Source organism: Phaseolus vulgaris, chromosome 8 (assembly GCF_051622355.1).
Source record: "Phaseolus vulgaris cultivar YP4 chromosome 8, ASM5162235v1, whole genome shotgun sequence".
NCBI classification, from domain to species: Eukaryota; Viridiplantae; Streptophyta; class Magnoliopsida; order Fabales; family Fabaceae; genus Phaseolus; species Phaseolus vulgaris.
The window spans coordinates 51,500,747-51,572,683 of NC_143505.1; the positions used below are offsets into that span (position 1 = coordinate 51,500,747).

Here is a 71,937-nt window from a genome sequence, read left to right on the forward strand (position 1 = left end):
AACAAACACAATTTGTTTCAACAAAAGAAAGACACTGCCTAATTATTACATGAGTAGGTTAGATTTGTTGAATTTTAAATTAGAGAAAGTTTTGGCAATCTTATAATGTCTACTTTCTCGCATATGTAGTTATTTTTTTCAACAATATTCTCTTTTTGATATAATATTGATTGAGACACAAATAACTGGAAATCTGAGTCTTGATTCGCCATAAATTCGTATATTTTTTAAATTTAATAGTCAAATTCATCAATACAAAAATATAACTACTTTCACCACAGTTAACTGAAAATATAAGAGTTGAAAATGCATTGTTTGATTAAAAAATTGCAAAAAATAAAAAGAAACATAACTTATGGTTTAACAGAGTGAGTGGTAAGAAACAATGTGGCGTGAAGGTGTCCCTTGGTCATTATGATGCAGTGTTAATGTGAAATCCAATCACGTTTTCAAGTGGTGAATGAATGTCCCTATCCTACCCGCATTTCAATTATCAGGACCCACATAGTGCAAAAGAATAGACCACCAACCTTAGTTACAAGCTCTCACTCTCACTCACCCACCCTCCATCGCCAACACATATAAACAAACCTCTATACATACAATTCCCGTTGCGAGAGAGAAAACAAAGTGTCGCTTCGTATCGCGTCGCAATGGCCATGGCTCTTCGCAGACTTTCCTCCACCATCAACAAACCGTTCTCCAACGCCACTTCCGTTTATCGCACTGTACTCTCTCTTCCTCTCTCTCTCTCTCTATATATATATATTTTTTTTTTTCTTTCGTTCTCTGTTTTTGTTTCGGATTAGCGATACTCTGTGCTTTGTTGCAGTTCTCTTCGCTCTCCGCTCACGAAAAGGACAAATCTCGAGCCGATGTAAGCCAATTCAGATTTTAATTGTAAATTTTCATTCGCATCTAAATGAAATATTCTGTTCGTACCTGATTGAAGATTTCTATCAATCGCAGTGGACAAAGCAGCTCAATGATCCTCTCGAGGCTGTGGATCCCGAGATCGCTGACATAATTGAACTCGAGAAAGCGCGCCAATGGAAGGTGAATCCAAGTTTTGATCTAGCGTGCTTTGCTTTGGATTAATGACAAACGTTTCTCATTTCTCGTTTAAATTGTTGTTTGAATATTGACAATTGCTTGTACGGAATGTTAGGGATTCGAACTTATTCCTTCCGAAAACTTCACGTCGCTGTCGGTGATGCAAGCCGTTGGATCGGTGATGACAAATAAATACAGCGAAGGATATCCTGGAGCTAGATACTATGGAGGAAATGAGTATGTTGATCTGGTTATGAACGTTTTGTTTTGGATTCTCAAATTTATCGTACATTTGGCGTGTGTTGATTTTGGGCTTACGTGTGTATAATTCGGCGTTTAGGTACATTGACATGGCTGAGACATTATGTCAGAAGCGGGCGCTTGAAGCTTTTCGGTTGGATCCAGCAAAATGGGGAGGTACGTAAGCATGCAAGTCAATTGTACAGCAGTTTGAGTTTCGTTGTTCGGATCTAGAGAGGTCTCGTGCATGTCAAGGCATTGTGAAGAAGAAATTGGGATCAATGTGGTTTTTTTGTTTAGTTGTTAGTTAGTTACTTTTTTTGTAACGGTTAGAATTTTTTGGGAGCGTCGCTAATATATCGTTGTTGGAGATCACTTAGGTTAAAAGAGCTGTATCTTCTATGTTGTTAATTGCAGATTCTAGGAACTAGTATATGTGTTTGTGCTTCATAGATGTCTTAGAACAGGAGACGGGGTTTTATTTTATGTTCCATTCCATGCATTTAAAAGTAAAAGATGCCATGAAAGAGAGGAAACAGGGAAAATAAAATGGAACCTTTTTGTTTTTCTGCCAAATTCTCCCTGAGTGTATATTCTTCTATTATTGTTGATTTTGTATCTATATAGAGAGAAAATATCAAATTACTTCAAAAATGAACAGTGACAGTCATTTCTCACCTTCAACTTTCATTTTTGATTAATCTAATGGCTCTAATAAGTAACTTATCTTTAACAGTTAGAAAACACCTGTTTTGGTGTACCTGTGATAGAAATTCACTAATATAAATGGATAATGTGTAAAGCTCTTCTGCTTTTGAATTTTGATGCATATTATTTTAGTTTGCTTGTTGCCTTGTTGGATAAGTAGTTTGAACCTGTGTCATTCTTTCTTTGGATCATTCGTTTGTTTTTTCTATTATTTTTCTCCATAATTTGGGGGAACAAGATTTTGATAATGTGCTTTCTTCGAGAATCTAATATTCTCTGCTTTTTGACAGTCAATGTGCAATCATTATCCGGATCCCCTTCTAACTTTCAAGTTTACACTGCTTTATTGAAACCTCATGAGAGAATTATGGCACTTGATCTTCCCCATGGTGGGCATCTATCGCATGGTTATCAGGTTAAGTTCTGATTATCAGTTGTGGTCATTGTACCTGTTGCCATGAGTTGATAATCTTGTCAAGTCTGCAGTAAGACATGATGAATGAATGTCAAGGAAATAGCTCATATTAGGTCATTTTTTTCCTTTTTCCTCAAATAAATAGGCACTGACGTGATCAATATATAGGCCTAATTTTTGTTTCATTTTGTATATAAGAGAAGTTTTCGTTGAGAAGGAAAGAGTTTAAAAAGGGACTCCTTCCAACTCTATAAGAATACTCTTCAGTAAAGAAAGGAAGACTATAAAAGTTAATTCAAAAGAGAAATCCAATCCCTTTACATTTCACACCTAGAAATACCCTTAAGAAATCCATGTGCAGAAACCCACTAGGAAGCTAAGAAAACAAGCTTTACACATAAAAAGGTGAGGGAGGAAGAAATTTGTAGATAAAAATTTGAAATCATATTCCAGCCTCAAACTTTTGTGATTGAAATCAATTTTCACTAAACTACTTTTTTAGATTATTAAAAGTCTGAGTAATGTAAAATATTTCAATAGGGCTAGAATACTTTGAGAAATATCTGCCCCTTATGAAATCAAAAGAACAGTGTTGTCTGAAACTGCAAATGAGGAACTTCCTCACTCTTTAATATCACTGTAAGACCTCAAATCTAACCTTTCACAATCTTTCACTTGCTATTCCTCCTGACAACGCTTTTTTTTATTTATTCTTCATACACAAGTTCTTGATTTGTTTGTATCATGCAGACTGACACCAAGAAGATATCAGCTGTATCTATATTCTTTGAAACAATGCCATACAGATTGAATGAGAGCACTGGTTATATCGATTATGACCAGGTAGGTAGGTACCATTGTATTCTGTGTATAGTGGATTTTTTATCAAAGAGAAACTTTTAAGTTTCTGAGTGCTTCTATTTCAGTTGGTATCCACTGTTATCTTTGTCCAATGAGTTGTGTGTGTGTGTATTTCACTTGATGCTTAATTACAAAATGTGCTGGTAAAGATTTTCTTGTTAAAATCATTATCATATGAAATACTGCAGTGACTGAATTTTAGAGATATATTAATTCATCCCTGCTTCCAATAAAAATAAAGTTTAAGGTGTATGGTAGGGGAAAAGGAAGTAGTAGGAGAAGATTGGGTGGGGACAGATGGCTGAATTGGCTTATGGGAAAGGACTAGGAACGTATAGGATAGAAGATTTTTGTTCAAATCTTTCAAAAGTTAATCATTTCATGGTCAAGATTGAAATATTTTGTCCTCTTAGTAGTAGATTGTCGTGGTATTCATTGTTCTACTATTTATTTTTGTTTATTGCATAAAGTATTTGTTAAAGAGTCTACATGGACTAGAAATAAAGTTCAAATTATAGTATATAAGTAGGTATAAACCTCACCTTAGTTGGTTTTATAAGCTCGAGTTTGACTTTCTTAAGATTATATCAGAGTTTTACAGAGCCTTTCCTAAGTTTGTTAGGCACGTCATTCACTATTGGGTTCTCCCAAATCTCACGCTTGAAATGTCCAGTTCTCGACATTAAGAGTGTATTAAAGAACTCATATCTACTAGAGATAATGCTAAATTATAATATATAAGTGGATGCAAACCTCACTAAACGAGCCAAATTTACAAAGTTGAGTTAAGCTTAAATTCCATTTTTTTAAGAGTGTTTCCTTCAAGTGAGGAAAGACATTTGTCTAGATTTGGTGAAGGGTTAGATTCACACTTATTTGCAAAGACCTTGGTTCATGCATATTGATGTTTGCAATGTAGTCAAAATTGCGAATTAAAACGAAAACGTGTAATTGCATAATCGTGTCAAAGTGAGATCGTTGCATGGTTTCACTCTTTCTCCTTCACTTATGGTTTCACTCTTTCTCCTTCACTTATGGTTTCACTTTTTCTCCTTCACTCATGGTTTCATGTTTTCTCCTTCACTCGCAATTATGACTTTTTTAATTATATATATATATATATATATATATATATATAAATATATATTCACAATTTATGATTTTATGAACCATTCAGGATCCTAACGATTTTGACTGACTACCTTGGGATGGTTGAGACTTGTATATAACTTTTTATTTAATATTTGCAGTTGGAGAAAAGTGCAGCACTTTTTAGGCCAAAATTAATAGTTGCTGGTGCTAGTGCTTATGCTCGCCTTTATGACTATGCACGTGTTCGCAAGGTATATTATATTTGATACAGAAACTTGGGTATGTAATAATTGTAACAATTTAGTGATGATGGTATTGAATCTTTTATGCTTGAATTTTTTTAGGTCTGTGATAAGCAGAAGGCAGTTCTGTTGGCTGATATGGCACATATCAGTGGATTGGTTGCTGCAGGTGTTATTCCTTCTCCTTTTGATTATGCAGATATCGTTACAACTACAACACATAAGTCACTTCGTGGACCACGTGGGGCTATGATTTTTTTCAGGAAGGGTGTGAAAGAGATAAACAAGCAAGGGAAGGAAGTGAGTTTTAAACTATAAATTTGATGTTTTACCCGAGAAAAAGAATTGAAAAGTAGAGTAAAATAAACTTACTCTGAGTTTTTTTATTATCCCCTTAAACCTCGTGTGGTTTAGTTTCAAGTTAAAAACTTATTTTTTCAGATGAATGAAGCAAAGTTAACCTTACTACACTTCAAGCCAAAATCAGGAAGTTGAACATGCTCTACGGGTTGGGGGTTTAAGTGACAAATAAACCAACTTTTGGGGGTTTAAGTAATAAAACTAAATTTTATTTTTGTTTTTGTTTTGTATTGTAACGTCACATGATTGTGTTTGTGCCTTGCGATCCTTCAATTTAAAAAGTTAACAACACTTTCGCTTACAGTCAACCACATTTGTAAAATACCTTTTATCCTAAAATAAGTTCCCCAATTTGTAGTAGTTGTAGGATGTATTCATAAATGTTCATGGATATGTTTAATACTTCCTTTAAACAATTTCTCAGTATTTTGGATGGTTAAGATTCACATTGGTTGGTCAATAGGCAAAGTACCCCTTATAATGACTTGATCAATACTTTTTGCACTTGAACTTGCTTTGAGGGTCAGAGTTAGGATCATTTATTTTTCATTTCTAACCATTTCAAATCTGGATAACTTGAAAGATTTCTGTATTTGCTGAATTCTCCTACAGGTGTTGTATGACTATGAAGACAAAATAAATCAGGCTGTTTTTCCTGGACTTCAAGGTGGTCCACACAATCACACTATTGCAGGCTTAGCTGTTGCACTGAAGCAGGTTATTTAGTTGACTAGTCCAAGAAACTGTAGTGATTATTATAGTTTTCCTGGAAAAATGTATTTGTGTATAAAAGCATAATGATCATTCTTGGTACATCTTTCATTGACACAATGATGTAAGTTCAGTTCTTTCTTCATTTTTGTAAATGTAGGCTATGACACCAGAATTCAAGAATTACCAAGAGCAAGTACTTAGCAACTGCTCAGCATTTGCACAGGTAAATGAATGCCATTTCTATGATGCACAATGTTGTATAAATCCATTACAAACTTGTTATTAGTTATATCTTCTAACTAAATACTTAGCCTGACCATTTTTACAGTTGTAGCTGACCCTGCTTTGTGTTTGAACTTACAGAGTTTGTTAGAGAAAGGCTATGACCTTGTATCTGGTGGAACTGATAACCATTTAGTCTTAGTGAACTTAAGAAACAAGGTAAATGGTGTGATCCGTTCCTCTGAAAAATTATTGGTTATGTTTGTCTCAAAATGAAATCCAGATGGTGCCACATCATTTTTACATGTCAAATAGACCTGTTCAGATCAACCTTTCTATGCGTGGTTTAAATTATATGTTTGACAGTTGGATAGAATGAAAAATCAGCTATTACTATGGACAAATTGACGTCAGAAGATAGTTAATGTGTTATATACCTCCTTTGTTTCTTACTCATGGAACAAGGAATGCTTTGACATATAGGTACTTGGCTGAGATTTTTTTTATTAGAGTTGTTTTCCAGGTAAACAAATCAACATTCGCTCCAATGTTTGTGAAGTGATAGAGTTATTTTAAGAAATTTTTCCAGTGTTGAGATTTGGTTGGTATTGTTAAGATATTTATTTGGTAAATCGAAAAATTATTAATATTTTTATTTGATCCAATTTCATGTGCAATATTTTACATTTTATAGCACCAAGGGGACACCAGTTTTCAATGTGTGCTATTTGACAGGGCATTGATGGTTCCAGGGTTGAGAAGGTACTCGAAGCAGTTCATATAGCTGCCAATAAAAATACCGTTCCAGGGGATGTATCTGCTATGGTTCCTGGAGGCATTCGGATGGGTACAGTCTGTTGCTCATTTTTTTTATGGACATCGGTGTATCTGAATTACATGTTAATGAATATTATCTTGTGATTCAGGAACCCCTGCTCTCACATCTAGGGGATTTGTTGATGAAGATTTTAAAAAAGTAGCTGAATACTTTGATGCAGCTGTGAAGTTAGCCTTACAAATTAAGGAAAATACCAATGGTTGAGTCTACCTTACCTTCTGACTTCTGAGTTATTTGTTATATTTGCAGTTTAAAAAACCTAGCAAGTATTTTATGTCTTGTAAACCACTCTCGTTGGTTGCTTCAATATCAGGTACAAAGTTGAAGGATTTTGTGGCAGCCATGCATTCAGATGAACAAATTCAGTCTAAGATCGCTAATCTCCGTTATGAAGTAGAGGATTATGCTAAGCAGTTTCCCACAATTGGTTTTGAGATAGAGACAATGAAGTATGGTAAGTGAAGATGGCAAAGAACTTCAGGAGTATTATTTGGAATTAATAACGCTGAGTTGGAGAGTTAAATGTATCACCCAATTGTACGGGAGTATTGGATGAAAATTTGAATTACATTATTAATGGTTTAAATGAATGGGAAAAGGGAGAAATTTATTTTCAGCCTAAGAAAATATATCATTGATTTCATGGTGAAAATTTCCTTTGATCGCCAAAGTACTACTACTGATGTAGAAAAAGGTGGTGGAGCACTTCTGGATTTTTTTGTATTTGGTGAATTTGTACTAGTATTTGAAATAAATTACCTTAAATCCTCCTTTATTAACAAATTCCATCCTCTCTGCCGTCTATCTAATTTGCAGAAACTCCCCATAAACTCCATTATCGCAGCAGTTCAGATACTTGCATAATAATATTATGTACTATCTTAGACAACAAGGTTTTTGATACTGGTCTGATAATCAATAGAAGAGAAAAAGAGAGACTCCAAGGAGGAGTTCAAAAGAAGAGAAACGATTACACACATCATACTCTATAGTTGGTTAATTCCTCACTTATTTTCCTTTCCCAACCTATAAATAAATTCTCAATTCACCCTTTATAGGTAGGGATGTTAAAAAAATTAAATTAAATTGGTGATCATTTAAACTAAATTAACTATAAAAAGTGAACTGTTTTTTAGTTCAATAAAAAAGAACCCCTAGTGCACGACGCATCTGACTTGACATTGGTTTATTTTTAAAACCATTGGTTTCTTTAAATGAGTTTTAAATTGGGATATTTATTTGTAAATTAAATGAGTTATACAATCTGATTTTAAATTGTTTTAATATTAAAAATGCAATCCCAATAAATTACACTTACATAGAAAAAAATGGCAGCATACTGTACGTTACCATGGTAAAAGGTTTACTTTTCAATGATGATCTGTTTCTTTCTATTATAAGATTTCAACATTCATATTAATTTATTAATGAAAATAGAATTATAAAATTTTGTCTGTCTTCTTATTCGGTATGATAAGAATATTATTTTGATTATAAAATCAATTTAACTTCTGAAAAAATTTAGAATTCAACTAAAACATATAGAATGTGGCTCATTGAACTAAAAAAATAATTTTGTTGATTTTGTTTGAACTATAAGAACAATATAATAAAATATAAATATAACAAATAATGCGTTGCTTTGATTAATAGAGCACACAAATTAATACAATATAATCACCATATGAATTTATATTCAATAACATTTTTTAAGTTTTTTTTTCTAGTATTTTTATTATAAATAATTTTACATTATCAATTAGTTAAAATCATCATAAATAGAAATTTAGAAATGTTTGGATTAATAAACACAAAAATAATACAATATACAACCGACTATGTTGGACCAACAAACTCTAAAATGTTATTAGCGGTGGCAAAGTGGGGTGGGCCGACCCGCGGCTCGCCAAAAAAAACGCGGGACGAGTTGCTTATTTCAACCTGTTGGCCTGCTTAGGCCCGCCCCGCATAACCCACAGCCCGCGCGGGGCGGGGCGGGCTAGCCCGCATTTCCACCCCTAAATGTGATTAAAGGGGATAAATACTCAGACAAATTTGTGGTCTTCTTCTATATTCTTATACAAAAACATATTTCTTTTATCTATTTAGGTATCTTTAGATATATTTTTTTGAGATGATTAAAGAATATATGCATTTTTTTAGGTATATTCGCTTATCTATTGTATCTATATCTATATATAGATAATGAACGAAAAGAATCTTACACTCATTTTGCAGCAGACTAAACTAGTCGTCTAGGAACAAGCAAAACAAACAACACAACAAATATCTATATTGTTTCAAACACATGGACTACTAGTTCTCCCATAAGTAGTCTGCTTAAGATGTTTGACTAATAATCAAAATATTACAATCTGGGTACACAAATTGTATGTGCACTTGGTTCTAGAAGAGGGTTGAATAGAGTCTGGCTCTTTTCGTACCGGATAAAACCAAATTGTTTGATAGATCATCTAATAAGAACAAATCAGATTGTTTGCCAAAAACATTTAAGCAAACTGGCAAATCAAACAAAGCAAAGCAACTAGTAAGAGCAAAGGAAGAACAACACACACAATTTTATTCTGGTTCACCCAAATTTGGACTACATCCAATCCCCTTAAGTCAACTACTTAAGAGCTTGCACTAACAAAAACACTTGGTTAGAATGAGTAATCAAACATCTCTAGGTCATAATGAGTAAACAAACCTCTATATGTTATCATGAGTAAACAGTTGTCACAAGGTTATACATTCTTAATCCTCCTAAAATTAAGAACTCTCAAGAAAATAAAGAACACTCTTAAAGAGATTGCATTTTTCAACATCATATCTTCATTTTTTTTGTGAAGACGCTCAAAATAGAAAACTTGGATTTGCAATCTTTCAAATTGTTTTTGGTTCAAATTTGTTTAAGAAAATAATTCAAAAATATTTGCAATATGAGTTAGTGAAACAAATTAAAATAAAATCTGAAAACCTTTTCATTCTAGATAATATGTGATGCTAAAAGTACAATACATGGGATTTTCAATCAATGCATTTTTATTTAAAAAAGGTTTAGAGATATTCGCTATATATCACAAAGATATTTGCAAGATATAATTTGAACAAGTCTATTTAGAAAAGGATAGATTTAAAAGTATATGAAAAACATGGTCAAATAAAGTCATTCCATATAACATGCAGATTGAAATCTTTTTCATTTTTGGATATGATATTTCTTTGATTGAACTCGTGTTTAGTAGATATATGTATTTAGGACATTTTATTTAGTTGTTTTAAACAAAACATGTTACATGTTCAACATGTTCTTCAAACTATCTATCATGAACAAAACTGTAGACGTTCAGAGAATCTACTGTATACTATAGCTTTCACAAACAAGTATTAGATCATTTAAATCATAAATAAAACATATCACTCAAATTGTTTGTCATGAACACATGCTTTAGACGCTCACAGAGTCTACTTTGTACGTCATTTGTACAAAATAGTGTTATAACATTCCAAATATAAATAAATCCTTCAGTTTATTTTTTGTTATCATAAACTTCACATATAATCTTTTGGTCATCAGAACATCTAGTGTGGTATAGACCGTCCATGGTCTAAACGTATCGTCTAGGATCTCAACATAAATCAATCTTGGTTACACGACTACACAAACCATTTCTAGTTACATAAGTACACAAATCACCCCTGATTCTACCTTCTTAATCTTCTCTGAGATTAAGGACTTTTAAAAGAAAGAACACTCTTAAATATAACACAAATTAAACTCATAAGATAAACTTCACAAAGTGAAGAATTACAAGATTATAGCTTACATCCTTAAAGTACACTTTAAGGTCACTGGGAAATAGAAAGAATTGTATAAGGAAAATTGTGTGTTATTCGTCTTAAACTTCTTATATCTTTATATACCCTGGAAGATACATTTGTAACTTGAAAGATTTGATTTAATTCTTCAATGTGAACTTCCACTTCCATTTGTTTTCCTTAAGAAAACAATTCAAACAAATTTGTACATATGGCAGTTATTTATTACCAAAACAGAATCTCATAAACTACTTGTTTTCGTATAAAACTAACTATTAGACCATTTATTATAAAAACATCTTTAATTTTATATTTTATACTCGTTGGAAAAACATTTCATACTCTTAATATTTATCTAGAAATTATTTTATCGTTGTTTTATCGTGATTACTTACTATAGACATTAGAAGATGTAAAAATTCCTTCAACTATCACAAATACATTTTAGAATGTTTAGATAATTTAACCACATTCAAACATATAAAACACTTAAATTTTTTCTTATCATCAAAACTTAATAAATTATCTATTAATATAAAAATAATCAAAACTTAATAAATTATCTATTAAAATTAAAGTCAATAAGATCGTATAGCATCTCGAAGACTATATTACACATAATATTATTCTTATGCAAAAGTGAAATAAAAAATTTAATTCTTATGCATTGTTATTGTAAATATTTTTACATTAACAATGAGTATATAATCATCACAAATACAATTTTAAAATACTTATTATAAAAGCCAACAAATGTAATATAAACCAGTGAAAATCCATACATTTTTGTGTGGTTTGTGTCAACATTTCTATTATATTAAAATAATACAATTTTAAAAATAAATAAATTTGTAAGAATATACACTTAGAAGTTATATAATTACTCGTGTTGTTATTTTGAGTCGAGAGATTATATAATCACTGAAAAATTATATGACTATCTATTTTATTAAATAATAAAATTATTTACAGTTAATAAAAGATAAAATTATCTAATTAAAAACAACACAAAAAAATAGTAATAAAAATGGTATCTCTTAATATGATACTGTAGAACAAAGTCCCAAGCCAAAAAAAAATTTATTAATGGTCGAAATAATTCCTATAATTATATTTAATTCAAAATTCGAATCTTAATATTGAATATTTTCATTGATACATCTTAAAACATTACCCATTTAAATCTTGTCCCTCAAATATCACCATCATCACAGTGTATAACCAATTATGATCAAAAGAACAATATATAAGAGGAAAGTTCATAAAAACCAAACTGAAAAGAAATAAAAACTAGACCAAAAATCTAAGGGAAATTTCTATGACCTAGCTTTGCTCATTATTTTAACCTTATTTCCTACTTCAGTTGTCGTTCTAATCGAGTGGTTGACATGGGATATCCTTTCCCACAATTTTTATCCGACCAAACAACACAATTCATGCAACAAATCGTAAACTCTTTCTTTCTTTCTCTCTTTCACACTCATAAATTGAGTCATAGATTTATATACTGAATTGTAGCATGGCTTCTTTCTGTTCAACTGCTGTCACTGCAACTCTCAAGCTCCATGAACACTCCAGAAAATACTCGCCAAGCTCCTATCCTACGGAGAAGGTACTCTCTCTTTCTGTAACCTATTCAGAACATTTTTTTCACTTCTCTCACAAACATATCTTTGAAGGGTTAACCACATTGATAAACCACTTTGCAGTCTCAAAGTACACTGTTAGACTGTCATTTCAGTCTCTAAATTTAAGTACTTCTTGTTAATTTAGGAAAATTTTTACTTGGGTGCTATTATTATTATTTAATTTACACCCTTTTTTGAATTTTGAATCGAATCAAGTGATAGATTTTACTATAAGTATGTTGATGTTATGACTTAATTGTGTAACTATTTCAATCAGAAATTTACTTAAGAAGTACAAGTTTTTTGAATCTGTACTGAATTTTTTCGACATCATTTTAAACCTTCTATTGGTTGTATGCATAAATATGCTCTCAAAACAAGAACTCGCATCACATACAATTTTATATTTTGGTCTATTGTGCAGCCATTTTTCTGTTCAATATTGATTATTGCTTCGAAGAACGGGTCTTGTATTAGTTCAGTGTTTATGAATGATAACAAGTGTTGAAATCTGTGGTGAAATTATTTCAATGTCATTTTAAACTTGTAATTGGTTGTTTTCAATGCATAAGAAGTGTTCAGACAAAAAAAGAATACTCACATCAGAAATGCAAATTTCAGGGTCAAAGCATTTCTTTCCAGAAAAGCCAAAGATTCACCAATTTGGATTTTCGGGAAGCACTTTCATTGGCCGGAGAGGGAACAGAGGAGGTGGAACAGTCTTTCTACTCTGAGTTATTGCAACAATGCAGAGACGAGTTCTCCAACTCAGACACACAAATTGTTCATGGTCATGCCTTGAAAACGGGTTTTCATGAAGACGTTTATGTCATGTCAGTTTTGCTCAACGTTTATGCCAAATGTGGGAACATGGATGATGCTCGCAAGGTGTTTGATAACATGCCTAGAAGAAACGTGGTGGCATGGACCATGTTAATATCAGGCTATGCGCAGAACTCGCTGCCAAAGCAGGCCGTTCATGTTTTTCAAGAGATGTTGCATGCAGGAAGTTACCCTTCTGCTTACACTCTTGCTGTTGTTCTAAATGCTTGTGCTTCTTCGTACTCTCTTAAGTTAGGAGATCAATTTCATGCTTACACAATCAAATATCATGTTGAGTTTGACACCAATGTTGGCAATGCGCTTTGTAGTTTATACTCCAAATGTGGCAGGTTGGAGTATGCTCTGAAAGCATTCAGGAGAATAAGGGAAAAGAATATAGTTTCATGGACTTCAGCTGTTTCTGCTTGTGGGGACAATGGTGCAGCTGTGAAGGGGTTGAAACTCTTTCTTGAGATGATTTCTGAGAACATTAATCCTAATGAGTTCACTTTAACCAGTGTCTTGAGCCAGTGTTGTGGAATTCAGTCTCTAGAATTTGGGAGACAGGTTCGTACGCTGTGTGTTAAATTTGGATGTGAATCAAACCTACATGTTAGGAATTCTTTGTTGTATTTGTACATAAAAAATGGTTGTATTGGTGAGGCCCAAAAGTTGTTTAATGGAATGGATGATGTCAGTTTGGTTACATGGAATGCAATGATTGCCGGACATGCACAGATGATGGAACTCACAAAGGATAATCTTTCTGCATGGGAAAGTGGAAGTGAAGCACTGCAATACTTCTCCAAGTTGAATCGGTCGGGCATTAAACCTGATCTGTACACCTTCTCCAGCGTCTTGAGTATTTGTAGTAGAATTGTTGCTTTGGAGCAAGGGGAACAAATTCATGCGCAGATTATGAAAGCTGGGTTCTTGTCAGATGTGATTGTAGGTACTTCACTGGTTAACATGTACAATAAGTGTGGTAGCATTGAGAGGGCCAGCAAAGTATTTCTAGAGATGTCTACTAGAACTATGATATTATGGACTTCTCTGATTACAGGTTTTTCACAGCATGGTATGTCACAACAAGCATTGCATCTTTTTGAGGATATGAGACTCACAAGAGTTAAACCAAATGCGGTTACTTTTGTGGGTGTTTTAGCAGCATGCGGCCATGCTGGAATGCTCAGTCAAGCACACAACTACTTTGACATTATGCAAAAGAAATATAAAATTACGCCTGTTATGGACCATTATGAGATCATGGTTGATATGTTTGTGAGGTTAGGTAGGCTGGAGCAAGCTCTGAATTTCATTAAGAAAATGAATTGTGTGCCTAGAGAGTCTATTTGGTCAATCTTCATTGCTGGTTGTAGACGCCATGGGAATCTGGAATTGGGGTTTTATGCTGCTGAACAGTTACTAAGTCTCAAACCAAAAGATACAGAGACATATGTATTGTTGTTGAATATGTACCACTCAGCTGGGCGTTTTGAGGATGTTTCAAGGGTGAGGAAGATGATGAAAGAGGAGAATGTCGGAAAATTGAAGGATTGGAGCTGGATTAGTATTAAATACAAAGTGTATTCGTTTGAAACCAATGACAAAACACACCTAGAGAGTTCACGAATATGTAAATCATTGGAAGATTTACTTGCCAAAGCCAAGAGTGTTGGATACGAGATGCTAGAAAGTGTGGAAATTCTTGATGAAGAGGAAGGGGAAAAGACATCCTCCCCTACCATTTATCATAGCGAGAAGTTGGCCATTACATTTGGGTTAGAGAACTTGCCAAGTTCTTCTCCAGTAAGAGTTGTCAAGAGCACCTTATTATGCACGGATAGCCATAATTTTATTAAGTATGTCTCAACACTCAGTGGTAGGGAAATAATCGTTAGAGACAGTAAGCGGCTTCACAAATTTGTCAATGGAAAATGCTCTTGTGGAAATTCTTATGGTCTTCTTTAAAAGCAGCAGCTAAAAGTTAATGTTGTTGCAATCGAAAGTTGATAAATTTTGTCACATTTCCACACTTATTAATATAACTCGTCAAACTACACTGATAAGCTTCAAATTATTGTGATTATAGCTTCCCAAAAGTTCAGAGCATGGGTTACTACACATGAAATCTTCTAACATGTATTGAACCATGTACAAATGGCTTACCCGTACAAGATGGTACGATGATCTTGGTTACGAAGAAAATGTTAAAACATTGGATTTCTCGAGTTTACTGAAACTTTTGTATTAATGTTATATGTTCAGAAAGAATCCAAAATGTCAACAGTAATCTGTCATTACCGACTACAAACTTGGGTATGATTGCTTGACGGTTCCAAAGTCTTAAACATCTGTGAAGTGAAACAAGAGACATAGGTTGACGCCAGTGTGCATGGGAAACAAACACACTATAATAACATGGTGAAATTGGAGAATTTCGTTTACACACCAAAAAACTCTTCCTGACCCTGATTCAATCGAAAACCATACTACGATTTTTGGTGGAAAAAATTATCATAATATTTGAAAGTTTAATCATAACTAGTCCTTCAAATCCAAATCATTTAACATAATCTAATTTGTGAATTGAGTCATGTTATTCATATCATAGTTTATACAACACTTCTTTTTCTATTTCTTCGTCGCATCACCCATTGCATCTCATACTTATTTCCTCTTCTCTTGCTGTAGAGTAACATTTCTTAAAAACATACCAGCATGATGACTAATTTAGTTTATTACAGGTTATTTTCCCCGTAGTTTGGTAAAATACCAATAAATGATATTAAGTTAAAATGTGATACCAACGCAGTCCAAGATGGACACTGACAAAGCAACAGGGGAACCATCATGATTGGGTGGTTTCAGTACTGCAATTTTTATCTGTCCAGAACAACGATGGATAAATGGTATCTTTTTTCCCGCTAATTTTAGTGAAGCACTGAAAGGAAGAAAAACGAACATATGAACTAGCATGACTCGTGCTGAACTTCAGTATACTTACAACAGTGGTAACTGAAATTGAAAATAAGATTCGTACAATTCAATAATCTGTAGTACACTTTTCACTATACGAACAGGATACAATGTAATGGCAGGGCCAAAAAAACGGAGATAAAACGAGATTTACAAGCATCAACCTTGAAAATTCTAGATGTATGTTTTTTATACCTGATTCCTATTTTCTATTGGCTTTCTGTCTCTATAGGGATAACAAAAGGTTGGAATGGTAAAAAATAGTAAAGAGTGGGCTTAGCCGAGCTGGCTTTTTAACCTCGAAGATGTGCAAGGCTCAGGTGCTCTCCATAACCATGCTTTTTTTTCTCCACTTTTCAATCATAGTGTATGATACAGCAGGTGATGGAACTACTGCTCTTTGCAATTTGTCTTGGAGTTCCTTAATTTGCTTTTTTCATGGGGTGGTTTCCACATGATATCCTCAAGATTGCTAGAAAAGTTCTTGTAGAACTGTAACAACCACGAGCTACTTTTTTGTCATAAATTACAAAATTAAAAAAAAAAAGAGAGGGGGGAGGTTAGGCCACACCAACAATGAAAGCATACTCAAAAACTGACCTTGAGATATTCACGGGCATCTCCAGCTGCTTTCTGGATGTTCACCATGAAGAAAGTAGGAGCAATTTCAAAAACCTGCTTAAACAAAGGGAAAAAGCGACCAGGAAATGAATTAATTGTTAGCCACAGTATTTAGGGACTTTGAAAATTTAGAAGAAAATAAAACTTACTTCGAGTATAACGGAGAAATAAGAAGCCTTGTTTGCTGAAATACCCTCTATTCTCATCTGAAAATGTAGAGCAATATCGGTTCAGATTAATAAAATTAAGAAACTGTGGCAAGTTTTATTTAAGAAGTAGCTCTTTTGTATTTAGGTTGAAGATGGGAACCAAGAGTTAGGGGCAATTATGATAGTTCATTGGTAGAAAGTAGTAGTAGAACATTTTATCAAAATATGTATTATAGTAATTGTTATTAGCAGTAATGTATTATTATATTTTGTTCAAATAGTGCTGTCATGTTAACAGTTTAGGGAAGAAACTTAGGAGCAATTACATGTATGGAAAAGGTGAAATATATGTGTTGTCTTGTAATTTGGACAGAGAATTCATCTATGCATGGAGGACAGCAAATGCTGTGGTATTCCAAGCATATTTTAAATAGTTAAGAACAACTAAGGTGGGAGGGTGTAAGAGCAGTAAACCGATGCAATTTACCAAGCATGCATTACAGGCTACAAACCTTGTAGTTGCGAATATGCGTCTTAAATCCCATTGATTGTGCCACAACTTCCATACTTGATAAAACCACTTTTGGTGGCTTTTGACTGATGAAGCGTGTTTCGTATTTAAAAGAGTCCTGTAAGGATAAACGAGAAACAAACATGATTCACACCTTAAGATACAGAAGATGGGACGTGCGATACATGGTCAGGATTACAATTACAAGCAGTGCTTATGCAAAGTTTCACTAATAGGTTACATCGGCAATTATTTGGCTGTTTGCACAAATGATTATTCAAAAAATGGCACAAACATAATTACAATATCATTATTAAATACCTCTCCGCGATCAAATAAGGTTGCTAGGTTTAAACCTTGAGATAACATTATCATGTCGAATGCATTAAGAGTTAGAGGACCCATGTCGTCATTCTCAAATTGCTGATTAGTGCTCTGATCCTACAGTGACAAAATAATCAATATGTCAACATGACTGAGAAGATACATTCCATATGAATGCATAAAGAAAAGGCAAGCATCCGGAATTGAAGAGGAGAAAAATTAACAAAGGCAAACAGTGTGATAGTTTTTGCATTTGAATCAGTTCCTTTCTGTTAATATTTCCATCATCATTGATCTTTTTATATTTGATTACACCGTAGGTCTGAGTACATTAATACTAAAGCTCTACCATTAATTTGCTAATACTGTTATTTTGTAGCGCTGAACTACTCTAGAAAAATATAAAGGAAGAAAGCAGAACATAGCATTTATATTAATATAAATTCATTCTAGGATTCGAAACTCATTGAGTTCATTTGGAAAAGTTCTGGTGAATTAACTTAAATAGACAGGTTTCCAATAAAATTAAACTTGACCTAACGCAGAATTAAAGAGTAAACAGACCTCAACATTGTCAAATGCAGCATTTACATCATCAAGATTTACATCTTCATACTCCAGGAGACTGACTGGAACATATCCCTTTTGAAACCACTCATCATTTCTTATCTGCTGAATGGTTATACGCTGAAACACAAACAGAAATGAGAATGGGTAAGAGAGTTATGAAAAACAAACAAATATTAGAAGGAAACACTAAATCCACTAGAATATTAAAATTAATACATTATGAATTTATCATATTCATGTAAACTAAAACACACTCTTCAACAGAAATTGGAAAAAAAAATCCTTGAAATGCAAGAATGAATCGAGCATGTTCTCTATATTAATGGAACCAATAATCTAGAACAGGAACAAGAAGTTTGGTTAAACATAATTTCGTCTAATTTGTCTTTTATGCAGAGCCTATAGATTTCTCACCAGCAGGATAAGGCCTTTGATAAAAACATTTTTACTTTGTTACAAAAACATAAGTTATTTTTATTTGTTTTTTAAGTTGAATCGAAAACAACTTCTATTATTTTATTTTTTTAGTTTTCTATTTATAAGAGAGCACATAATTTCTCAGTAATAAGATACGGCCGTTTGGCTAGAAAAAAAAAACGATTTTTGTTTTACCTTTTTAATTACAAAAATATAATCATTATTTTATTTTATTTTTAGATCTCAAAAGTTTATATAGAAAACAAAGAAACAACTTTTCATTATTTTATTTTTTTGTTTTCATTGTTCCCAATTCAAGCTTTTAAAAACGAATAAAAAGAGAAAACAAAATGACATTTTTGTAGTTAAAAGAAAAATTTATTGCTGATAAAAAAAAAGTTAAAAGAGAAAACAGAAAGTAAAAATAGAAAATGTTTTCTAAGATCTCATGGACACATAGTGTATTCACAAGCATAAAATTTCATTTTTACTTCCTTACGTATTATTAATGAAAACTGAAAGGGTGAGCTCCAAACACTATTTCCCTGCAAAATAAAAAAAACTGGTAATATATTACATTTTCATGCATTATCCATACTATATTAAATTTGATCAAAACAGATACTTGGAACTTTCATTTCATCCTGATTACTGGGTAAACTAAAGTTATTATCATATCCTTCCATGGGATAAACTTATTAGAGATAAAGATTTTTTTCATTTATTTTTAAACGAAAATAGTCAAGATCATACTTATGCTTGACAACTACGTATTATCACACTCATAGGCTTTCTAGATACGTTCGAATACTGATGCAATATGAAACAAGCAACCACATCACAGAGAAGAAACTCATTTTCTGCTTCTGTGCTCAGACAGACAACATTAATTATAAATTAACAGTGAAGCGGTGTCTCAACGCTCATATGACATAAAGAAAAACAATTCAGCCGATTCTTACATGTTCAGGGTTTGGGTCCAAAATTCTGTGCATTAAAGACTTTGCTCCCACAGGAAACCAAGTAGGGCATGAAAACTGTGCTTTCTCAATCTGCAGATGAATAAGAAATACAGTTCAGCAGCGTTCATAATAATCTAAGATTTCATTTTGAACAAAAACATCTTTCGTAAAAAGAAACTGTTAGACAAAGTAGTGTTTCCTGAGCATTTGACACCATGAAGAAAGTCTGTATCACAAGAACAACAGCAATGACTATATGCAAGAAAGAAGTTTAAGACATTCACGACAGGGGATCCTATCTATTAGGCAGTAAAACATGTATTTGCGATCTATATAATTCATGCCTTACTGTACAACGTCGTTAGATCAAGTTCGTCAAAGGGAAGATATCCAGCCAATAGAACATAGAGTATAACTCCACATGACCAAACATCTGCTGGAGCACCATTATAACCCTTGTGACTGAGTACCTGAAGTCATAAAGATAAGTTTTAAATGCAATGGCCAAGCTCAAAAAATAGTAAGTAGCAGTAGATGACATGAAATCATTTAGATCTATTTGAGTAAATTTTTCCACAAGAACTTTTAAAAAAATAAGGAAAAATATGGAAAACTTCCCCATAAACTAAAACTAGCTTATGCATAAATTAAAAATATGATTTTCAGGAATCAAATTTGAGAGAGCTTATATAAATTAATTCATGTATAAGCTGAATTTAGTTTATGAAAAAATTATTTCACTTTTTCCTTGTTTGGAAGTGTTTATGGAAGAGTTGATTCCAACATGATATAAAAACAAAGTAAGCCAAACCATGTATTACCTCAGGAGCTACATAATTCGGAGTCCCGCAAGTTGTCCGAAGCATACTGACCCCCTGAGATTTTGCACAATAACATTGGACAAGAGTATGAAAACATTTGAATATTATTTGACTTCATACACATGAATTAAAGTCAATTTTCAGAATTATTTGTTAGCAATCTCTCACCTGTTCTGGAAATGCACTCAAACCAAAATCTGAAATCTTTATATTTCCTTGTGAATCAAGTAATAGATTTTCAGGCTGCAGAAAGAGAAAGGAAATACTTAGCAGAGATCATAATAAATATGAAGACAGAATTCCAGATCCCATCCAACACAAACCTTTAAATCTCTATGATAGACACCCTTACTGTGACAATAATCTACACCATCAATAAGCTGTTGGAAGTATCTTCTAGAATCAGCTTCACTGAGACGCCCATGGCTTACCTACACCATTACATTCTTTATCAGCAACATCAATAGTGAGAAAAGTATTTGATAAAAGTCACACTAAAAGCTTATAGCATAAATCCACCTTGAGCTACTCACAATTTTATCAAACAATTCACCACCTGTAATAAACTCCAATATGATATAAATCTTAGTACGGCTTGCTAGAACCTGAAGAAAGTCATATATCAAAGAAGATACAGTTAAGTATTGAGTGGTGACAGCCAACAAGAGAGAAACCACGACAAATTCTGAAATGATTTTCCAATATTGTTGCTCCCTCCAAGCTAAAATGAACGGAAATTTCTATCATTTTGATTTAACATTACTTGCCAGAAAAGAGTTGTAAAACTTGATAATTGATACCATATTTAACACTTCAATGATAATCATCAATTCATCATGAATTGGAAAAAAGTAATTAAACCAAACAGATCCTTAGTGACCTTTTAAGGTAGTTATTTTCGAAATGAAAAAATTCGTTTCTTTGCCAAAATCACTTGTAGCAATCCTTTAATTAAAAGCTTTTTTGCCCAGAAATTAGTTATTCCAAACATACTGTATAAGAAGGGAAGAAGAAAATATCACATGCCTCGTACAGACGAACAACATATGGATGCCTGACTAGCTTCATAATAGAAATTTCCATCTTGATCTGCATTATTAATAAATAAATACAAATAAAATACAAATAAAAAATAGGAACCATAGCAATCATAACATAATTCACAAATATAGTTCTATTTAAACCACATTGCCACCATTGTACTAAAAAACCTCTCATTTAAAATGGAAGAAACCCAGGTCTAAACGTCTTAAATTCACACTCACTCACAGGAAGTCTAATCCAATCAAAGTATTTAGCATCACTCAACATCAAAGAGATTAATTAATATTCATAGTTCATTTTCATAATATTAATGTATTTATTGCTTTAATAACGTTAAAGCTTGTAATTAAACATGGTTATTAATATTCTAAGTTAAAAAAAAAAGCCAACTAAGTTTCTTATCATTTACTAATGCATCAAAAAATTTGGTAGATATTGAAAAACATATTAACTTTGGACAAAAATTGTTTAATTTTATAAAAATAGAAGACCAAATGCGCAATTAAAGTTCTGTAGGGACCAAAATTACACATTCACAAAGTTGTAGGAACCAAAAATGCATTTAAGCCTAATATTAATAACCGCCAAAACCACCATATATAACCAATCACCATGCAATTGACGAGGGAAGACGCTTGAGCCCTGTGCTGTTTTACGCTATAGCAAAAACACATAAAAACAATAAAAAATTGCATATTAGAACTAATTTATTTTAAGGAAGAACCTTTTTTAATAGCTTATTAAAAGAACTTGCAGAAAAGAAAATGATTATTTGTCATCCCTTTTAAGTAGCAAAATAAAGAGGAACATTCCAAACCTGTCCTTGAAATTAAGAAAGCGAACTTTAACGTCAGTCAATTTGATTTAGCAAATTGCACCATCACTCATCAGTCAATTTGATCCTGATTTTGAAAACTATCAGGCGATTTGGTCCCAGACACAAGGGCATATCATCGTATTCGTATCCATAAAAATAGCATGTTAGGAATTAAGAGTGTATGAGTCCATGAAATTTTTTGAACGAAATTGATTTGGTGAAATTTATTAGTGTATATGACAGCTGTCACTTAGTTATGTTAATAGGCTTCTATCTAAGAAGCAACTTCTACTTCCTGTAAAAGTAAGTTTCTCATAATTGAAAACGATTCTGTTTCAACTCTCATTTTTTGTTACATCTTGAATTCTGTTAAAATCCTTCTCAGTTTATGTTTGCTATAATTTTCTATAGTCTAAAAACTAGTACTGAAATCGAGTATAAACTTTTTTTTATCCACTCCAACACAAAAACTATCTAAAATTGCTTCAAGTCAAAATAAATCCTAAACCTAAAATTAATTTTTCAACTTAAAATCAAATAAGATTTAACTAAAACCAAGTTAACTGATCTTTCATCCAGATTCTGGATGACTCAAACGAAAATTTAACCAAAACCAAGCTAATTAGTCTCGACCCGATTCTGGATGATTCAACACCAATCCAAACACAAACTCAGTTCTCAGACAAATTTCAAAATCAGACATTAAACAAATTGCTAGTCCCTAGAACAAAGATCGAGTTAGCCATAGCATAACGGCATAACAGAACATTCAATTTTCTTAAAATTCAAGACTACAACTAATTACCAAATTAACTGACGATGCTTGAACTTCAGAAATTGATTTAATGAATAAGAAGAGAAGAGAGTACCTGGTCGACCATTTTGTGCTTGATAATGGTGCTACGGTCGAGCACCTTCATGGCAACACTCTCCCCAGTTTCCGTATTCTGTGCGAACTTTACCTTGGCAAAGGTTCCTTCTCCAACGGTCCTTCCAATCTCATACTTGCCCACTTTCCTCAACACCATCTTGCTCTTTCTCTTCTCTCTGACAACCAAAAACAATGTGAACACAAGAACACAGCAATGAAAGTTTTTGAAGTAAATGGAATAATTGAAGCAGTATTATCCTTGTGGGTATTGGTGAGGAATGTAAGGTAATTATGAAAGAGAGGAAAAAAATGTGATTGGGTAGCAGAGAAGGTCAGGGAATAAAGAGCAAGGCCTGACCTGTGGGAAAGGGAGGGGACAAAGTTGAAAATTGGAATTTCAAATTGCTTATGCGTTATCTTGTTTCAACTTTAGATACTCTTCAATTTCAATGAAAGCCACTTTTTTCTAATTTGGTTCATCTAAGTAACTATCTAAATTAATATATTAGATCCTATTAATTCACAATAACCTAATAAATTGCAATCAATGCATTTAAATTATGATTTATTTATCTGGACAAATGTTTCTATTTATATGTAATAAAATATCATTGATAGTATGTGTTTTCGTATACATAAATCCAAAATATAAACATATTTAACTACTTTGAAAGTTTTTTTGTCAATATATATCAGGTTCCCATTGTATAAGTTCATTTCTAATGTGCTTTCACATATATGAAATTGTTGGATAAGAGGAAGGAAAATTAAAATGAAAATGAAAAAAAAAAATGATTGAGGAGTTAATATGAAACTCAAACACGTCTCTTAAATGGTGTGTTTGTATCGGACACACAGTATCAGACATTGATACTAGTAGGACACATATCAGTGAAATGTCAAATTAAAAAAATATTTATTAGATTTCTGACAATTCTAACACTATTTTAATATAATTTTTAAAATAAGAAATATATTAATTTTCTAAAAATTCAAATTTATTGTATAATTTTTTATTATGTTTCAACCAGTCAAGAGAAAGATATTTCTATTAAAAAAAACTGAAACATATTTATACATATATTTTTTTTTAATTTATATAATTCATAATTATATAACTTATAGATATATGTCATTTTATCCTACATTTTAGAAATTAGTGTGTTGATATTCAGTATTAATGTAAGTGTCATTCCTAATAAAAGTAAGGAAATACAAAGTTAACTTTTAGAAATAAAAGTTCAATTTTTATTTTCCTTTTTCTTAAATACAAATTTTAAGTGGATATCTTATTTGGAATTTTTTTTTTCCTGATCACATAAATCTATAGTGATTTTCAGATCTTAATTGGTTTTTTTAAGACAGTGATTAAAAGTTTTTTTTTTGTTTTAAATAATAATATGAGTATATATTTTTTCCATGAAAAAGTAGTATAAATAAAAATTTATCGTAACTTTTAATATATCCTTATATGATTTGTTAATAAATAAATATTTGTTTTTTTACCAATATTAGTAAAATTTAATTTTTACGGTAATTTGAAATTTATAAATAATTATTAATAATAATAATTTATAAGAAATATATTGAGAGTATCATCGAAAATAAATAAAAAAATCATTTTTATTTTTTATATAAGGTTAATATATTAGATTGGAGTTTATTTTGTACAAGTGTAAATAAAAAATTTCAATTTATATTGTTATTTAAATTGGATTAATTTGATCCCTAATGAAGTAATTTAGACATTGAGTTCTTAATACAAAATAGGAAGGATTTGACAAATGAAATAGCTGAACCTGCTATAATACAAAAAAAGGCCATAACAATTTTATCCTTATATATTTTTCTTGGTGATAAATTTTTTACGTCATATAACAAATTAACTTTTTTAAGTTTCTAATGATATTTTTAATTAAAGTTAAAAAATAGATTTTATTGAGTATTTAAATTTTATATATTTTTAATTGAATATTTATTTTTAATAGAGTTAAACAATTATATTTAATAGAAAAGTTACACAATTATATTTGGAGATAATAATATAATGACAAAAGAAATATATGGGATTTTACTAAAAAGTAAAAATGTTAAATAAAAAGAATAACGTAATGATAACGATATAGATATTTCTCTCAAATTTTGTGGTGCATCACGCATGTCGTTTTAAAAGTCTCTCTTTATTGCTACAGTGAGAAGACATGAAAGTATAAAAATAAATTAAAAAAAATGAAAAACGCGCATGAATTTTTTATTTAAAAGAAAGTAAAAGGGGAAAAAAGGAAAAATGAGTTTATTTTTAAAAATTTCAATTTCAAATTCATATTTTTAAATTTAATTTTTTTTTATCCAAACACAAGACATGTAATTTAAATCAGCATCAATAAATTTTTCTCATGAAAGCACAAGGTAATTAGAAGTAATAAAATTGGTTAATTTGACTCGTTTTTGTCTCCTTATGTTTTTGCCATTTTAGGGTTTAGGGATGAATATTTTAGATTTAAAATTTAGTTGGGCCAAAATAAAATAAAAAATGCATGCAAAATTGAAAATTAGTTTAAAATTATAAATTTTTTAAAATGTAAAATACGATTAAAAATTAAAAAGAAAAATACAGTTTAACTTATATATTTTTTCTTCTCAAAATTACTCCTAAAAATCCCTAAAATTCGTATATCTTACGAACTACTTATATATTGAACTAAGATAAAGATAAATGACTTTAGTTAAGGATACTTTTTCAAGAAGTAATTAATGTAATTAAGAAGCATTTTAGGTTAATTCTTAAGATGAGGATCAAATAATGCTTTAATTTAGGTTTTATATAAAAAATTTAAAAAATATTAATTTAACTCAATTTTATAAAAACAGTTTATAAAATAAAATTTGTAACTATTTATTTATACACTATATTAAATGTTAGCGTCTATATGTTATTCCAGTTGTAACTATTTAAAATTATTAAATAAATATGATTTTTTAGGATAGAGATAATTCAAGAATCAAAATGATAGCTTATTCTCTTTAAAAACCAAACTATCATTCTAATAATTTTAGAATTAATCCAATTTATTATTTTGCATCTAAATTAATTTGAAATTGCAAAATTAATTAGCGAAGACAGTTTTAAACTGTCATTAAAAAATAATACATAGCCACGTCAATAGTTTTCTTAGTCAGAACGAAAGGAAGTTTCTATTAACAGAGATTTCTTCTCAAAATCTAATCTAAATATGCGCGTAGCTTATGAATTTTCAACAGAGTTTTATTTTCTTCCCTCAAACAACGAAAATGTCCAAATCTTCACGATTGAGGGCAGAAAAATGAAGGAATCTTCGTTTCGAAGTTGATTCAAAGCTTTAAACTGCAATAGTGATCTTTTTGTTCAGCTGTTTGAAGGTAAAATTGAGTGATGGAGACACAGCAAGAGTTGGAGTGGGGTGAAGCACAGAAGATCGTGCTAAGCGAAAACCTCGTTGCTACGGCTAAACAACAGCTTCTGTTTCTCGCAGAGATTGATAGAAATCGTGGCCTTTATGATGATGGTCCACTTTTACACATAGCTATTTACAGGTATCTGTTACTTCCTCAAACTATCCATAAATTTAGTATCTAAAGTTTTCATTTACTTTAATTCTTAAAATTACTAAACTACAATTATCTTACTATTTTTAACTGTTAATTGACGCGAACCGGGATCAATGGAAACATCTGATTAACGCATATTAATCTTGCTAGTCAGTTTTGAGATACTGTATATATATATATATATCAAAAGAAACTTGTAATTGAAGATGGTTTTAAGAGTTTTATTAGAATGTCATGTAGTATACAAAAATTAAATTTCCATTCACTTATGATCGCTATTGTCTGGTAAATCTGTTGAGTTTTGTATAATTATTTTAAAATTTGTGATCATAGTAGTTTTTGGTTAATTGACAATATTTATAGCAATTATGTTATGCATTAAACTATTGTTTTAATTCTGAAGATTTAAATAATTGATGTTTTATCATTTTAATGGTTTATTGTTTTTGTAACATTACACCTAAGTTAATTAGTACTGAGTAATTTTTGGAACTATTTGATGTATTACTCATGCTCTTACCAAGTTTTCCATGTAATTACAATCCTATGATCTATTTTAGTGCCTGCAATCTGCATGTTTCCTCTGTTGTATGTTCACCTTTTATTTCAAAAGTTGTGTTTTAATTGTTTGTGCATGTCTTTAGGTATAAATATTGTTGGCTTCCTTTACTGGCCAAACATATTGAGTCACCTGTGACAGAAAACCCTTTGGTTGTGCCTCTTGATTGTGAATGGATTTGGCACTGTCATAGGCTTAATCCGGTAAGCTTGAACCCAAAATCACATATAAGTTTTCTCTATTTGTGAATTTGTTTTCTGAAAGAATTGTTGTGATCACGGAATTACCCTTTTCAACATCTGTGTCAGGTGCGTTACAAAACTGACTGCATGGAACTTTATGGGAGAAGATTAGGCAATTCGAATGTGTTATCTTCAACTCAGGGAACCAGCAAAGAGGAAAGTGAGAAAATCTGGGATTCAATGTATCCAAGTGAGCCATATGAACTTGTTGGTCCGAACAATCACTCATTACAAGGTTTTGCTGAAAATTTCTTGGAAGCCAAACAAAGTACCACCAATTATGATCTGATTTCAGCAGTTAAAAGACAGAATACTTTCTTCTATCAGGTAATTAAGAAATTTAGATTTGGAGTGGCATACCTTGTTAATACCTACCTAACCTTCAAATTGTACCATAAACAAATAAGCCAGTTGCAGATGCTCTTTAGTCTGAACTCTTAACTAGTTGATCATACATTTAATTGGTAAAGTGATTACTAAGTATATGTAATAGAGTAATTTAGTTTTGGAGTAACACTTCAATGAAAGTAAGGGTGATTTGCATTCAGCTAAAGTATGTACTGAAATTACTCAATGAATAAAATGACTGAAAGCAATACCAGCTTATGCTTATCCATTGGTCTCCAACTTCAATTGCAGGTTTCCAGGCCTTATTGGAAAGAGGATACTTTTCTTGAAGGAGCTGTTGCCAGATACAAGGGGTTTCTGCATTTGATCAAGAGGAATAAAGAGATGCGTATAAACCGCTTCAGTGTTCCAACTTATGACATTGACCTCATATGGCACTCTCACCAATTGCATCCTGTGTCTTACTGTAACGATCTAGTGGCAATTATGGGCAAAGTATTACAACATGATGACACAGATTCTGATAGGACCAAAGGCCAAAAGCTGGATGTCGGCTTTTCTGAAACCACCGCACAGTGGGAAGAGACATTTGGTTCAAGATACTGGAAAGCAGGAGCGATGTACAGGGGTAGCCCCCCATCTCCTCTTACTGTTGATAAGTATAAAATAGTTGATAGTCACCACTACTCTTCAGCTCCATCCAATAACACGAACCAAAATCTCATTCAGCTTCCACAGAAACTGCTTGTGCAGGTAGCCTCCAATATTTATTCCTCTATATTCTTTGCTACGTGAGAAGACACTAGCAACTGGGAAATGGATCCTACACAGTTACTTTATCACTGCATGATCTTAGTCTTTCAATAATTTTATTAATATAATATTTTTTTTATAGAAAGTAGATGTTTAAAATAACAAATGGTGAGATCATAACACTTGACCATCTCAAGTTATTTTTTTTCATTGGAGAGGATTCCTTCCCCTAACAAGTGTAACTTGTCATATGTTTTTTTGGCATCAACTGTTGCAACATTTTGGGTTCATGATTCTTATTCAGGTGATGCTTGAGATTGTTGACGTGAGAAACTTACCATCCGGTCATAAAGGCAAGCTACTTGTGTCCTTCAACAAGAAACAGGAAGATGTGTTTTTCAATACCAAGAAGCAATTAAGAATTTCCTCAAAGACACGAGGGAAACAAGTTGCTGTTTTCCAATGTGAAAGTAATGGAGAGTTACTCCTTGAACTCATTTCTCGCCCAAGTTTTAACTTTAGAGGACTAAAGCTAGCCAAAGTATTGGGAAAAACTTCAATCAATCTGGAGGATTTGCAAAATGTAGCATCTAAACTGCCAATAGAAAAGTGGTTAGATTTGACGTGTACCGCCAATTGGTCAAAGCCTATTAGCATTCGCATTGGTTTGTCTTTAACTCCTCCAGTTTCAGCACCGTATAAGCTGCACTTTGTTTCTATGCTTCCATTCAAAAAAGTTATTTTTCCTTCCTACTTCCGAGAAGGTTCCAGCAATTTAAATGTTGGACAAATATTAATGTTGTGAACGAAGCTAGCAATAGGATAATCAACATCCAGACAGGGTAAGTCAAACTACTTGTGGAATTTAGAATATCATTAGGTGAGTTGTTTAGTAGTTAACAATGTTGAACCAGTTAAAAATGGGTTTTTCTCGCACTCTGCTAAAAAGTGCCAAGCACTAGCTTTGATGCTTTGTCTTGCCGTTTTGTCATAACAATCATAATTAACAAATATAGTTTTTCTTGCCATTTTCTCATGTTCTTTTTGCATACAGGAACCTGTCAACTGAGAAGACAAAGAGTAGTATCAATAAGAAAGTGATTGGTCGGACTGCATCTGGTAAAACCCATCTTCTTGCCGAGTTAAAAGGAACAGTGTGCTCTATGGAGAACTCTAACTGGATGTTACAGATAAAGAAGACCGGTGATGAAGATAAACGTTTATTTGAGCTCTTTGAGCTCACAGGCACCCGGAATGTAACCTTAATTTTGTCTATAGATTCTTTATTCTATTACTGAATGTTGAGTTGATCTCACTCAGTTCATTTGGGGCTTGAGCTAGAGATGCATTCTTCTATGGTCCAATGTTGTTAATCTTAACACTCAATTTTTCGCAGGTGGTTATTTTTCCAGGTAGAAAATTGGAGTATGAAACTACAAACTATGGAAATGGAGAAGAAAGTTGCTTTATGACAGCAGTAAAATTCTCTCGAAAATATCCTTATGGAAAAGCAGTGGCTTTGATGGATTTAGAATACGGATTTCTAGAGGTATTTTAGCAAAAAGCTCCACTTCTTGATTTATCTTAATTGTTCCTAAACATCACTAGTTAGTGTCTGCTTTATAATTTGTTTGTTTGGTGAACAGATAAAGGAAGAGTGGCTGGTATTGCCTGCGATATTGTCTGCATTTGTTCTGTCTAATTTTCCTGAATTCAGTAATGAGAGTGAGGAAGCAAATGGGACTAATGCATAAAAGGAAAGATTAAAATCACCTCTTTCTATTCTGTGACCAAAATTATTAAAATAAATAGGGAAATGTTATGTCACTTTCCTCTAGAAAAATCCCCAGTACAGGCCACTTGTCCACAAAAGCTTCTGCTATTTCATGCAACTCATTTGTCGGCAAAACACAATTATAAAATAAAATATTTGTGGAAAGTTTAGACCTGTGTGTATGTACGGTAAGAACTGACACCTTGGTATAATCACTTTTTAGCTTCATAAAAACATCTGTAATGTACTTTTTCATTTCACCAACTCACCGAGATTATAAAACTAAAAAGTGTCACCAGAATTTTAAATAAAAATAATATTCTTTTTTTAGAAGGGGTAACCTGCTGGACAGCACAAACATATACTCATTCTAAACTAATATTTTATCAAATTCTTTTATATTTTCTATCTCTTTCGTGTCTTCAATTAAAGTAATAATAATACTTCGGAAAAAAAACATTGGTGAAAAAGGGAAATAAATAAAGAAATTGGTGAAAATGAATTAACAATTAATTTTTTAAGATTATTTAATCTAAAATATATAAATATTATTTTATTACTTGTTTGTATTATTATTATTATTTTATTAGTAATAGTATTTGTTGTTGTTATTATTATAATATGAAAAAATTAAATTTAAAAACTGTAAGCAACCTTCCATAATTACACAAGGGTGTCCAACATTGAATTGACTGTGGAAGCATAACTTAAATCGTTTTTGCATTTTATGCATTATAATAATTAATTATGTTATATTTTTTTTGCTGTTTTGCTTCTTTTTTCTTCACTAATTTCTTTTAAGACATTTATTCTTCCTTTTTTTCATTCTCTTATCTTCACTCTCTTCCCGTATTGTTTTACACTAAACATATTGCTTATTTGCAAAACGAGAAAGAAAGAAGTGGTAAATAAAATAAAAATTAGAAGTGTTTAATTTAAAAATGAGAAAAAAGTAAAAAAAAAAATAGATAAAGAAAATAAACCATAAAGTTAACATTAAAACTCACACACGCCTTTAGATCTTTGTTTAGCAGAGAAGAGAGAAAAAAATGAGGGAGTAAAAATAAATGAGAAAAGAATAAATATATTTGTTTTAATTAAAAAAAGAAAAGAATTATTAAGTAAAGGGGTAAACTCATTATCTAAAATTTATTGAAATTATCAGTAAAATTAAAATTAAAATAATAAAAAATATAAACAGTATGTTAAAAAAAATATTTATCATTAATGATTAGATAATTGTTTAAAAAATATTAAAACAAATTAAATGAATTATATATTTGAAGCCATTAATCTAATGTGCTCTCTCCTACTCCTACAAACCAAACATTGGAAGTTAAAGATTGAAAAAGAGAGAGAAAGAAAAATGTGGAGGAATCAGAAGAGAATCAGAACAGAATCAGTGATGACACCAAAAGCAATATACTGATTTGAAAGTAGTTACACTCTCAAAAACAATTCCTCAATCCCTTCAACTATAACGCACCTATGCACAGGAAACAATTTCCAAACTCCAAACCAATATTCAATATTCAATATTCAAAACAAGTAAAAAAAAAATTGAAAAACCAAAACCACCGCTCATTATCACACAAAACCAACGATTCAAGCCACCTTTAAACCCATTCTCTCTCCGCTCAGCTCCACCCATCACCACCGCGCTCCTCCCTGTCCCGCAGAATATCCACGCTCCGCCGCCACACCAACCGAACTAGGCGCCGGAACCAGATAAACCGGTTGCCCCACCGGTCCAGTCACAGGCCGAACTGCTTGGAAAATTCCAGAAGGCGTCTGAATGAGATAAATCTGACTCCCGGTCGTAGGAACCGCGAACGAATAACCCACATTATTCCTCTCCTGCAAAAACGACACCGTTCCAGAGTGAAAACCTTGACTAACTAACGGCGTCACATTCTCCGTGTTCGTCTGAGAGAAACCTTCCGCGCCGTTAACCCTACCGTTATTATCTTCCTCTAGTTTCATCTTCCGTTGCAATAGTTGCTCATTATTGTTACCAATCTGCAGCCTCCGAATCTCAGGTTCGAGCACGCGTTCGGTTCCGGTTCCGGTTTCGGTTTCGGTATCTCTGACCGCCGGACGATCCTCGGAGAAGCATTCCGATTCCGGGGAAGGAGTCTTCGGCGGAGCCTCGGGAGCCGGCGGCGGCTTATCTAATCCGAAGAGAAAATCCGGATTCGGCGCTGCCGTAGGCGGCGGAGGAGAACCTTCGAGAAGCGGAACCTGAACGGAGTTGAGAGCGTCGACGAACCACTGGCGCTCGGGTTTGGAATCGGTGAGCGCGAAATTGATGTTGCTGTTATTGTTGTGGAGCGGGAACAGAAAGAGGCGCAGGCGTGCGGGTCTAGGCGAGGCGCGGGAGAGGCGATCGTACTCGAGCATCATGTGGTGGAGGTCTTCGTCGTTGGTGACGGAGATGAGGGCGTCGAGGTCCTCGCCAGGGAGCTGGTACTTGAAGAAGGTGGCGTTGGCGGGGGCGTTGGCGAGGGAGGAGAGTTTGGTGAGGAGGGCGGGGAGCTTGATGTGGCGGTCTACGGTGAGGATCTTGGTGTCGCCGGCGACGTAGGTGAGGTGGTTGTCGTGGGGGCGGGGCTGGATTCGGCCGCCGTAGCTGCACATGAGCTTGACCTTGGAGTGGAGGGAGGGCGGGGGATCGTCGAAGGAGTGGTGGTGGTTGTCGGCGTCGGGGTCGCGGGATCGAGGGGAGGAGTCGCGGGAATCCATGGAGCTAGGGTTTGGAAATTGGGAGGGAACGGGGAATTGAATTTGGAGAGTGAGAGTGGTTGGTGTTCGAGTGTGTTTTGTTGAGAAAGAGAGTAATGGAAAACGGCGTGACGATACAAAAAGGTAAAGAGAAAGAAAATGGTATCAGTTTTATGGCCTCCCTGGAGACGCTGGTGGGGTACGCATCCTCATCATTCATAACCTACGCCTAATGTTTTTCCTTTTCTATATTTCTATTTTTAGATAATAATATTACTTTATAGCTTTATCTTATTCAGCTACTAATTAAAAAAATTAAAACATACTAGTAGAATTTAATTAGAACGTGTATAATTTAATGACTAAAAAATAGAAAGTTTTAATTGCAGAGTTAATTCATTTTATCTGGACGCGCCAAAATGATTAAAAAATATATTTTCTTTATTAAGTTACAGAATAGATCCATTTTAAATATTTAAGACTATTAAGTTATAAATATCTCATGACAGTTATATGGCATTCATTCACACCTTGACTAAAACAGAAGTTAAAATAATTATAGCCTTCAAGAAATTAAATATTCTCATTTAATATTTACATTTAATTGAGTATTTGCGCTAATAATACTCGATTCACTTTAATCACACGCTCTTATAAATTCATCACGTATATCATATGATACTAGGCTCAATTTCACCATTTACACTTTTATTTCTCTAACTAACATTATGCTTTTATTTTTCTATCTAGCACCCTTTTATTTTTATTTCTCTATTTAGCACCCTTTTATTTTTTTCCCTATCTAACACCATTTCAAAAATAAATAAATAAATAATAAATTATTATTTTTTTATAATTTTAATTTTGAATGCATTAAAAAATAAGTATTTTTAATGTTTAAAATAGTTATAAATATAATTAATAAATAAAGAAATGAGTTTTTACAAAATAAAAATTAAAAAATAATAAATTAAAAATGTTTAGTTTAAAATTATTTTTTTAAGAATGAAGAAAATAAGAAATTAAACCATACAACAACATAAAAGTTGAATCTATAAACATAAATTAGTATTTATTTTTATTATTATTGATGGTGTAATCATGTTAATTTCAAGTAAAAAATACAGGACATAATTATAAGAAAACCAAAGTCAAATAGTATTAATTAATAGTGGTCACACAAATAATATTGAAGCGTCTATCCTAAATGCAAAATCCTAAAAAAAAAACTAATGCAAATGCTACACTTAATGCTTAAAAATGAGAAGAAAAAAATGCAAAAATAAATAAGTATAGAAAATAAAAACAACAATTATAAAATAAAAACAAAAATAAATAAACAATGGCAGAAAAAAATAATAACTAAAAACATATAAGATATAAAATAAAGGAAAAACAAAATAAGATAAATATACAAGATATAAAAAAAATCCAAACAAGATAAAGATAAGAGATATAAGACAATACTAAATAAGTAGATGCTGATCATTAAAAGAAATATAAATGAAAGATGATCATTCATTTGATATTTTTTTCAATAGTACATTAAATAGTTTGTGCGAAATGAAACATAATTAATGACGAGAAATGCACAATTCAATAATGTTGGGACATGTTCTTTTTGTGTGTCCTAATGTTTGACAATATGAACATTTTTTTGTTCAATTATGTTGTTCTCTTATGTCCATATCAGTCCTTATTCGACTTGACTTAGGTCTCTCCTTTGAGGTTATTTTTATGTTGGGACTTGGACATAGTATTTGACCAATGTATGCAAACCAATACTCTTCATTTCTGAGTTCCATCAAATAGTCTTTCGTAACATGAAAGATCCGATGCAATGTTGTTGTTTTATTTTCTATATTTATTTATTTTTACATTTTTCTTCTTCTCATTTTTAAGCATTAAGTGTAGCAATTGCATTAGTTTTTTTTTTAAGATTTTGCATTTAGGGTAGATAGACACTTATATATTATTTGTGCGTTCAATATTAATTAATACTAATTGACTTTGATTTTTTTATAATTATATCCTGTATTTTTTACTTAAAATTAACATAATTACATCATCAATAATAATAAAAATAAATACTAATTTACGTTTATAGATGTTGTTGTAAAGTTTAATTTTTTATTTTCTTCATTCTTAAAAAAAATTTAAACTAAACATTTTTAATTTATTACTTTTTTTTATTTTGTAAAAAACTCATTTCTTTATTCATTAATTATATTTCTAACTATTTTAAACATTAAAAATACTTATTTTTTAATATATTCAAAATTAAAATTATAAAAAAATAATAATTTATTATTATTTTATTTATTTTTGAAATGGTGCTAGATAGGAAAATAAAAAATAAAAGGGTGCTAGATAGGGAAATAAAAACAAAGGGGTGCTAGATAGGGAAATAAAAACAAAAAGGTGCTAATTAGAGAAATACAAGTGTAAATGGTGCTAGATAGAGAATTTACCCTATGATACTCATATAATTAATTAACTACCATTGTAAAATAAAGTAGCAAAACAAATGTATTATCTAACAAATTCTTATATCGGATTACTTTAATTAAAATATATCAACAATATCTTTTTGTATTTTCATTCAATTTTAAATCATTATCTATGTAACAAAAATTTTAATTTTACAATTATTTTTAGAATTATATTTGAGATAATTCTATTGCATAAAAAGTAAAATTATTTCAAATTTGCATACTATAAAATAAAATGAATATCCTTATACAGCACGGATACGCTTCGGAGGCCACTGTTCCACTATAAAATAATATTACATTATTATTTTTATGTAAGGGTTTAAGTATATAAATAATATCTCTGTCATTTATTTTTTAATAAATATTATATTTTTATAGTACAGATAATTATATATTTTTTTCTAAATAAAGTATTCAGGAACCGTTAGTTGTTTCTCCAATGATTTTACGTAATTATTATTTTGAAAATTATAAATAACTACAATTTATACTCAAATGGTTTTATTAATATTTATCTCAGAATAAAAATTATTTATTAAATTTAAACATGGTTCCAATTAAGTGCGCGGGTGAAGACCCACATATTTTATACAAATAGTGGAAAAAAAATTAATATATTTTTTGGTTTTAAATTTACTTTCTTTTTCACGGTATAACATCTTTCATTTCATTTTTTTTCTTCCGTTATTTAAAAATGAATTATTTTTAAAGATTTGGGTGTTCGATTCGGTGTTGTACTATTCGCAAAGATTTGGAGGTTGAGAAAGTACATTTCTTATAACTATTTATTTGTTGATTTTTTTTTTCTTAAAAAATGAACACACTTTAGATATAGTGCATGAGTTATTATGTGATTGAATTCATAATATATATATATATATATATGTGTTTTGAATTTATAAATGTTTTGATTTGAATTACGCTAAGCCTGAGTTAAATTTAAGAAAAGCATAGATTGAAATGTCTGGTGTATTAAAATTCATGCATTTGATTTATATTAGTATATAGTTTAATTATTAAAAAAATATTTTACCTTCTCATTTTGTAGAATTATGTCGCTTTTTACTTTGTTTAGTTCCTCTCATTTTTTCTTTTTAGTTCTTCTTAATATATTGCTTTTTCTTTTAATGTTAGTTTATACAATTATGATGCCGGGCACGAGAATTTTGGTAATAATCAAAGAGTGTAACGACAAAGATTAGAAACCAAAATTTTGAGATTACAAAGATCAAATTATTTTAAAGTATAAAATTAATCTATTTTCTTAATTAATATAAAACTAATTATTTAAAAAATATTTGACTCTGAGAGGAGTAAATAAAAAATATTCAACTAGATTCATATAACTTTTTTTGAACAATAAATATTTAAAATTCACTAAAAGCTTGGTGGGATTTGGTTCCTTGAAATTCACATTGTTGTTGACTCCCACAGGAAAAACATTACACCAAATAAGTGGGTCCATGTGTTTTACATTTTTCTTACACAACACAATTGTCTTCCTCAAAATGCTCCCATATTCTAGATGCTTCCATGCCACACACTACACACTACCAATACAACTCTCCTATAGTTTTTTGTGCTACCCATTAAAATATTAAAAATATTTTTTATTTTGGAATGGATAATCTGAAAATTATTTTTGTATTATACCTCTTCGTATTTTATAATTTGAAATATTTTTTTAAAAAAATAAATAAATTCAAGATTATATAAGCAGATCTGAAAATATCTTAGAGTTTTACAATACCGAAGGGTTAATAAAAATAAATACATCACTATTATAGAATTCAAAATTCAAAATGTATTTTATAAAATTAAAATGGTCTTTTCCGATTTACCTATAGGTGTCAGAAAAAGGTATGAAAGTGCAGAAAGAAACAACTTAAGAAATTCAGGACATGGAATATAATTGGAGTGAGCTATTTGTCTTTTCATAAGAACTTTAGAGTATAGGTGTTTCTTCCACCACCCCCAACAAATTTCTTCTTTCATCCCATCATTTAAAAAAAAAAAGACTATTTTATTTCTTTTAGTAGTGATTTTCAGATGACTTTTTCTAAAATATTTTTGGAGCATACTTTCTGAAACATATTTTATGAATTTTGAACTTAGAAAAGTCAAAAAATATGTTTCAAAAAATTATTTTAAATAGTTTTTTTGTCTTCAAATTTTTTTATTCTGAAAATACATTTTCCTATTCCTTATTCCAAAATCATTCAAAATTGTCAAAAATAATTTAAATATTTTGAAAAATTAGAGGTGAAAGGAAAAATAAAAATTGTAAGAATTAAAGAAGAAACATCCTTATTCCCCAAAAAAAAATAGAAGGAGGGGGAGTTTCTTTTCTTAACAACTTTACAAATACCTTAAAACTTTTTTTCAAGTTTTGAAAATTATAAGAACTATGCCAACAATAAAGCTTATTAGTTGATAAAAAAACTGACATAGAAATATAGAATTGCATATTTTGTTTTTGAAGATAGCTATTTTTAATCAGAAATAAAATGCACGTGCATATAATATAATTAGTTATAAATTTGTTAAATTTAAATAGTTATTAAAATACTATCTACAACTATAATTTATTAAAATTTGTGGTTTTATTACTTTAAAAATAACACTTACTAATACAAAATGAAATTCACACATTTAATGAAATTCACATTAATTTTATCATATTTTAATATTGTACAACAGAGTAAAATAGAAATTAATCATATTATACACGTTACAATATAAAAAAATTTACTTAAAAGGATTAAATAATGAAACTTGATTAGTTCACATTCAAAATTACTAGAGTTTTACTCTTTAATGATTGATCTATCTTGAATAAAGTAGGTCAAAACTACAAAATATATATATATATATATATATATATATAATCTCAACAAGAAGCCTTTGTTTATTCCAAAAGGTTTTTAAAAATAGAAATTTTATAAATTAAACAAAAAATAAATCTAAAAGATAGTTTAAATTATTATTTTTATCAAAATACATACATGAATTTTGTTTTTGAATTGTATAAATTAATAACATTATCAAACTCCAAACAACTAGTTGGTCTAATCTGATTCAATTTTTTAAAATCGGATATAGTCTCAAGTTACTTCTTGGTGCAATAGACAATAGTTCCCTTAGCAAAATAAATGAAGGAACGATAAGTAAATAATTTGATAAAATAGGATATTTGATAATTTGTATTAATAATAAAGATACGTTGTGAAAATGAGAGTGAATTTGGATATTCTATTCATTCCCATTACATTACAGATCCTAAGCAAACTAAATTTGGTTTAATTAACTCCTAAGCAAAGCAAATGTAGCAAGTATACATGTTTATAATGTACTTGGATAAAATGGAGAAGCAACTCTCTATTGTTCATATATGAATTTAAATTAAACTTGTTATAATCACATCCTCTTTATCATCTTAAAATTTGGCACCTACATGTTACCAATCTACTTTATGCCAGGAAATAGGAATTTTGATAATGTATGGATTGAGTTTGTTCCAGTCAAACAAAAAATTGAATCCTTGCTTGTAAATGCAATGAAGAATGAACCATGTTATACTAATGAAAAGAGGAGCTAGGAGTTTGTTCCGCCTAATCCCTGAGTGATTTTAGTCAGCAGCTTCACTGGGAACATCAGGGCCAGAAGGAATCTTGCCAGGATAGTTGGTAGTTGATTCACTTGATCCAATCATACTGCAGGTATAAATACTCAAATGAATTTTCTGCATAAGATTGAATAGAAGTTGGGTTCTGAAAGTAAAATGCTTACCCTCTATCAATGATGACCACTGAACGCAGCTCACAATTACCAAAGCTGCAAAACAAAAATATCAATCAGTCTAATGAAAGTCGAACACGTGTAGGGCTTGCAAACATATTTACACTAAGTAATTAATTTGGATTATATTCAAACAACATAAAATAAAGTTATGAAGATTATTTCTTTATGTTTCCTAGCTTTTCTTGAAGGATTATAATTGATTCTTAGTGTTCAGGAAACATTTTCAAAAATACCTTATTATTTATTATCCAAGCATATATCAAACCTGAATATGCTTCTAATCGATTAGTTAAGGGAAATGCTTCTTACTGTTTGCATATTTCACTCTTCATATCTGGGTGACAATCTTTTCCAAAAGCACGAAGGGTATTAAACAGAAAACTGCTGTGGGTAACAACTGCTATCTCCTTCTCTTTACGTGTCCACAGCCTGAACCAACAGAACAAAATTTGGGGAAAAGATGTTAGATCTCTTTGGTTGTAACCCTTCTGCTGCTAGATGACACTTGCAACAAATAATTGTGTAAAACATGTTCAAGCTGGGAGAGAAAAGACAAGAATGTGCCGAACCATGTAAAAAGTAGATTTTGGCATCATTGCAAAGTCACCTTCTCACATTCTTTAAAATCTAAATATAATATGAAGCCACAGAAATCGCAAACAAGTGTTTCACATGCAATGCAAAAACAAGGCAAAAATCTCAGCAAACAATTGAAGTGATCCAAACCAATGCATTTTTTCTTTCTAAATTCCAATTATGCAAATATGAAGGAAGCTTAAATTTAGTTTGCTCAGGCCACTTTGTTCTATGCCTACCATTTTGTTCAGCAAGATATGTTAAATATGCATTGTCATTGACAACAAACATACATAAAATTATTTCATCGCTTACCATTCCAAAAACTTCAGGCCCCTAGCAGAAACTTCTTCTATCTTCTCTCTGACGTCGGGTTTCCACAAAATGTCTTCCTCACTTTCAATCTAAACAGATTTCATATTAAGCATGAATCTTGTTCGACCATATTATTCTATTTATCCCCTGGCAACCAGTGTGCATCAGAACAAACTTGATAGTTAAAATAAACACTTACAAATGAAAAATCAATTGCTGGAAACATATTCCGGTACTCGCTGATGGCTCTTCTCTTATCACAAGGATGAACTCCCTGTATTAGAAAAATAAAGCATTATATTTAATATTATTTTTATAGCTAAAGAATTTAAAACGATACGCGGGAGGTATTTCAATGTTTTTTTCCCTCCTCGCCTTAATTTAATCTTGTCGCTATAGTTACAACTTCACTGGCCACATACATAGATACTGAAACAAGTAACCTCTATTAATTGTTTGGTGAAACGGATTGAAAAAGTTTATAAAGGGTAAACAGCACATTATAAAATAATTCAAAGAAGCCATACCACTACATACTACAAAGAACCAACCAACTTTGGACAGTTCAAAAATTCAGGAGACCTTGTTGAAGATGTCATAATCAGACGTAACATAACAACAAACAGTACTGGGAAATGTCTGGACTAGCAAGTATAACCTTTTAGAGCCATTTTAAACTCTCAGAAAGCTTATATAATGATTTGAAGTTATTCAGTGAGCGAACAAAAAAAGATGAGACAGACAGACACATTTTCATCAATTTCCTTGAGCAGTGTTAAAGCTTGAGATGACGGTCAATGGTCCAGAAGCCACATTGTAAACTCAGGTGGTTGATCTGTATTTTCCAGATTTTAGGAACTACCCGAATTTGAGAAACCAAGGGAATGATTTAAATCAGTTTATTCAATCACCCAAACTGCAAAGCAAGACAATACTTATCATGAATTGCAATAGTAACATACTATTTGCTCTCGGCAAAGCTCCACTGCTATAAATGGAGGGCAGTTCAGACTAGAAACTGCAAGATGATCACTGTGTCCGACATTTTCCATCATAAGAGGTTGTTCACTAATCCCATCAGTGTATACTTCACCACCAAAGACTCCAACTGCTGTTTGCATGGTCCTGTAATGTAATAATTAGCAATTTCAATTCACAATAGCTCCAAAACAGAAGGATTCTATTTTCTTACTAAATGAAAGACATTTAAAAAAGATTTCTTCACACCATCAATATATCATATCAACTAGGTCAAGTTCTATCTCAACATCAATAATTAAACTAAAGAATCCACACATAAAACATAAAAGATATGCCTGATATTGTTTCCATCTTCTCTTAAATTTGAAGAGATATTAGAAGTCCCTTCCTAGTGTTATAATGATTTAAACGAAAGCAGAACATGAAGACATTACAATAACAGGAGTAGAGAATAAAAAACACAGGCACCAATATAATAGATCAGCAGACACGATATGTTGCAATTCAAAAACTAATGTCAGATAGTTTCCCTAATTATCCCAATATTTGTGTTCTATTGGTTTCAAGTCAGGCGGCAGAAGAAAACATAACAACCGGTTCATACATGACCAATCATAAAAAAATTTAAGTTTTCACTAACTATATCCTAATATTCAGTCATTCTGGCCAACTTCTGGTGTTATATCCACAGTTGTCTGATGCAGCATAGTCCCTGCTTTGTGAAGGACCTTTTACACATTTCATAAGTATGTTTATATAAAACAACAGATAAAATACACTCATAGTTAGACATGGCTCATATTGCAAACTTGTTCAGTTCAGATGTACAATTTTAGCAATACAGTAAAAAAAAATAACAGAATCAAAGTGAAAGTGATGTGTCTCAGAAAAATTCCAAATAACAACTGAGTTATACCTTAACAATGGGGAAACCACAACAAGTTCGATAGTTTTCGAAAGTCCAGATGCCTTCACATGTTTTCGCAGATTATCAACCTGTCAGAGCCACAAAGCACAATCATTCCACCATGACGTTTAACAACCAAAAATTGACCAGGGAAAGAACTAAGTAGATGTAGATCTATCATACAACAACATTGATATTGACTCATTGTTTCCTTGATAAGAAATCACTGAAAGGAATTCTGCAAAACATAAAAACCAACCAGAAATACTCAAAAACATGACATTAAATAAATCTGCCTAGCAAGTACCTGGTTCCACCCAAGAGGGGTTAGGTGTGCATCAAAATAATCGTAAGACATGTATTCATCATGGTTCTTCTCTCCTGCAACATTATGAACTCCCTGAGCATGCCTAACCTGTGTACAAATTTTTACAAGACATTAATACCATAGAAAGTGATGCAAATGATGAATGATCTCAAGAAGAGTAAAAACTGCACAACAGATAAGGATATTTTCAATTTAAGGGTCATACCATTTGATCTTATTTTACTTTATTTTGGTCCCTTCTTACCACATCATTTTTAAAATATTTTTTTGAAAATTTAGTTTCAATGCAATGATTTTATAAGATTTATACTTTTAAAAAAATTTACGTACACTTTAAACATGTACAATCTGTCCACCGTGAAAAGCATTTTTTATTCATTTCTCAGGACCTTCTCATGTCATGTTAGTATGCTTCAACATGAATTTCTTATAAGACCAATATTTTAAACTTAATATTATGACTATTACTCTTGCATTGAAGATGTTCTAATTTCTGTGATGAAATACTAAGTTTAAGGAATTTAGTCCGAATAAACTGAATTTCACGCACTCATCCTTTTTTTTTAAAGATCATCACAATGTATTAGTGAGGAAAAGCAATAAAGAACTGGAACGAGTCAGTTGTTTTGACTGGAAAATCTGCGTCAGTGATTCGAATAACTTAGAAAGAGAAGGAATGAAACTTCAGTGATGAAGAGCCCGTTCAAAACTGATGACTGAAAACTAATTTGAACCACTATGTTTTAATTGTTTTAGTTATTTAAAATTATTTTTTGACAGATAAAGCATGTATGCGACATGTATGACTTCATCTTATTAGGCCCTTTATGAAATAAACGGGTAAACCATAAGCCAGTACCTTCACTTCATTTTTAAGAAATTGAGAGAAACAAATATGATTCAAGGATAAAATTCAACAAACCAGGTGAACAGTTTTGCAACGGTGCAAAGGATAGAGAATTTGACCTGCAGCACTATCCATACCTGCAGTTACATAAAAAGAAAAGAAAACAACATAAAAGAGTTACCAAAAGAGGTTTCACCAGGCCGGATTTATAAAATACTAAGCTATACACCCTTGTGAATAGATAACCTAAACAGAGAAACCAATCGCAAGAATCAAGCACGGAAAAGTTTTGATTAGTCAGCTTTTGTCAGAAAAGCTAAGATACAAAGCAGCAAAAAGTTTTAATTTGCTAACCTGAATTCCCAAAAGTTGCAAGCTAACACAACAGCATATAAGGGAAAAGGACTTAAAAGCATAAGTTCTTTTCTAGCTAAAGAAAAATATATGGTTTTTATTCTTAGATCTCAACAGTGCAACCAACCTCAAGTGTTGAAATGTACCTTTTCTTTATTTCTTTATGTAATTAAAAAATTGAAAGCAAGAGAGATCAAATCGAAGACCACTTAGTCAAGAAGGGTGAAGACGCATCTCTAACAGTAAAAGAATAACAACAAAAGTTAAGTCGGCTAAAAACATAATATCATATTATAATGCTATTAACTTCGTTAAAAATCAAATTCTCGTAAATATGATCATAAATCCTTTTAATAATTTCCTAAATGTACGTCCTTCCTCTCCATCCCTACTACACAGGACAGAATTGTGCGATCCACACTGCTCACCGGTGCCTCTTGTAAGAACGTTCTTCGCAGTAAAAGAATATGATAAAAAATAACAATTTGTAGAAAATCTGCACGCTCAAGGATCGCTACAGAATGAACGGATAGACTTAAAAACCGAATCTAATTCTACTCCGCGAGATCTCAAAAATCGGAAACCAGTACTAGAATTTTGGAATTTGGAATCCGAATCAAACAGTAGCTAATAAAATTATTCTAGACGCACATGCATTAACGTGTTCAGCAAGCTTTTTGATCCGACGGAGGAACATTTCCTAGAACAAGTAGCCAACAATTTCTGGTGCGAGCAAGAAAACGAAGTTGGATTGAAGGAATAGAAATCGAATAATAACACATGAAAGAAAACGATGACAATAACACCGTCGGCATTTGACGTACCAGCAGAAGAATCACGCGACGCAAGAAGAGAGTGTTTCGACTGCAAGGAAACGGAAGCAAAAAGCAGAGGAAGCGTGAAGAATTTTGATACAAAATGTTTTTTTTTGACAATCATGCTCCACTCTAGAACCTTCTGATTTGATACCAGTGAGAACGAAGATGAAGCGAAAAATCTAACTTTCTTTTATTTTATTTTTCTAATTACTTCTTTTACTTTTTAATAATAATTTTTTTTATAATTTTAAATTATTTAACTTTGACGGTTGGTTGGTAGTTAACACTGTAGACTTATAGCGTTATTCCCTGGATATATTCAGCATATTCCAAACCAGTGTCTTTCAAATTGAAAATTTGTGTCAGTGTGGTAATAATATTAAATATTACATTTTAAGTAAAATAAATTCTTAATCTTATAGTTTCTTAGCATCGATTTTCAAGACTACTTTAAAACGGTTGAAAATTAAATTACTAATATTATTATGATTTTATATTTCGAATGTAATAATGTTTTTTTTTTCAATAAAAAACTGTCTATTTTGTTACATTCTCTTCTTCAACTTCTACTACAGACATAATGGATTCTTTTTCTGACATAGCACAGAAGTTTTAAAAACAATCACAGTTAAAGAAAAACAATTTTTTTAGGTCTTAATTTAATTCGGAAAGTCAAAATTTGACTACCAACTCTACTGATCCTTGAAAACTCGATTATATCCGTATTCTAGCATAATTATATATTTTTACTTTTTTTATAAATAAAAATATATAAAAATAAATAAATAAATAAATAATTAAAAATATTTTAAAATTGAAATATTAAATTTTAATAATTTGTTTACTATAATTAATTGATCAAAATTATATTTATTCTTATGTTTCATCAACATTTTAAAATTTAACAAATAAATTTAAATTAATAAAATAAATTTTAAGATAATTGTAATTTTTTAAATTATAAATTTTTGTTAAATTATTTATTAACTTATTCAACTCTGATGAATTTTGTTGATAAAAATAAAAATTTATTGCTATATTTTGAGTTTTGTTTTATAATGACATTTGTATTTAAAAATTTAGTTTTTATTATCATTAAAATATTTAAAAAGTAAATATGAACATGAAATTTTAATTATTTACTAAATTCGTTAATTTGAAGTGTGTGTGTATATATATATATATATATATATATGTATGTATATATATATATATATATGTATGTATGTATGTATTAAAATAACTTGACATGATTGTTGTAAAAAATAGTTTTTTTTTTAATTTTTGTGTTGAAAAATATGAATTTTAATATAACGAATTTAGTGATTTAGATATAATTGATTTATTAAGTTATTTAATTGTGAGAAATTTTATTAATAAGAAAATGAAAATTTAGGTAATAATTTAAATTCATTATTTAAGTTAATATTATAAATATAAATATAATTCTAAATGAAAATTAAATTGTAAACAAGAAAAATGAAAAACAACATTTAAAATAAAATTGGAGGTTAACATTAGAGGTAATTCTAAACTAAACTAACATGGTCTCTAATTTGAGTTAAATGCATCACTCATATAATTTTATTAATAGATTTTGAAAATATAATATGTAATTTAATAATTGTAATAAAAATTAACTTCAAAAAAATAAAAATAAATAAAATAAATAAATAAATATATATATATATATATATATATATATATATATATATATATATATATATATATAGATATCATATATATGGACACCATTTTCTATCATTTTGATTTTGATTGATGAAAATACAATTTGTTGAAGTCTCTTCCTTCATAATTTTTATTACAAATTCTTTACTTTCATTTTGTCAATGTGTAGTCTTAAGGGATTGTAAAATTTTAGCGAGAAACACTTTCAAAGTAATCTACTTCATGGTTTTTTTATTATTATTTCACAATTAGAATAGACATGCAATAAAGAAATTTGAGAAATTATGATGTTGGTGAAGTCAAATTTCTCCATTCTTTGATTATATGAAGAAGTAAAACATGTATATGTATGTTAGTTGTATATGTTAATTTTACTTTGGATTATGAAATTTATCGATGAAACATGTGTTTGTTTTAAATTTACTTCCTTTCAAAATGAATAGGCCAAATGTTGTTGAGTATGAATGTTGTATAGGACAACGAAAATATGAAAACACATTTACCAAGAAACAATGATAAGTATGACCTATGAGGGAATAATAACATCACGTGCCTTGGTGAATGATTCCTCACACATTAATAGTAACATTGTGTGGTCCTATAAATCTGATAAATAACATCGTTACAAATAATGTGTTTTAGTTTGTTGATGTTGTTTGAATTTCCTTCAATGATTTATTACCCTTTCCTTGGATAATACATGTGAGCAATAAGATCAAAGTTTTACTTGCCAACACATTTGTTGGAGCAAGTTTTAGGACAATGTGTAAATATTAGGTTGAATAGTTTGTGTGGACCACATAACTTGGGATATGTGCAATGCATATTTGCACTAAATAACGAGTTTCTAATTAAATATAATTGAAGTAAATATCAGAAGATGATTAATGTATGCAATTTTATCATAAACAAAGAGATTAAATTATTTTAACATTTTTTTAATTGGATGTGCATTAATGTCTAAGATTTATATAATATGAGTAAATTTGGAAAGACTAGCTAGTCTTTATAATGATGTTTAGTTCTACAATAAGGTTGACGCCTATTATGTCCTAGATTTCTACACGGGGTTGTTATTGTTGAACAAAGTGGTGTTCAATGTTTTGAAGAATCCAAATCCTTTGAAGGATGATGAAGCCTCTGCTTTGCTTGATGCTGCTGTGCTAGTTTAAGCTTTGCTCTGGGGTAGTTTAATGTTGTAATCAACCCTTAGATTAAATCTCAAAGCAATTAGCATCTCAATTTTAACAAAGCAAAATGTTTTTTAAACTAAGTTGAAACAACCAATTGTTTTGTCGAAACAACCGATTGTTTACACTTAGGTGTTTTGAGAAAGTTTGAAAACTGTTTTTTGAATGGTGAATTTTGTTAAGTAACAAAACAACCGATTGATTCGAGGAAACAATCGATTGTTTGTTTTGAAACCATAACAGAAAAACTGTTTTCTTTTACTGAGCTTTAAATGCTTTAACTGAATACGCTCCAGTCATTAAATGCTTTGACCAATCTATTTTAAATGCAATTAAGAGTTTGTTAAGATTTGATAACAAACTATATTCTTAGATATATTCTGAAAAACTGTTTTTAAGTTTTAAGAATCTTGAAACAAAGTTTTGATCTAAGAGTTTTTCAAAGAGTTCTGAGATTGCTTAAGAGTTGGGAGATTGATCAAGGTGCTGAATAGGATTCTACTTGTATTGATTTCAGATATTCATCTGTAACAAGTGTAATCTTTGTAAACTGCTGAACAATTCGTGTGTGTGTTTTGCTGAGATTGGCTGTGTGTTCTTGAGGTGTTCAAGATCAGCAATCTTAGTGTTGGCCAAGGAGAGTGTGTTTCTTGAGGTGTTTAAGGTCATTCTCTTGGTTGTGGTGTAAGTGATCAAGTGGTGATTGCTTAGTGGATATCCTCAGGGTTTCTGAGAAGACTGGATGTAGCTCTTGTTTGGAGTGAACCAGTATAAACAACTGTGTACAATCTCTCTATCCCTAACTCTTTAATTTCAGTTTGTTTGTTGTTTGCTGGTATAAATAACCGATTGTTTCGAAGAAACAACCGATTGTTTTTTTCTAATATTACAGTTTTGCTTGCTGTTTTGGCTAACTGAATTGCTAAATCAATTGGTTTCTGAAATAAGTTCATTCTAGCTTTGAAAAGTTTGCGAAAACCCCTTTAAACAATTCACCCCCCTCTAGTTTAAAGCCATCTTTTCTAACAATTGGCATCAAGAGCTTGGTTCTTGAAAGTCATTCAAGTTGATCCTAAAATCTTTCAAAATGGCTGATAGACTACCGTTTGGGGAAGGTGCCTCAATAAACAGACCACCCTTGTTTTGTGGTTTGAATTACCAGTTTTGGAAAGTTAGAATGAAAATATTTATGGAATCTCTTGACAAAGGAATTTGGGATGCAATTGAAAATGACCCTTTTATCCCAACGTTTGAAAAAGATGGTTCTGTCATTGAGAAGCCATGGTCTCAATGGACTGATGCAGAAAGTAAAAAGGCCAAATTCGATTGCATTGCCAAAAATATTATAACCTCTGGTTTAAATTCTGATGAGTTTTTCAGGGTGTCACAATGCAAATCATCAAAAGAAATGTGGGATACTTTGGGAGTCACTCAAGAAGGAACAAATGAGGTGAAAAGAGCTAGAAAGCATGCTCTCATCCAAGAGTATGAGATGTTTAGAATGCTTAAAGGTGAAACCATAGCTGAAGTGCAGAAAAGGTTTACACACATCATCAATCACCTTATGAGCCTAGACAAGACGTTTGATAAAGAAGAGCTGAACATCAAGATCTTGAAATGTCTTGATAGAGCATGGCAACCAAAGGTAACTGCTATTTCCGAATCTAAAGATCTAACATCATTAAGTGTTGCCTCTTTGTTTGGAAAGCTTAGGGAACATGAGCTAGAGATGAATAGACTCAATGTTCAAGAGAGTGAAGATAAGCACACAAGGAGCATAGCCTTGAAAGCATCCAAACATAAGGGAAAGCAAGATTCAAGTGATGATAGTGATGAGGAAAATCTTAGTTTGCTGTCAAGAAAATTCAGCAAATTCCTAAAAAGAAACCGCAACAAAGACAACAACAAGGATAGGTATGGAAACAAGAAACCCAATGAATTTAATTCAAATAACTATACTTGTTTTGGTTGTGGTGAGCAAGGTCACATAAAGGCAAATTGTCCCAACAAGAGCAAAGAGAAAAAGACAAGCTACAAGGAGAAGAAAGGCAAGACAAAAAGAGCCTACATAGCTTGGGATGAAAATGAGGTGTCATCATCAAGTTCTTCATCAAGTGAAGATGAAAAAGCCAACATATGCTTAGTTGCTGAGGATGATGATGATGATTCTTGCAGTTCAAGTGAGGTAAGTTCATGTGCTTCCTTAAATGAACAAAACTATAGTGAATTGCTTGAAGCTTTTCAAGAAACACATGATGAAGCTAATAGATTGGTTCTTTCAAACAACCGATTGAAAGATCTTAACAATGGGCTTGAAAAGAAAGTTAAATCACTTGAAGAGGAACTGAGAAAAGCAAAAACTGATTTTGAAAAATTGGAAAATCATTTGAAAAATGCCTCTTGCAAGTGTGATACTCTCAAATGCACAAATTGTGAAAATCTTGAGAAAAAGGTTCACTATCTTGTTGAAACTGTGGACAAGCTTTCAAAGGGAAAGTCAAACTTTGAGAATGTCCTAGCATCTCAAAGCTGTGTTTTTGGAAAGGCTGGTTTAGGCTTCAATCCACAGAACAAGCAAGATAGGTTTTCAAAAAGCTTTTTAAGAAAATCTGAAAAACAACCGATTGTTAAGACGAAACAACCGGTTGTTACATGCTTTTACTGCATGAAGAAAGGCCACTCTGTTAGATTCTGCAAAATTAGAAAATATTATGTTCCTAAAGGTTTTATGAAATGGATTCCTAAGGGATGTGATGTTTCTAACAACAAAGAAAAGCCAAATGGACCCAAATTTGTAAGGGGACCAAATCTTGCAACTTGAATTTGTTTATGCAGGAAAAATGAAGAGAAAAGGAAGAATTGAGCCTTCTGATCAAGCTGTTGAAGAAAAAGGCAGTCATTGAAGCTGAATCAATGCTATGCAAAAGGTCAAAACAGTGAAAAGAAGTTTTCTTGATCAACAAGCAATTGACTCATTGAAGAAACAACACAAGAATAAGACCTTCCTTTTTATCTGCTCTCAATTTCTGTTTCAAAGTTCTTTCTTATGATTAATTGTCTTTCAATCAATGTCATGTATTTTAATCTGTTTCTGTTTATGGTTAAAAATTACAAAATCAAGTTTTTAACTGCTGCAGAAAAACAACCGATTGGTTCTTCGAAACAACCGATTGTTTTGAGTCTGACAGCACTGTGAAGAAATTGATTTAACTGCTTTTTGAATTTCTAGCCGTTGCAGATATTTTTCAAAGGGAGAATCTTGGTCAAAGGTTCTGTGTTGAAAGTTGATCACGTTCAGAAAGGATTTACAACAGTCATAAAGGAATATATTCCAAAATCTTGGAAATTCAAGAGCCTTAATGACTAGTCAAAGATCACATGTGAAGACCATGTGATTTTAAGCTTTTTCTGACATTTTCAGTGCAGAACAGAGTCAAGTCCTCTCTCTGAAAAATCAGGTACCCATTGAATGAAATTAAATTCAAATTGATTCTCTTTCTACTATAAAATCAGGTGCAGATTTCTTTCATCAAGAACAACCAATTGCAACATCTCTTGCAACATCTCTTACACCATCTCTTGCAAAATTTTCTGTGAAGTGAGTTTTCGTCTCTGCTGTCATGGAATCAACCCCTCCCACCTCTAAAAGAGTCAAAACCAGAGCTGTAAGGTCTGGAGGAAGGCTTGAAAGCTGGTTTTCTGGTGACACCGATCTCATTGAGAAGTATAGATATGAAACAAGTGTCAAGAAGATAAACAACCCCAAGGTTGTGTGCTTTGATTGGCTGAAAAGTCAAAAGCTTGACAATGTGAGAAGGCTTCTCAAGGACCAATCACTCAGAAAGTTTCTGGAGCTCAAAGGGAACATATATCCAGATTTGGTGAGGGTTTTCTACACCAACTTGAAGTTTGAGGGAAACAACTTAGTCTCTCATGTGAAAGGTGTGGAGATGGAGATAACCCATGAGGTTTGGGCAGCTGTTGCTGGGCTTAAGTTCTCTGGATTAAGAATCAATAAAGGAAACCTTGGTGTGGTGGAAGATTTCAACAAAATCCAGTTCTACAAAAGTTGCTTGAAGAACAATCAATCTCAAGTTAGCACATGCTCGGTTGGAGGTTTGAAGCTTGATGAGAGGTTGCTTGCTCTCATTGTAACTTGGATTCTAACTCCAAGGGGGAGTAACCACTCTGTGTTGACTGAAGAAGATCTGGTTTACATCTTCTGCATCACCAAGAAAGTGAAGATCAATTGGATTCACATAATCAAAGAACATATGCAAAAAGCCATGAGGTTAGGCGATTACCACTATCCCTATGCTGTTTTAATATCTAAGTTTCTACTCTATTTTGAAGTTAATCTTGAAGATGAAACTTCTGAGCTGGTCGAGTCAACTCAAGAGTTGAACAATGGATCACTCAGCAAGATGGGCTTTACAAAAATAGGTGGAAAATGGATAAGTAAGGATGGTGATCATGGCGCATCATCTAGTGGTGCTGCTCATCTTGAACAAGATGAACCTGCTGACATGTATGTTCAACATGAAGATCCAGCTGAAGATTTTCAAGATGCAGGTCCTAGTGCTGATGCTCAACATCAAGGAGAAAGAATGCAAACCATGTCTCCTTTTGAAAGACTCATGGTGAATAGGCTAGATACCTTTGCTGAAAATCAAAGGAGCCTTCATGATCTGTGTGTTAGTAACTTTCAGAGGATTGACACCAGGTTTGACAACATGGATGCAAGGTTTATGACTCTAGATGAACAGATTGAAGCTGTCCAGAATCAAATCTTTGATCTTCAGTTTGCTGATGAAGAAGATTGAAAGAAAAACAACCGATTGGTCATCAAAACAATCGATTGTTTTTGGCTGTTCTCTTTTCTGGTTTTAAAATTTCTTTCCTTCTGCTGTTGATGGTTTATTCTGATGTAATGGGAACAATGTTTTTTTTTTATCTCTTATCTTTGTCTATTTGTGAAGACAAATAGGGGGAGATATATGCTGTGTTTCCAATGTGTTTTAAGTTTCTATTTTTCAAGTTGTTAAAAACAATTTGGGTGATATTATTTGGTTCTGATATTAGATGTTTTAAGCTTTAATTGTTTATCTGTATACTAACAGAATATCAGAAGTTCAATGTATTGCTCAAAGTTCTATTGCAGGAATTGCTTCAGATTTAATCAAAGAACAACACAAGCATCAAGGATTTGTCTTCATCAAATAGGGGGAGATTGTTGAACCAAGTGGTGTTCAATGTTTTGAAAAATCCAAATCCTTTGAAGGATGATGAAGCCTCTGCTTTGCTTGATGCTGTTGTGCTGGTTTAAGCTTTGTTCTGGGGTAGTTTAATGTTGTAATCAACCCTTAGATTAAATCTCAAAACAATTAGCATCTCAATTTTAACAAAGAAAAATGTTTTTAAAACTAAGTTGAAACAACCGATTGTTTTGTCGAAACAACCGATTGTTTACACTTAGGTGTTTTGAGAAAGTTTGAAAACTGTTTTTTGAATGGTGAATTTTGTTAAGTAACAAAACAACCGATTGATTCGAGGAAAAAATCGATTGTTTGTTTTGAAACCATAACAGAAAAATTGTTTTCTTTGACTGAGCTTTAAATGCTTTAACTGAATACGCTCCAATCATTAAATGCTTTGACCAATCTATTTTAAATGAAATTAAAAGTTTGTTAAGATTTGATAACAAACTATATTCTTAGATATATTCTGAAAAACTATTTTTAAGTTTTAAGAATCTTGAAACAAAGTTTTGATCTAAGATTTTTTCAAAGAGTTCTGAGATTGCTTAAGAGTTGAGAGATTGATCAAGGTGCTGAATAGGATTCTATTTGTATTGATTTCATATATTCATCTGTAACAAGTGTAATCTTTGTAAACTGCTGAACAATTCTTGTGTGTGTTTTGCTGAGATTGGCTGTGTGTTCTTGAGGTGTTCAAGATCAGCAATCTTAGTGTTGGCCAAGGAGAGTGTGTTTCTTGAGGTGTTCAAGGTCATTCTCTTGGTTGTGGTGTAAGTGATCAAGTGGTGATTGCTTAGTGGATATCCTTAGGGTTCTAAGAAAACTGGATGTAGCTCTTGTTTGAAGTGAACCAGTATAAACAACTGTGTACAATCTCTCTATCCCTAACTCTTTAATTTCAGTTTGTTTGTTGTTTGCTGGTATAAACAACTGATTGTTTCGAAGAAACAACCGATTGTTTTTTTCTAGTATTACAGTTTTGCTTGCTGTTTTGGCTAACTGAATTGCTAAATCAATTGGTTTCTGGAATAAGTTCATTCTAGCTTTGAAAAGTTTGCGAAAATCCCATTAAACAATTCACCCCCCCTCTAGTTTAAAGCCATCTTTTCTAACAGTTATTTGGAGGGTTCCCTCTACACACCCATCTCAAATGTATCTTTTGTAGTTTCTGGCAAAATTTAGTGGTAGTAAGTCATATCATGGTTATGTGCATGCAATGAACTGCCAACTTTTTGTTAAATATCTCCACGGTACAAGGTTTGGATGTATGCACGAGCTAAAATTTGGCATTCAAAGAACTATAACCAAATCAATTTGACATCAAAACTTTTGTAGTTAATGTAAACGAGTGTCATTTAACATTTTTCGTCAAAGACCATAGGTTTTTATTATAAAACCACAAATATTTATTTGTTGATGTGGGAGGCTATTGTGGTGGCACCTCCTGCAACAAAGTTGATGTGTCAACCTTATAAAATTTGCATAAGGTTTGTAAATCTTAAACTAATTGTAGCATAAATAAAAAATAAATGAAATCATCATGTATTATTCCATGTATTCATGTGCATGAAAAAAAGGGTCTCTACGTTGGTTGATCATTTAAAAATTGTTTAGGCTTATTGTTCCATACGTCAATCCATTTAGCTATGTAAGACAAATTCATTGGCTTTTCTATACATCTCAAATTTGTGCAACTTATCCATATATTAGAAGGGGTGAGCTGCATCATGAAATAAACCAAAATTCAATTTCACCATGTCATTATGGTGTTATTCCATAAATAAAAAACAAAACTAAAATTGTGGTTACCGTCCAAAGTTGAGCATCCCTAAAAAGTCTTTGTGGAATTTCTCTTTGTATTCTTTATTGAGAGTCCATAAAAACTATGAGAAATAGTGTTGTATTAATCAATTCAATGTCAATCATGTACATAATAAAATTTGAAAATGGAATGTAACTTTAGATTTGGTACTTGATCTACATGGATGTGATTAATTATTCTTTTTTACCCCTCACAAAATCTTTATGAGACATGCTAGTGAAATTTTACATTTTCCCCCACTTCATCTACAAACTAGTGGGTGTGTTGTTTAACATGATGATATTGGTGCAATGTACAACATATAGTGTCACCCTTATTATTGCAACAATGAGCTACAATCATCCATGGTTTTGAGTTTTGAGTTTGTATTTTGAACATTTCCATGTACAATACAACAAAAGATTTAGAGCTCTAACTGTAACCCCTAACATGTGGAAGATCACCCAACAATTTACACTTGGTAAAATTAGTTTCCTAACTTTTCAAATATTAAAATGCCTCCAGTCAAACCTGAGATGTATGCTCTATAATGAGTTTGAAGTTGTTTTTCCAATGGTTCCTTAGGGAGTGCCAACATGTTATCTATAAGTCATTTCAATTGATTGTAGATTTAGGTAATGTCTCTCTCTTTACATTAGAGCTATGTGAATTTATTTCTTACACATTTCATCTTAGTGCATTGATCGACAACCAACAACTTCGAATTCAAGTTCAATTGTGCACTTACAAGTTAGAAAATGAAATGTGTTCATCTCCAGTTTTCATGTCTCAACCAAAGGAATAATCAAGCTATGACCAACCTTTAAATGTATTATTACAAGAAATTACTTAATTTTAGATGGTCACAATTCACTAGTCAACATGAAAAATCTATCCGTAAACAAGTTTTTTTTTTCTTTCTATAAATTACCAACAGACAAAAATTCGTTGATTATTTTCTTATGGTTAACATTACTAACAAAAAATATACATTCATAAGTAATTATTGATGAAACTGCCCATAAAAATCATTGTAAATAATTATCGATGAGTAGCTCTTTGTACAAAATGACGAAGAATATATTTGTAAAAACTTGTCAATTGATATATGTTATGAAAATTATCAGCTAACATATATATAAAAAAAAAGCATATTGAGAAGATTTGCATATGTAAAATGAATTTACCTACGAATACATTTACAAAAGATACATTTAAAAGTTATTGAGTGAGATATCATTTGCTAATATTCATACTTTTGTTTTTTTATCTAGATACCTGATAAAAATTTCCATTTTGTAATTATTTTTTCAGAAAAATCAATATCTCTTATTAAGATTAATAAATAAATAATAAATAATCTTGGTAATAATATTCAAAGTAATAAAAATATCAACAATACAATACTTTAATTTAAGTATCCAACATAACTTCTTCCATTATTGCAATATTATAAAGTCAAAATCATATGAAATAATACTTAAATTTAAATTCCAAACAATTTTAAAAATAACTACATTTAAACAACACAAAACCTAAAGTAATAAAAGTTTGAAATATACAAAGTGTTAATAATGAAAATATGAAAAAAATAAATAAAAGTAATGAGTGTAATTTTTAATGTATCTAATAGTTATTATAAATGAGAATGTTGATATAGGTTCTCCTTTTGTTGGTTGTGGTGTTTTTATTCTTGGTCATTATTCATATAATTTTGTTGTTGTTGAATTAAGGTTCATGCATTAGGTGGAATGAATTGCATAACTACATCAACAAAAAGATACAATTTGAGTCTTAATCATTCATTGTCCTCCTTTGTTAAGTGAATTTCCTCCTCACTTGTAGAAAGTTGTTATTAGAATTGGTTAATCTCTTCAAAAGAAAAAAGAAAAACATTTTTCCATCATCCATCTTCTCACCGAGAAACTTTATCACCTGTAACATCATCTGCTCCCGTGTAAAATACACGATCATCACAGATCAAAGAAAAACAACCACAAAACAAAACAAAGGGTAAGCTAGGTATTTTTAAAACTTATAATATAAATATAATTTTAAACATCCACATAAATCCATCATTTCTCATGCATTTCACATAACCATCAAGTCTTTATCAAAAATTTCAATATTCATCTTTCTAATGTTAGACTTCTACTGACTCATAACACATAGACACTTGACTATACTTTCGAAAGACTCGTGCGTTGACTTAGACTCAAAGATTTGCACCTGTCATACTACATCACTGTGAAATCCACACAACTATGCGCATAAATAATCTCAATATCATCTCTCTCCTAGTATGACAGGGTTAACTCATATAACAGGTTAAGTTAGTTATCTTTCAAACAACTTACCCATTCATATGAATCTCCTTCGACTCTCACCACTTGAATAACTTCATCTATATGATTCCATTATCTCAGTAGAGTCAGGATATCTCCTTCTAGACGAATCCCTAGTCAATGCACATCCTAAACAATCTTAACAGGGTATTTTCTTTCCTAAAAATACTATATCTTGATTAAAATTCATACTCTGAATAACCTTACAAAAATCCAACATCAAAGAGTCAAATCATACATAATTTTAGAATTTCCAAAACATACCACAATTCATCTACTAATCATATAAATGTCTAATTAAAGAGATTTTCAATTAAATATACATGAAATAAAAGTCTATATAATTTATAACTATACAAAAAGAAATAAACCAACCTTGTAAAAACAAATATATATAGAAAACAAATTTCATATTTTTTTAAATTTTTTTTAGAGAGCCTAGCTTGAGCTAGAATTTGCTAACTTGAGCTAAAATCAACCCGATAGCACCCAAAATTTTAGCTTGAGCTAGAATTTGCTAGCTTGAGCTAAACTCAACCCGAAAGCACCCAAAATTTTAGCTTGAGCTACAATTTGGTAGTTTGAGCTAAACTCAACCCGAGAGCACCCAGAGTTTTAGCTTGAGCTAGAATTTGCTAGTCTGAGCTAAACTCAACCCGAGAGCACCCAGATTTTTTTTAGCTTGAGCTAGAATTTGCTAGCTTGAGCTAAACACAACCTGAGAGCACCCATAAATTTTAGCTTGAGCTAGAACTTGCTAGCTTGAGCGAAATATGCAGAAAAATTCTGCATAACTTAATATGCCTATTAGATTATAAATCAACATCTCATTCAATTCATAAATTATAAATCTACACATTACATTGACAGTTCCTGTTCAGCATGATACAATCACTCTCATTGAATCATTGAGCTATTATGTCCATCTATACATATATATGGTTTCTAATTCCAAAACCATTTACATCAAACAACCAATTCTCAATCACAACACTTTCAATTTCAATCAAACTACAATCTACTCAAAACAAGAAATCTTGCAACAAAATTTGGAATTTGTGACCACGTCACACTCACATTTAAATCTTCTAGCCTAGGGTTCTATTGAAAATTTTAAACTAGCTTCCCTTACCTGGACTTTAGCAGATGCTCACTAAGAGCTCCAAACCCACTAAAAGCTTAAGGATACCCTAACCAGCATCACAGAGTCCTGATCACAAATCTAACTATATCACTAGGACCTTGAGCTAACAGAGACTAATTTTGAAGTTAAAAACCTCACATGCAAACTTAGACTAAAAGACAACCTAACCAGATCAAAACTAATTCAAAGGAAAAGGAGCCAAGAATGAACTTACTCTATCTAAGATTTTGATCAGTCAATCTTGTAGAGTTCACTGTCAGGAGTCCAATGATGGACTCCGATCGTTGATTTGATGAGCGAGGAGGTCGAAATTTTAGAGAGAAGGCAGAGGAAAGGAAAATGAGTTTTTAGAGAGATGATGGTTCTTTTAAAATGAAACCTGAATAACTTAATTTATATTTATATAGCCTTTTCACTTTAATAATAAAATATTCAGGTGCCATTTTAATTGTACTATTTATACTCTAAGACTATTTTTCTCGGTCCTTACACATACTACATTTGTAGGTAGTTACATATGGACCATATCCCTAGATAATTATGTAAGAACTATATCCATATAATTACACTATATCTGTAGCTAAATCATCGTTAACTTATTATTCAATCTTCACAAATAAATATCAAACATCATCCCAACTTTTAACCAAAGACCAACCATTTCATTAGTTATGAACTCAAAGTATAGGAATCAAAGAACTGAAAAATGAAAAATAAAATAATTGCATAACAAAAAATGAAATCAATACTAAATTAGTCATAAATGCTTAGAAAGATACAACTAGCACTGAAGTCATGAGTGTTCAATAGAGCCAACAAGGGAGACGACAAAGGTTAAAGAAACAACATTTAGACGGGAAGGATCATTATAGTTCTCAGTGTTTGGTTTGTGTTTGAAGTTGGAGATTGACCCTCTTGCCTAGTAGGTGTTGGTGAAGAAGATGATGATTATGATGAGGGTGGAGAAGCATTGGCGATTGGGTTGGTGTTCAACCAAAACATTGACATTACTGAAAAAAAAAGTAATTATTTAGGTTTGTCATCTTTTGACATGAATTTGTTATCCTCAAATGTTGAACCATTGCCTTTATTTTTTTTTTGTCAATTCCTGAAATTAGAACACTAATTACTTTAATCATTGACCATAAACAAATCTTCATATTCACTAAATGTGCGCTAATAATGAAAAATAAATATTATTGTTAGATGTACTTAGATATTATGAGATATTGTTAGATATTACTATTTATATAATGGGCTAAGCCCATGTTTCTTTTCCTATATAAACATTAGCCCATATGTTTCTTTTCCTATATAAACATAACCTTACACAAGAGATTTATCATATTCTTTCTTTTTCTTTAATAGTTGTTATTTAAGAGATATTTTGTCTCCCTAACTAGAAGCATCATTGACGGAGTCAAAAAGAAAAAAAAATATAACAAATTTTGTCAAAAAGATACTGGAAGAAGAATTTACATGTTTAAGTAACTTTTCGCTAAATTACATTCAACTTACTTTAACCCCTAGGAGAAGTGGACTATCACACTTGCAAGCAATCAATTCATTAGGATAATGTAGACTTTTGAAAATAAGGACATAAATTCCTTCAAGATGCCTCATAAGTTCCAAAACAACCTAACCGAATGTAACAAAATATGCAACATAATTGAAAATGTACTTCAAGTTAAAATCATCCAAAACCATTATGACATTCACATGAGTATAAGAGAAACCTTAGATTGACATTCAATTTGTTTTTACTTTGAATCTGTTTAGCAAAACAAATAAAAAACATAATCAAAAAATCTTTTAGTTCCAAATAATATTTGATATCGAAAAAAAAGACTATTTGAGATTTTTAAAATTTCAAACTTATTCTATTTCGAACAAATTTAGAAATATTCACAGTATATTCAACAAAATATTTACAAAACTTAATTTGAACAAATCTATTTAAGAAAAAAAATAGATTTTAGAAATATACGAAATTGAATACGAAACTCAAATAAATTAAGTGGGGAGAGAACAAATTCATGTTTTGGTTTTAGGAAACTGTTATTCTCAAATTTCAGAAATGTTGTTTTAAGTTTTAATTTAAACATTTATTATTCATTTGTATTATTACATTCCAAATTACGTTTAAATATCTTGTTTAACAAATATGTAGCACAAAACTATACTTATTTTTATTTTCATTCTCTTAATTTTTAAAATATTAAAGTTTAATAACATTAATTTTTTATGTTATTTTTATAATTACTTGTATTATTGCACCCCAAAATATAATTAAAAATATTTTTTAAATTTATATATAAAATAAACGTATATACACAACAAGTTTATATTCTTTTAATTATTGTTCATTTTCGTTGCATTTAAATCTTTTGTTCCAATTAATAAACCATAAAATTTTATTTAAATCAGTGGACACTTATATTGCTATTTTTTTCTACGGAAGTATTGTTATTGTTTATTCTAACAATATATATTTTCTATTAGAGCTTTAATAAATATCTAAATTAAATACTAACCATATTGTTATTGTTGGTAATGAATAAATAAAATTAAAAGATACTTCAGGGATAACTAACCTCCTTTTCGTTGTTAATTTTTTTTTTGTTATTCTCATATTATATTTTGAATTATATAATTTAAAAATTTGAAATATATTTTTGAAAAATAGTATTTCAGATTTTATAATCTAGAAGTCTGAATTTAAGATTAACTTTCGAATATGCATTTGAGAAAAGACTTCTAGATTATATAATCCGAAAGCTAATCTTATATTAGAAAAAACTTTCAGATTATGTAATCCAGAAACAAATCATGTCTATGAAAAAATATTATAAATTATGTAATCCAGAAACTAATTACGAATTTGAAAAAAAAAATTTAGATTTCATAATCCAAAATATTAAAGTGAGAAATTTTAGAAATACCAAAAATTTATGAAGATGGGAGAAAAACATATTAAGGTGCAAGAAGAAAGAGACCTTTCTTTTTCATGGGCTTCAATTAGTTTGGGATTGCTTCCTGCATTTAATAATCTTTTACCAACACCCAATCAATTTTTAATTTCCAAAATTGCCCTTTATTAAGTAATTGAAAAATCGAAATTAGAAAATAAATTTTAAAAAAACGAGAATAAATTTTTGTGTTATGAAAATGAAATTCTAGAATAAAATTGAAAAAAAAATTAAAATATCATTTCAAAACAGTAATTCTAGAATAAAAAAAATGTATTAAAAAATAATAATTCAGAAACGTATTATAATAAAGGAATTCTAGAAATATATTCCAGAAAAAATTCTGAAAACATATTCTAGAAAAAAATTCCAAAAATTCAAAAAAATATTAAAAGAATTTAAATTTGAAAAATATATTCATAGATAGCAAATCCAAAATGTATTTTGATTCCGCCTCCCGTCTTACTTAAAATCTATTTTTTTTGTTATTTTATATAAGATATAAGATATTGGGTGTAGGTTTAAAATTGGTGCTGGAAGCAGCCCAATTAATTTATGCACGATGTGCAATTTTGATTGTATTTTTTTTACCCTGATACTTTGACACTATAAACACAGTATACACATATACTTAACAAACAGATAAATTAATATTTTAATTATTTTCATTTTAATTTTTTTAATTAAAATATTATAATATTATTATAAAGGTTGTTGAATAGTGTTAATCACTGCACATGTCAATAAAACTTTTTCCTATTTTTTTTACCTTCCCTGAAATATGACAGGAAATAAGATTGAATGTTAACCTTTCTTGATCCAACTCTTTTAACGATATTAAAAAAAGAATTTAAACTAAAAATAATAAATTTAAAGTGATAATAATTTGTTAAGATGTATCTGAAACCGTCCAAAAGAGGAACATACCCTTTTTCGTCTTTTTCTGCAAATTTCATTTTCTGCCTTTCTCTCTCTCTAACTCCTTTCTCTACCTTTTCTTTTAATTTCTAAATTGTTTTTTCCTTTTCTTCTCACAAATACATCATACCAACTTAAAAAATAGCAACTAAAAGGTAGCTTGACTATAAAATATTTCTATCCAACCCTAATTTCATTTTAAGGTGAGTTTATTTTTACCCTAAAATCTTTCTATTCTTATTTTTTCATATATATATATATATATATGAGTATTTCAATGTTTTATTGTCAATTAAAAATATTATTATCTCAATTATTCATCTTTTAATTTATTTTTTGGTTGTTAAAAATTTCATGTATTTTCAAGTCTCTTTGTTGTTGTTAGTAACACGAATAATTGTCAAGGATTATTTTGAATTATAAGAAAAATTTTAATCTTAATTATAGAATGTTATTGGTATTGGAATTATTGAGATTTTGTCTTGGTATATTTGGATTAAATTAGTGTATATTGAATTTCAATGCTTTTGGTTTGGAATAGTGAGTTTGAATTATAGTAGCTATAACATGCAAAATGTGTATTAAATGTGTGCGAATGTGAATTTCAAACTCTTTTAAATGAGTGGAATAGTTGGTTTTAGTGATTTCTACACAATTTTATAATTTGATCAGACTATGAGATTTCAGTTAGTGAATTTCATCTATAGTGGGCGAAAATTTTCTTTCATACGAATTTTCATTATTGAATAATGATTTACCCAATAAATTTAAGGATTTTGTCCAATGGATCTCAACCTGAAAGCAATAGGATGATTTAAATCTAACTCAACAAATCTACTTTGTTTTGAAATGATATGTTATATTTGAGACATAATTTTTTTTTATATAATTGGGAATGTTTATGTATATCTGAAATTGATACACATGCGTTGAAATGAGATTACCAAGCTTGCATTTGAATAATTGTATGTAAGTCCATTAAATTAAGTATGATTTGGTGTCTAAGTATGGTGGGTGGAGGGGTTTAAAATCTCAAGGTCAGATTCGTAAGGAGTCGCTGTGGTGGATGGACCTTAGGAAGGTATGGTTTTTAGAGGGGTGGGGTAATGATTTTGAAGGCAGAGGTCGGTGGGAAGTAGGAGACGGGAAAGAAATCAGGTTTTGGAAGGATAAATGGTTGGAAAACATCTCTCTGCTACATAAATTCCCTAGGCTCTTTTCAATCTCATTAGATACCGATTGTACTCTTTCACAAGTTGGGTTTTGGAATAATAATGTTTGGACGTGGAAGCTGCGATGGAGAAGGAATCTTTTTGAGTGGGAATCCAATTTAGTTGTTCTTTTGTTGCAGTTGTTGGATAACAAAAGGTTAACAAGAGAGGATGGAGTTAAACCCGATAAATGGATCTGGGGGAAAGTGGGTAACTTGGATTTTTCTGTGAATGCAGCTTATAAGTGTCTCATGGGGGAGATGTCTGCAGTGGATGATGATTTATTCGTGAATTTTTGGTCTCTAAAGACCTTACCTTCGACACATTTTATGGCTTGGAGGGTGATATGTAATGTCATTCCCATGAAGGACAATCTCTCGAGACGCGGCATAACTTTGTTGAGTGATCGGTGCCCTTTGTGTGGTGAGGAAGAAGAGTCGGTACGAAATATATTTTTTGAATGCAGAAATCTCTTGGAGAATTTGGGGTATGTGTCTAGAGTGGCTGGGGTTCACCTCGGTGCTACATCGTGACCCACAAATGAATTTTAGGATGTTCAAACCTATAGGCTCGAAACAGGCAGCTACCAGGTGCTGGGGGGGGGGGTATTTGGGTAGGTATTGTGAGTGAAATTTGGAACCATAGGAATAAGGTTGTGTTTGAGAATGGGCGGGTGGACCTAGTGGAGGTTTTTACTGTGGCACAAAGGAAGATCTGGTCTTGGGTCACAGTAAAAGAAAAATTGGCTGTTTTCTCATATTCTGACTGGTGTTTGGAACCTCTCTGTTGTATGAGGTATTTGAAAGACTGATTTTTTGTATTATTTCACTAACGTTTTGTTCCCTGTCCTGGTAGTCGTGGTGTGGTTTGTGCAGGTCTTATCGGTAAATCTTTTCTGGCAAGGTTGATTTGAGGCTTGGAAATGTATTGTTTGTTTGTGCAGGTTGTCTTGGCCTTTTCTTTTTGGCAGAGTAGGATGGTTGTTCTGAACTGCGATAAAGGAAGTGACTATTTGCATGATTATTGACTTGGTGTTGGAATTTTTATGGCGTTTAAGCTGAAGCAAAAGGATATGTGGTCTTTTTTGGTTATTGGTGTGGCCAGATTGGGAAGCTGTTAAGTGTCTTTTGCGGGTTTTTCTGGTGTACGCATCTTCCTTGTAGGATCGGGTTGTTGATGTTAGTAATTGTTTTTTTTTTTGTACAACTCTGCCTGTCACAAAGATAGGATTAGTTGTTTAGACGTTATGTCGTGTTCTGGCTTTGCTGTGTTTGACGCTTGGGTTTGGTACTTCAACCTGTTGCCAAAAACTTTGTTTTAATAGCTAGATGTATTTAGTTGTTGGATGTATGTCCTTGATTGAGAGTATGACATATTTGGTGGGGTGAAGTAACTGTATTTAGTGAGTTTTTGTATCTTGTCTGAATTTGTATCTTTGATCTGTAGTGTGATGTCTGTCGGATTCCTAGTTGGCAGGGTATTAGGAAACTTGGTGTCAGGGTTTTGTATAAGGGTTGAGACACCCTTGAAGTGTCTCATTTTATTTTATTTATTCTTTGCTGATAAAAAAAGAGAGTATGATTTGGATTGATTTGAGGTTAAATATTTGAAATGGAATGTTGAGTTAGTTTGTAGTATCAAGTATAAAATCTCATTATTAAGGCAAATGGGATCATTATGTTTCCTTTGTGTGAATATGATTGTTTAGCTTATCTAAAGGAGATAGTTAGAAATTTCAATATGATTTTATGATTTAATATATTCTTATGTCCTTAGATATTACTCATATACCTCTTACCCCACCTCTTCTTACAACTGATATGGCATACATAACTATACAATCCTGTAACAGTAGAATGTTGTTGTGGCACAATAAGTTGCATCAGTTGAAGACTCCCACAATGACCACAGATGCAACCCAAACTCTATATCAACATTCTTAGTTGAGGTTGGAAGAGTTTATAAGGCATTATCCTTGTAAACTCACTAGAAAAGTGAATATTGATTGAGTCATCTAGTGGGTTAGAGACATAAAGAGGAATTTTTAAGCCACTCAATGCATAAAGACCATAAACTAACCCATGTCATCTATCTGTTGACAAAGGAAACCAAGCTTTGATGGTTAGGCATGAAGTAGATGATGGAAAAAGAGAAGAAGCCATCACTTGGAGAGCTTCAAAAGTAGATTTTTAGAGGAGTATTTCCTTGACAATGTCAAATATCCAAATTTATTCATGCAACTGAGCATGAAATGTTTAAACACCTAGTTATTTATTAATGTAATCTTGGAGTTTTGTATAAGGGTTGAGACACTCCTGAAGTGACTCTTTTTATTTTATTTATATTTTATTGATAAATTTTTTTTTTATACACTAAACCATGTTAGAGATACATAAAATTTACGTATGCTTGAGACAGGAGATCAAAGAGGTGGTAATTCCCATATCTACTAGGGAATTTCCAACTCTAAATTTAGTACAGAAAACAAAAAATTTATTGAGAGTTTGAAGAACAACATCAAAGTCGTTAGACTTAGTAGACTTTCAGGAAACAAGAATACAATTGATTAAAAATTCTTTATTGGAAGCCTTAATCAACTAGATAAATCAATATTCATAAGTAAACCCCGTCAGTTATATAAACTATACCTCACATAGATAAAATGATTTTAATTTTCTCTAATTTTAAAATATATAATAGATTATATTATTTCAAGAACATCATATTCAAGTATTTATATATTATTATATAGAAAAAATAGTGAATATATGCATTAATTTTGTATTACATTATAATATGTTTTCTGGTACAAAATACATATCAGAATTGGATTATATATATATTACAATAGAAACTGGTAACAAGTTGGATTATACAAATTAAAATTGCCATCAATTTGTGTCCTTTTCAAAATCACGAGATGAACTATATTAAATGTTCATGCTGTAGCCACTTGAATTGTAAATTGGTTGTTAGGGTGAATAACACTAAAGGGCATGATGCAATGTTTCTGTAGTCTGCTGCCATTGACGTTGATTGTTAAACCAGGACACAAATTCTTATATCAGCAAACCCTCCAACCTTCAAAATGACAAAAACAGAATACAAAAATGGTTTTGTCGACTCAAACCCTAAGCATATGTCACAAAGTCATCAATGATAACCTTCACAAACATACGTAAGTTAAGTTATTTTGTTCGGTTTTGTTGTTTGTCAAATCAACAATGCTGTGGTCGGTACACATAATTATAATTATGGACATATATAAAGTTTGCATATCTTTTATTTGAATGAACAAATATAATGTTAAACAATGTAAGAAAAGAGAACCCTTCAAGTTTACAAATTAATATTGTATAATGCAGTTGCTTTGTTTTTTTATTTTCAGAATGGTTTTAGAATCTGTATATATATTAGAAGCAACAGTGGATTATTATTACTATTCATTGTACAAAATATGTGGCATTAACACTTATATCTAAGTCTTTTTTAATCAAATCCTATATTTTGATTCTAATATTACTTTTCTAATCAAATACTTAACATACTAAGAAAACTACTATTGTTTCTTTAACAAAAGCCTGAATCACAGTGCTTTGGAAAGTCTGATTCTATATGCGAAAGTGTGATATCAAGTTGCCTAATTAATAAGTTAAATAATAATTTTGATATTTTTATTTGTTTTTGTAATTTTAGTCACTAGATTTAAAAAAAATTGGTAATTATTAAATTATTTTCAATGATAATTAAATATGTTTTGTAATTTAATTGGACAAAATAAAAGAAAAAAAACATTTACAAAATTAAGGATTTGTTTAGAATTAAAGAACTAAAATTGCAGAAAAAAAGGGATTAAAATTATGTATAAGAAGTAAAAAAAGAAAAAAAGGCAATTTAATCTAATCAAAATACAGATCTATAATAATTTATCTAACTCTAACCAATTGACAAAGGTTGATCTTGAGATTTATATTAATCCTAGTAAATTATTGGAACTGAAATCACAGTGGCATGCATGAGTTAGCCATGGTAAAATAAAGGACAAGAGAGAAGTGAGATAGGAACAGTACAATGACTTTCTGAAGATATGTTGAAAACATATGGTGGCAGTGTGATGCTTGCTTCATCTTCTTCGTTTTCTAGGATAGAAAATGACTCGTGATCATTGATCAAGAAACAAAACTTCCCTCTGTGCATTGCATTAACCTTTTCTCGTTTTTCCTTCAGCATTAGTTTGCAAACACACATATATAGGTACCTCACATGTCATTGAATAAGAACTATTCTAAGAACTATTCGCCATCATTTCAGTGATGTTGGCAAACCTAGGTAACTATTTAGTTTTTTTATTCTAATAATGTATGTTTATGATATTTTTTTATGGGTAATTTTTACTTCATTTTCATTGCATTACTTATTTTATGACACTTTTTTTTTTCTCTTTTCTTCTTATTTCTGTTTCAATTCAATAAAAAGTTATAAAAGTAATATAAAAGAAACTTGTTGTCTACTAAGGAGGCAAAAGAAAACCTATACTGCATTATATAAGGATATAAGGATGCTTACTTTACCGAATAGTGTAAATTAAAACATGAATGAAAACATACAATAATGTTCTCATACAGATATTATCATATTATATGATTCTCACATTACATACAACTATAAAAAAGAGACAAACACTTTCTTTGATCCATGAGAGATCCTACGTGAACAATTCCTTTATCTCCTTTATCTCAATCTATCTCTTGGAAATTCCGTTATTGTCACACACCTTGATGGTTAATAGTGAGACAACTTTTATTTGCAGAGACAAAACCTATTGCTCTTAATTCCCAATCTCCATCAAATGTAGGTTTTTCATTAGATATGCTCAGATATATATATTTTTCATGTTAACCATCGAGCCATTTATTCTATTATTATTATTAAATCACATTCGGATCCAAAGTCAAACTCTATATCATGCGAATCACATTATAGAAATTAATTTACATAATTTCTTACTCGCTCGACATTAACTTAAGCTAGAGGAAAATAAATGATTCTTTCCTTTTATCATTATTTAAATTATAAATCATATCTTTATTGTATTGAAATTATTATTATTATTATTTCTTAATATGGCATTAATACACGTAGTTAGAAAAAATATATTTATCAGTAGATGTACTGTTTTGGAGCTTTCTGCGGTAGATTTTGATGTGACAATTCTCTATATAAAAATTGTGCATTTTAATTTAGTTTTTTAATTTAGAGTGAAAAATTGTGCTGGTAGATTTTCCAAATTAATGGAGTAAGTGAAAATAGTATTATTTGTGATCTTAATGATTGAATATTATATATATATATATATATATATATAACATGTGTTTTTTTTACTCTAAAATACATATGAATTGTGTAAGGTTGTGAGACATTGTTAGATAACTAAGTCTATCTGAAATATCACTTTTAGCTGCTTGCTTTTATGTAGTGAATTAGTTTAGTAAGATTTTGAAGAACTTTTTAGATGTTTTTGGTTTTGTTACATGGAACACAAAATATATAGTTCTCTTAGGTCTTGTAGGTTAAAGAGATCTTCTTTATTAGACATTCTCTTTGTAATAGCATTAGAACACCAGTTAAATGTTTCATATTTATTTATTTATTACCAATAATTTTTATTTTTATTTTTCATATATATTTTTTAAATATTTATTTATTTATTAATTATGTGAGACTAAACAAAGCCGAAGAATATTGCAAACAAAAATGAACTTTTAATAATTTATCAATCTTTTTATGATAATTTTGTAAGATAATTAATAAAATCACGTAAAGAAAATATTGTACTTAAAAAATAAAAATTAATATTAGATCTTATATTTCAAAAAAGAATATAAATAAGAAATGATTGTTTGTTTTAAATGCTATATGAAAGTGGAGGGAAAAAAATAGTGTGAATGACCTATATGACTTTGGTCTTTTGGAATGAAACTGCTAACAAACAACCAAAGAAAATGGAGTGGCAGCAGACAATGGTGACAGATGCAGAAATATCAGTGGTTTTTGGTTCTGGCACAAAAAATATATTGTGGGCTGCAAAACTGGTATTATATTTATGAATAAATACTAATAAATAATATTTGTGAGAGAAACAAAAACAGCTTTTGATAATACCACTTTGGTACGAGGAAACTGCGGCAGTTTTCTCCAACTACCATTAGGTTATTAATTTTCTGGCACATTATTTTGCAGGTTCTTTGTCTGTCTTTGAAGTTTGATTTGTTTTGTTACACACGTGATGATCTCCAACAAAGGAATGGATCATATATTATTTTTGCCTCAAGCAAATCAAATTTAGTTCAAAGTTCTAACCCTATTTACACAACTAGCAAGAAGACACGATGATAAAAAAATAGTTCAACAATAAATAACTTGCTATTTGCTAATAATAAATCAGTAACCAAGATTGCACTCACAGAGAGTATTAATAAAGAATGGAAAAGAAAACAAGCAAATGGAAATGTATTTAAGGGAAGGTTTTAAGTTTCTATGGGCGACTAGAACATGGTGGGTCTGTATAATGACAAAATGCATAGGGTGTTATGATATTTTTGGCTAACAGTGCCAAAATCCTTCTTTTCTAAGGGTTAAAGAATATTGAAGTATAGTAACATTATAGTGATCAGAGAAGGACGAAAAGAGGAACTGTTCGTGTGTGGTTAAATGTTGAATGATAGATCAGTTTTTGTCCGAGTGATTACAAATTTTTGGCCAATTGTTTCAGTGTTTGGTAGGATACAGTGTAGCTAATTTGTGTAGCAGTTTTATCATTTTTAAATTATTAGAATTCTTTTAGACATATTAAATAATGCTGTCCTAATTAATGCTTCACTATTTTAATTACAGGGAAGGAGAATACGTGTTTGCATTTGTATTATGTTATTTTTTATTGTAAAAAAATTATTAAATAAAAATTAATTTTAGAAAAAAAAATAATTAATTAAAATCATTTTTTATAATTTTTTTAGTATTTAGGTTTTTTAATGTTTTATATTTTTGATTGCTAATCTGGTTCCTGGTTCCTGCAACCGATTTAATCACTGATTTTTTTTATAAAAATTTGGTTCCTAAATTTTGGTGACCAAAATTTTTTGTGATAGAATAACGATCAAAATTTCGGTCGCTATATGTTTTGCAATCGATTATAGTGTTTTTAGCGATTGAATTTAATGGTCGCTAAAAGTGATTTTTTTGTAATGAAAATGACTTTTTATGGCAGTTCTACAAGTCTTTCTATGACGATTCTACATGAGACATAGATATAGGCAAAAGTTCTACAATTTATTTATTTTAAGTCCTCGTCAGGTGCTTGAAAAGTTGTTGTAGTGCTTTTGTGGTGTAGAGTATTAGTAGCTTTCTCTGGTGTTTCTTTAGAGTGCTGGTAGCCAGTTGTGCTCTCTATGTAATAACTAGTTTTTGTTTGTTGACCTCTATTTTGAACCAAGTTTTGGAGTAGTAAGGGCAGAGGAGGCTCCTTACATAGCTTTATTTTTTGGAACTAAGTGGTGCATCACTTAGTTTGCCTGTAATTGAAGGATGCTTAACAAGGAGTTTCTCTATATACAGGTCGGAACACTCCTAAAGCGTTTCCCTTTTATTCCATTAATTCATTGCTGATAAAAAAAAGAAACTTTACACTTTCTATGTTAGTTAAAAACCTATCATAGTAAGTCACTTTCTATAACATGCATTTTTGGAACTGACATAAAAAAGCCTTACTTACTATGATAGGTAGCACCACAACCGTCATAATAAGTCAAACTTTTTATGTTAGTTATAAATAACCGTCATAGGTAAGTTAGTATTTTTTTTAAGAAAATCGATTTTTTTTCCAGGTTTCCTTAATATTATCATTCACTTACATATAACAATGTACAATTTCTTGATAAACTAATTCATTGATAATTAAATGGTATAATCCAATAAACATTGTACAAATGGATAAAATATAACATTTAGTTGTATATTTAAATAAACTAAAAAAATTACAATTTATTAGAAACACTTAAGAAAATGAAGTTCACTGCATCCCAATATCTTCTATATTGTTATCCTTCAATGGAGATGAATAGTTGAATAACTAAAAAAAATTCACTTAATCAATAAAAGGTAAAATTTAAAGTCAAATAATTAAGATATATAAGTAGTTTTTTAATCACGTCTCTCCATGAGTCAATAATATTTGCATATATGATTGTGTAAATGTGTTTCATTTCATAATATCTACATTTATAGTTTTCTTATTAATGTGAATACTTTAAATCAAAATACAAATAATTAAAATAAACCCTAACATCTAAGCTTTCACTATTAAAATTACTAGTCCTTTCATCACCAATTTTGATCCCATTTCTAAAAATTGTAATTGTATCACATGTCATTATCTTTTTTTTTCTTATAAAGGATATATTACCAATCTTTGTGCAATAAAAAAACTACAGTTACAATTTTCATTTATTTTCACTTAAAGTTAATTCAACAATAGAAAAAGAAAAAATTCAACCTTTTTTCAAGAATAAATTTCAATTGCCGAGTCCAGTCACTACAAGAAAAAATGATTTTAACGAGGATTTATTTTTACATTATCCAGGGTTAAAACCTCCATTAAGTCATTTACCCAGGGTTGTAGTTTCCCCCGCTAAACCATCTCTGGGGAATGTGTTCCCCAAGGTTTTTTTAAACCTCAGGAAAAGTCTTTCAAAACTCTTGTTAAATACCATGGGTTTAAGAACCTCCGTAAAATACCATGGGTTTCAAAACCTCTGTAAAATATCATAGGTTTCAAAACCTCCGTAAAATATCACAGGTTTTAGAACCTCCGTAAAATACCATGGGTTTCAAAACCTCCGTAAAA

At 30.8% G+C, this 71,937-nt stretch overlaps 6 protein-coding genes across 11 annotated transcripts; 3 read left to right on the forward strand and 3 right to left on the reverse strand.

Moving 5' to 3' along the window:
• The first annotated feature begins 551 nt into the window (after positions 1 to 551).
• LOC137826224 (serine hydroxymethyltransferase, mitochondrial) lies at positions 552 to 7,528 on the forward strand. The gene is made up of 15 exons (XM_068632111.2): positions 552 to 728; positions 833 to 877; positions 970 to 1,056; positions 1,169 to 1,290; positions 1,394 to 1,470; positions 2,292 to 2,416; positions 3,167 to 3,259; positions 4,528 to 4,620; positions 4,714 to 4,911; positions 5,584 to 5,688; positions 5,843 to 5,908; positions 6,049 to 6,126; positions 6,643 to 6,754; positions 6,834 to 6,944; positions 7,059 to 7,528. The coding sequence occupies exons 1-15, from the start codon at positions 654 to 656 to the stop codon at positions 7,205 to 7,207; spliced, it is 1,536 nt and encodes a 511-aa protein (XP_068488212.2). The 5' UTR covers positions 552 to 653; the 3' UTR covers positions 7,208 to 7,528.
• Positions 7,529 to 11,842: 4,314 nt separating this feature from the next.
• On the forward strand, positions 11,843 to 15,235 carry LOC137826016 (putative pentatricopeptide repeat-containing protein At5g52630). The gene is made up of 2 exons (XM_068631854.2): positions 11,843 to 12,179; positions 12,817 to 15,235. Exons 1-2 carry the CDS (start codon positions 12,087 to 12,089, stop codon positions 14,986 to 14,988), a joined length of 2,265 nt encoding a protein of 754 aa, XP_068487955.1. The 5' UTR covers positions 11,843 to 12,086; the 3' UTR covers positions 14,989 to 15,235.
• A 782-nt stretch (positions 15,236 to 16,017) lies between these two features.
• On the reverse strand, positions 16,018 to 23,559 carry LOC137826227 (CBL-interacting serine/threonine-protein kinase 8). Of its 3 annotated transcripts, none has more exons than XR_016515238.1 (15): positions 23,102 to 23,407; positions 21,398 to 21,460; positions 20,905 to 20,976; positions 20,695 to 20,802; positions 20,540 to 20,614; positions 20,372 to 20,425; positions 19,895 to 20,020; positions 19,551 to 19,640; positions 19,088 to 19,133; positions 18,166 to 18,288; positions 17,599 to 17,718; positions 17,279 to 17,395; positions 16,767 to 16,823; positions 16,597 to 16,671; positions 16,018 to 16,488 (listed from the first exon to the last, which is right to left on the reverse strand). XR_016515238.1 is itself a non-coding variant. In XM_068632114.2 (15 exons), exons 2-15 carry the CDS (start codon positions 23,258 to 23,260, stop codon positions 16,387 to 16,389), a joined length of 1,341 nt encoding a protein of 446 aa, XP_068488215.1. In that variant the 5' UTR covers positions 23,261 to 23,279; positions 23,462 to 23,559; the 3' UTR covers positions 16,018 to 16,386. The 3 variants fall into 3 exon arrangements, 2 of the variants coding, with proteins under 2 accessions (XP_068488215.1, XP_068488214.1); XM_068632114.2 differs by lacking the exon at positions 19,088 to 19,133 and adding an exon at positions 23,462 to 23,559 and having other exon boundaries at positions 23,102 to 23,279; XM_068632113.2 differs by lacking the exon at positions 19,088 to 19,133 and having other exon boundaries at positions 23,102 to 23,437.
• Positions 23,560 to 26,239: 2,680 nt separating this feature from the next.
• Positions 26,240 to 30,537, forward strand: LOC137826225 (glycine-rich domain-containing protein 2). The gene is given in 9 exon segments (XM_068632112.2): positions 26,240 to 26,676; positions 27,336 to 27,453; positions 27,559 to 27,819; positions 28,132 to 28,593; positions 28,898 to 29,324; positions 29,327 to 29,435; positions 29,648 to 29,849; positions 29,990 to 30,142; positions 30,240 to 30,537. Coding segments are annotated over 9 exon segments (2,001 nt in total). The 5' UTR covers positions 26,240 to 26,515; the 3' UTR covers positions 30,348 to 30,537.
• Positions 30,538 to 31,770: 1,233 nt separating this feature from the next.
• On the reverse strand, positions 31,771 to 33,332 carry LOC137826228 (uncharacterized). Its single transcript, XM_068632117.2, has one exon. It carries the CDS (start codon positions 33,107 to 33,109, stop codon positions 32,018 to 32,020), a length of 1,092 nt encoding a protein of 363 aa, XP_068488218.1. The 5' UTR covers positions 33,110 to 33,332; the 3' UTR covers positions 31,771 to 32,017.
• Positions 33,333 to 38,936: 5,604 nt separating this feature from the next.
• LOC137825557 (phosphoglycerate mutase-like protein 1) lies at positions 38,937 to 44,677 on the reverse strand. Of its 4 annotated transcripts, XM_068631250.2 has the most exons (11): positions 44,517 to 44,677; positions 44,344 to 44,415; positions 43,414 to 43,475; positions 42,471 to 42,578; positions 42,173 to 42,252; positions 41,238 to 41,400; positions 40,475 to 40,549; positions 40,276 to 40,364; positions 39,694 to 39,813; positions 39,373 to 39,417; positions 38,937 to 39,296 (listed from the first exon to the last, which is right to left on the reverse strand). In XM_068631250.2, exons 2-11 carry the CDS (start codon positions 44,387 to 44,389, stop codon positions 39,212 to 39,214), a joined length of 873 nt encoding a protein of 290 aa, XP_068487351.1. In that variant the 5' UTR covers positions 44,390 to 44,415; positions 44,517 to 44,677; the 3' UTR covers positions 38,937 to 39,211. The 4 variants fall into 4 exon arrangements, with proteins under 4 accessions (XP_068487351.1, XP_068487350.1, XP_068487352.1 ...); XM_068631249.2 differs by lacking the exon at positions 44,344 to 44,415; XM_068631251.2 differs by lacking the exons at positions 44,344 to 44,415; positions 44,517 to 44,677 and adding an exon at positions 43,693 to 44,175.
• Positions 44,678 to 71,937: the final 27,260 nt, after the last annotated feature.

What these genes read in the sequence shown, in the direction of transcription:
- LOC137826228 (XM_068632117.2), bottom strand. Translation starts at nt 33,109, where the DNA reads ATGGATTCCCGCGACTCCTCCCCTCGATCCCGCGACCCCGACGCCGAC.
- LOC137826227 (XM_068632114.2), bottom strand. Translation starts at nt 23,260, where the DNA reads ATGGTGTTGAGGAAAGTGGGCAAGTATGAGATTGGAAGGACCGTTGGA. An exon ending in AGCACAAAATGGTCGACCAG is followed by an intron (nt 21,461 to 23,101) that starts GTACTCTCTTCT and finishes TTAATAATGCAG; the next exon opens with ATCAAGATGGAAATTTCTAT. An exon ending in CCTTATTTGATCGCGGAGAG is followed by an intron (nt 17,396 to 17,598) that starts GTATTTAATAAT and finishes TTATCCTTACAG; the next exon opens with GACTCTTTTAAATACGAAAC.
- LOC137826224 (XM_068632111.2), top strand. Translation starts at nt 654, where the DNA reads ATGGCCATGGCTCTTCGCAGACTTTCCTCCACCATCAACAAACCGTTC. An exon ending in CCACTTCCGTTTATCGCACT is followed by an intron (nt 729 to 832) that starts GTACTCTCTCTT and finishes GCTTTGTTGCAG; the next exon opens with TTCTCTTCGCTCTCCGCTCA. An exon ending in TAGCTGTTGCACTGAAGCAG is followed by an intron (nt 5,689 to 5,842) that starts GTTATTTAGTTG and finishes TTGTAAATGTAG; the next exon opens with GCTATGACACCAGAATTCAA.
- LOC137826016 (XM_068631854.2), top strand. Translation starts at nt 12,087, where the DNA reads ATGGCTTCTTTCTGTTCAACTGCTGTCACTGCAACTCTCAAGCTCCAT. An exon ending in GCTCCTATCCTACGGAGAAG is followed by an intron (nt 12,180 to 12,816) that starts GTACTCTCTCTT and finishes TGCAAATTTCAG; the next exon opens with GGTCAAAGCATTTCTTTCCA.
- LOC137825557 (XM_068631249.2), bottom strand. Translation starts at nt 44,631, where the DNA reads ATGATTGTCAAAAAAAAACATTTTGTATCAAAATTCTTCACGCTTCCT. An exon ending in GGCCTGAAGTTTTTGGAATG is followed by an intron (nt 39,814 to 40,275) that starts GTAAGCGATGAA and finishes CTGTTGGTTCAG; the next exon opens with GCTGTGGACACGTAAAGAGA. An exon ending in AAGAGTGAAATATGCAAACA is followed by an intron (nt 39,418 to 39,693) that starts GTAAGAAGCATT and finishes TTTGTTTTGCAG; the next exon opens with CTTTGGTAATTGTGAGCTGC.